We start from the raw sequence: 62,236 nt of genomic DNA on the forward strand, positions 1-62,236 counted from the left end.
TACAGTCATCAGTCATGTCCAAGCTAGAGCCAAGTCATGGTAATGGAATGCTTGGTCTGACTTCACTTTGATGCACGCCATAGTTTATTGGCTGACTAAGTTGACATTTCTCAGATCCATCGATGCAGTGCGAAAGAGTTATTCGCTGAGTGTGGATGGCTAGCCGTCGTGGCGGCATAGCTCCTGCACTTCTCCTTGGAGAGAAAATTCTACACGCACAGATCTTTACAGGGCTACAACGGACTCCTTTCATCTTACTGTCAATCCCCCCCTCCATTTTCATGGGGTGGGCCCGCTTCACCTCTTCTTCCCAATGACACCTTTCCACATCAGCACGCCCTATAAACATCCGTGAAATCGCTCTGTGCGTGTAGCAAAGCTTCGGAGGCACACTGGCGACATTTGATAGTACAGTCCTTTGCGTTATTCGTGTCCTTGATGTGTGTTGTCGTGTTTTTGTTACTATGACCAGTTTCTAAGGATGTCTACAACACCAAGTATCATTTGGCCGTGTGCTTTATTTTATATATCTAAGAGAATGATGGAAATGCCAAATGGAGCTCCAGCTCCATGAAGCTCGAAATTCAAAATGTTTAAATTCAAATACTCCCTTCATTTTTATATACAAGGCCACAAACTCAAATTATAGGTACCAATATAAAATTTAATGTCTGCTTTGAAAGTCAGTCTTTCTTTTCGTTTACTGGGATCATTAATACCCACATGCATGCAAGAAAATTGAGTGGAGGAAGTAACTGATTGTCATTATGACTGCATGCATGCAACTATTAAACAAGTTGCTAGTACGAGAAAATATCATTAATTTTGCCTCGATTACTGTTGGTGACCTTGTATAGATGCAAAACTTATATTCCATAGTAGCCTTGTATATAAAAATGGAGGGAGTATTTAAGTTTCAAAACATTCTAAAAAAATGCACTTAAACATATGGATAAATACTAATCATCTGCGAAGTTTCATGACGAAATACCATTGTATGCGAGCTACACAAAAACAACAAAATCACGTATTTCTAGCACCTGTACTAGTATCTATTATTTATCTATCTACCTATTACATACTATAAGGAAAATACGAATAAAAATAGGGGAATATCGTAGAAATTCCCATAATAATTAGAAACATCCAACCGTCTATTTGATACTCAACGAACCACCACCCAACCATCTGTGTAAGTAAATTTTAGACACTATGGTTAAATAAAGCTACCCACCTTTGTCATTAATTAAAATATACCTTTATTTCACGTAAAAAAAACTATCCTAAAAATCTTCAGATGCAACCACAGTCATTCCCAAATCGTTGCTGCCACTGCGCGCGTTCGAGTAGATTCTTTTCACGCCGCCGCCGCTGCATTCGTTCATACGAGCTAATTGATTTCGAAGCCCGCTGCCTGCCGCTTTCGGCTAGCTTCACCTCATATGACCGCTATCGCAATTCGTCCTAACCTACAGCGGATCGATCGGGCGTCTACACGTGCGCAAATTTTCATAAAATGGGGAGCTACACAGGTGATCTGCAACGCCAGCATGCAATAACTGGGCAGGCCAAGGTCCACTACGCCGAGGACGCACTCACCCACGCCGGCTTCCGATCAAGCAGCGGCAATCGGTCAGCTTGGTGCATGTTATTAATAAGTGCATCTGTGTGCATGTGTATACATACATTTACTTTTACCATAAAAAATACATACATTTACTTTTAAATAAGGAAATTCCACATAAATAAAAATACTTCGTGCGGAAATTGTTAATTTTCATGCATGCAGGTTGGAATTCGTTAGTAGTTGCATGTGAAAAATAATAGCAATAAGAAGGCAATAAGTGCATCTGTGATCATGGAAAATCTTTGTCCACTTTCACTGGTGGGGATGAAATCGAATTTAATATTCCAAGAGGCTTTGATGGATGGTAGCTTCTCAATCTACCGCACATTTATTTAAGTTTGGATAATGAAGCTTAACTTCATTGAGTTCATTTAGTAAACTTTCTTGTAATTGGCACATGCGTATAGTGATACATAGATATTTATAAATTACCCAAAAGTAATAAAATCATTGTATATAACAAAGTTGTGACGGGTTTTGGTAAGAGGAAATAAAATACCTTCATTACTCTAGCTAAAGGGGAAAATAGGAAATATATATAGCATAATATACTAACTAAAAAAACTTACCATGAATATATTGACCATGTTTATATTAAAGAATCATAACCGACAGGTCTTATGATTATACCTACATAGTGTCTAGCCATTGAGTTGATTTAATCACCATGATCACGAGCATTTACTATTTTTGATAGTACTCGTCCACAAAAGCATGAAAATCTATTAAAGGTCACGAAGCACTCATTTAATAAATGAAATATATATATATATATAACATAATATACTAAATAAAAATACAATCTTACCATGAATATATTGACCATGTTTATATTAAAAAATCATAAACGGGAGATCTTATTGAGTATACCTACACAGTGTCTAGCCATTGAGTTGATTTAATCACCATGATCACGAGCATCGAGTATTTTTAATAGTACTCGTCCACAAAAACATGAAAAACTATTAAAGGTCATGAAAGACTTATTTAATAAATAATATTAAACCATTATATTAGAAGAAATAAGTCACTAGAAGATTTTTAGTGTTTCTAATCATCTTCGTGGGTATGATTTGGAACTTAGTTTACAAATGTTCATTTCAGGAAGCAAACACACTGAAATTGTATCTCTATTGTTTGATGATTTCCATGTTTCGTATCTTAAATTCTTATGGAGTGGAAATAGGCACACATCAATGCTTTAATAGGATGGGCCACTATTTTGTGAAGTTGAACCACAAATGGTAAGATTTAATGGGGCTATTTATTATTACACCTTCAGCTATATGAAAGGATTCCATCATATCAGCTTCAATTTACTAACTAAGGATTGACAATGTATGTCTTTGATTGCTAATATATGTCTTTGTTTTTCTCGTTCGGTTCCACCAATTACAAACGTGTACCGGTATGATGCCTACATAGGCATAATTGTGCTTCCTTCACAAATAAGCCTTTCCACTTATCTGCCTTTGTTGCCAGTTATGTTGTGTCATACTATCTGAGGTGTCATTCCTTCCATCTCTGAATTTGGAACTATTCTTTTCTGACTATATACTAGTTTGGAATTTACTCCTTTGAACATGTTAGTGTACACATTCTCTTCCCAACAGGTTAAATAAATTACGATTTTATCTGCTATTTTTCCTTGTTGATGCCTATTATTGATTCATGAATATTTTCTGCTGGCGGCAATAAGTTATTCATGCAATACATATCTGTTCTAACTATTTTCTCTATTAATCTTAAATTCCATTTTTAAACCAATAGCAGATCAAGAAATTATAAGACGTGCCCATTAAACTGTATCATTGGTAGGAAACAAATCGTAGTTGTTATTAATTCCATTCCACATTTTTTGTCATGTGTAGCCGAAACATGTTTTTATGTAGTTTTGTTATATTATCTCCATAAGATATATATGACTTTTGTTATTAATTCCATTCCACATTTTTTGTCATGTGTAGGTGCAACTTAAGGATAGTCATTTTGTTCGTGTGCAATTTCAAATTAATTGTGGTGGTTATTTATATCGATTCTAGGTAGCTTCCTTTCATAGATAGTGAATATATTTTACGCTGATGATGATAGGTCTTCATATATGGAGTGGTAAAGATCAGGACAACCAAATTTGATCAAAATATATTGCAACGATTCCGCAGCAACGCGCAGGGTGTCATCTAGCTTATGTAAGTATGGTGCTGATAAGAAGTCACTTCCTTCCTTGTCTCAAGTTCCTGAAGTTTCAAAAAAAAAAGTAGCATATCAAGTCAGGCTGGATTTCCCTGCAGTATCTCCTCCGCACAAAAGCTTTTTTTTCGAGAGTATGCCAATGGCATACCTTACTTTTATAGAAGGCAGAAAAATATTTACAAGAACTTGTGTAGGATGCGAACATCCCCACAAGGGAACAACTTCACCAACACCTAAGAAAACGCCTAAGCCTACTCTCTTACAAATCTATGAAGAACTCCAACACCCACACCCGCTTCCTTCCAAATCTTGATCTCATCCAGGATGTGTCCATGAAGTTGTGCGACTGTCATTTGTTGGTCTGTGCGGCTAAACACTCTAGCATTGCGTTGCTTCCATAGTTTCCAGGAGACTGTCGTAACTAGGGTATCGAACCCTCTCTTGTTTGCACCTTGGAAACTACCCCTCGCCTGGAGCCACCACTCAAGGAGAGTGTCGTTCGTGTCCGGTCTTCTCACATTTATGTTTAGGCCCGTGAGGCAACGGTTCCATGTGTCTCTCTCATAACCACATTGGATGTGTATATGCTCTGCGTTGTCTTCTTCCTGGAGGCAAGTGTAGCAAGGTGATGGAACCTCCTGCAGGCCATGTCTCGCTCTACGATCTGAGGTCCAAATCCGGTGTTGCACGGTCAGCCACATGTGGATCTTGCACTTGAGCGGGGCCCAGTTCCGCCAGATGCATGTGTCGTAAGGAACACGCTGCATCCGCACAAAATCTTGAAAAGCCTCTGATAAATGCAAAGAGCTTGTCCTTGTCCACTATCTTTGTTTGCCACCCACTGAATAAACAACAAAGAAAAGTTGACAACAAAATCCAATCATCTACCATTAGAGGTAGCCATCTGTCGCGGCTTTGTGATCCTCGAGCCAATCCTTTGATTGCTGTAGCATTACCTTTGCAAAACCATCATGTAATTAGTGAGCACCGCTCCTCCTAATTCCATCCCATCACATTCGCTGTGGAAGAAAACAAGCCAAAAACGAAAAAATAGAAGAGACTGCTGGCTGCCTAGCTGAGGTGCTGTCATGAAGGCCGCGGCCGGGGTGGAGAAGCCAGCGCCGGCACCGGCGGGGACGCTTGAGGTGGACTCACTGCCGTATGAGGGGAAGTCGACGCCGCGGTGCAAGTGCCTGCCGTTGGACGCGTGGATGTTCCCGAACGCCTGCGCCGTGGAGATCGCTGCGCCCGACGGCTAGACAGTTGCTATGCTTGTGCATAACCTAATGACTGACGGATGGCTCACAAAACGTGACCCGGCCCAGCTCGTACGTCCCACTCACGTAAAGGAGATGAGGCTAAATCAGGAGCTCTTGACCCTGATGATTAGTACCACCTTGCTAGGCGACAAGCACACGTACCAGCTTATGTACCAGCACTCGTTACTCGCTACGGCCGAGCGTGGCAGCGCGCGCTTGTGACTCCGGCTACGGAGGGCTAAAGAGTTGGTAGTGTGGGGTTGTGGGCTAGGAGCCCGTGGCAAAGGTCGGTGCCTGCTGCGTGCTCGCTATCTGATCTTTAGGGGTCTGATCCTTCCCCCTTGCTCTAACAGCCTAGGCCTAGAGCAAGCCTAGGTCCTAGGCATTCAGGCGTGTGTGCTGGGAAATATTCCCCAGCCGTAGCCTAGTGTGCTGTGTGCTTCGGTTTTCTCACGTGCACCGGGTTCGCTCACTCAACTCCATATACCAACTCTTTATATTTGTCTGAAAGTGAACTTATATATCCATTTTCATGGGGCCTGCTTTCATGGTGCACGGGTTCTCTCACTCAAATTCCATATACCAACTCTTTTATTCTTTTAGTATTTTTTCAAAGTTCACTTAGGGCATCTTCAAAGCTGACCACCAAATGGACACGGCAAAAGTCCGTTTTTATATCCGGACATGGTCCGCGGACATGATGCGGGTGGGAGCCATCCAATTGTATTCACAAATTAATCTTGCTGGGAGGAGAGAGAGTAGAGGGGGGGAGGGGGCATGCATGTGGTGGGATATTGTGGTGTGATGTCCGGTTCGGAGGGGAGAGAGGAGAGGGGAACCATGCATGTGAGGAGAAAGAAAATAAAGGAGTACCATGCGGAGGCTTTGTGTTGGTCAAGTGGATGTCCGGAATTTCGCATAGCTCCCCCACTTTGTTCCCAACTTATGGAAAAACGGACGTCCGGACTGCTCCACGGGCTGATAGGGGTCCGCATTTAATGAATTTTTTTAACAAAGGTGGTCCGGATAACATATACCGGAGCTTTGCATGTCTACTTTGAAGATGCCCTTATATATCCACTTTTTTCTAAAAAAAACGAAAGGGCGAAAAAAAATATAACAACAGATTTTTAGACGTGAAAAATCAAATGGTTTTCATGTTGATTTATATTGGCACGAGGATGGCAATTTCAGTCTGCAAGCATGACAATTTTTCTGGCAAAAAATACTGAAGCGGATTTGCTATGTTCGCAACAAAATTTGTCATCCTCGACAAAACAATTTGCATGTCAATTTACATTGGCGCGATGACTGCAATTTTAGTCTGCAAGCATGATAATTTTCCATGCAAAAAATGAACTGAAGCTGATTTGCCATGTTCACGAACAAAATTGGCCATCCTCGATGAACACGACCTACCATGAAAAAACGTTTGATTTGTCATACATAAAAATCTAACGTTCCTTGGATATCTGGATTAAAAAAAATCCCAATCTGCAACCTAGTTGCATTATTCGATTTCCACAGAGATATGGGCCAAGTTACGTTATTGGAGCACAATCGCCGGTGCATGATCAGCCACCGCTTGGGCCGGGGAAATTGATAGGGTCGATTCCGGCAGATCTCGGGTACGGGGATCCTGAGTTAGTAGTCTAGATGTGATAATAACAAGGACACGAGGTTTTACCTAGGTTCGGCCTTTCCAAGGAGATAAAGCCTTACGTCCTGCTTGTGTTGTATTGATTTGGATAGAGTACAAAATACAGGTTGACCTACCATAAGATCGTTGTGTTGTCTACAAGCCCTACCCCTCGGTTTATATAGGTATGAGGTGGTCTAGGGTTATAATTTGGTCGGCTATGTAGAGGGTAAATGTGTTGTGGACAACTTCTATGTCTTGAAGTATGCGTCAAGTCTTCAGGAATGCTCCTTCTACATGTCATGGGCCCTCTTGAGATGACCTGCTGATGAACCGCCATGAGTGTCCTCGGCCCGGCCCACCTGTCCGGGAGATGACATGGTGAGTGGCCTCTAATCTAGGACACCATCAGAATGAGTATAGTCTGCGGTCCATGAAAGTGAAGGTGGAACCGAAGGAAAGGGTACTAGGAGAGCAACATAGGAGCCGTTTGCCATGACAACAAGGTGCGGCGTGTTGAGAAGCTGGCAGGGCAACACTGGATGTGTTTCTAGAAGTTGTGTACGTCTGATCCCCGATCCGCTTCCACGGGGTGGAAGTAGTCGACCAAGAGGCGACAACGACGGCCACTATGACCGCTGGCACGAGCGCGTGCGCTCGTACATGATGCCATCTTGCACTCTAGAGATGCCTCATGCCCTCCTGTTTCCTCCAAAGTGCTTCATTCTTTTATGTTAATAAAATATCATATTTATGGTCGGGTTTTACCATCATTTCCTGAAGTTTTCTCCTTAACGAGATGTGCGCGAACGAAGTACAATTCCAAAAACTTACCATATTGGCATAAAATAAAGGTAAAAATATCACATAATTTGGATTCATCAAGACACAGAGAAGCTCCAGAACACGACAACATTGGCATGAGAGCACACCATAACGGCCACACCGACCCAGCACTTGGGGAAACCAAGAGTGACAGGAAAGCCACCTGGCGCTACTGCGGAGGAAGGGGCGGCAAACCACCTGAACAAGACAGTGGGATGTTGAGGAACCACACACAACGACCACCAAAGAGAAGGAATCAAGCGCCCACGGCCAACGGCCAGCAGCTTCTATCAGGAGGCGAACCCTATCTCCTTCTGTCAGATCGAAGGCGCCGTGCAGCCCAAACAGAGACACACACTCCGCCAGGTGGCACTACCCATGAGAAAAAAGTACAACGCCAGCCACGCCAAACTTTGAAACTCCGCTGCCGCTCAAGAACCGGAGCTACCCAAAGTTCACAGCTTCTGCTCCACTCACACGAGATCAAATCTTTATCAAGGTGGCGCCTCCAAGAAGGACACAATGCGCAACGCGCCCATGCCACCCAGTCAGCTAATGATGGATTTTCTTCCTGGAGACGGGTCGAGGGTGAATAGAAGGGACCAGAGCCACGCCTCCAAGGAGGAAGGACGGCCACCGCCAAGCCGTACCTACCGACCTAGGGTTTCCCCTATTCCCAATCTACAAGAGAGAGAGAGAGAGAGAGAGAGTTAGAGTTGTGTCGAATATTGTGTACAAGGTAGGTTACAGTTGGATTAGGAGTTGTATTGTGTTTACATAGGATGTGGAGTCGTGTCCTAATAGGACACTTGTATTCTAGGCCTCTCATATATAGCGGGGGTAGACACACGATGTAACCTATGCCAACACAATAGCACAGGTATGCAAGGGGGAGCCGGCGCGTGTGCCGGCGCCCGGGTGGCCGGGTGCGGTATTGTGACGGTGTCACGGGGAGGAGCGCCCGTAGTCAAGCCCCGGGGATGTAGCCATATCGGTGAACCTCGTTAACAAATCTCGGTGTCGTACTCGTGTGATTGCTTGGTCCTCGGATGATCGACGAAGTGCTTCGGATTTATTCTAACAGAGGGGAGTCCAACCTCATATTTGATGTAGAGGAGGAGCTTCGCGTCGCTGATGACGATGCCTGTAATAGGTAGGCTCATGAAGGGTCAAAGTATCATAAGGCATGGGGTCCATACATCAAGTGGATGGGTGCAGGCAAATACATACCTTACAGGAAGTTACTCGGATGTTAGATATACCGTATACTCCGAAGACATCTATGACAACACTACTTGGACAACATCCGTATCATCTATTCAATTGAATATCAACTACTCTGCCATGTAACCTACTCAGGTATGAGAAGGCCGACAATCACACATGGCGGCTGAAGCATCACCTTCGGAATGGATGATAATAACATTCTTCTAATGGGTTGCATTAATTTTTCCACTTGTAACATACGAGGTAAGGGGATGGCACACTCTTTATAAGTCCCCCCGCATCACATAGCTCAGATACTGATTTGAACTCTCTCACACACTATGTAACTCCATGTTCATACGCAGATCAAGGAAAGACTCTACGGACCACGAGATGTAGGATTGTTATCTCCAACGCGAGAGATCCGACGTAAAAAATAATCGTGTCACATATTTGCATCTTGGTAGATCGTGCCCCTTTATCCTACCGCTCTTCTATTGTCGGAATCGATACCACGACAGCTGTCGCCCACCATGGTCCCACCTCTCAAGAAGTCGGGGACGCCGACCAGATCACATGCAACCAACGCCTTCCGCTGGACGCCGTGACGTCACCTGCTCAGGCCGCACCTAAGATCTCGAGGTCCTCCACCACCATATGGAGCAAAGAAGGCCTCGCCGCCACCTTTACCCACGTCAGCCCGAGCTTGCTCGACGACCACCTTGGATATGGCGGCGAGGTTGGGCGGGGTAAGGGAGTGGCGGCGTGCTGGGAACCCTAGACGCCGCCTGAGTCGCCCGAGCGGGCGACAAGGGGCCCTCTCCTCTGTTTTCTACATAGGATGTCCGACCACCGTGCAAAGATGGGGGTTCGAACCCAAGGCCTCACAAGTGGTACTTGCCGACCACTGTAGCACAACTCTTTAATTGATGAGATGCTACAACTATATACCAGAAGCTTACTTTTAGGACCCTGATAAGTGCCACACATGTGGCACAAATACATGGCAACTCCGGACATTTTTATGGAAAGTTTAATGATGCTAGGATGATAAGTTTAGTTGTCAAGCATGGCAACTTTATTTTTGGATGGCAATTTTTAGTTTTTTCTCTTTTGTGTTCTTTTTAGATGGCTACTTTAGTTGTAAAAAAATGTCAGGACCGGGTTGCTTGGTGCCACATATGTGATACTTATCATTTGGGTACTTTTATTCAAAATAATTCTCTACTTACTGGGTTGTTCTAGAACAATATCTTTGTACTAGAAACATTCTTTACTATAGGAGAAATTGTTTTTTCAAAAAAGCTTGACAGAATATGCCATATGGATCTAGCTAGTTTCAAAGTTCATACCCAGAAATGTATAATGGTGAAATAAAATTTGATTTGGACACTCAGTTTGAGAGTAATGCATCTTAAATTAATCACACATAGTACATTTGTATGCCATATTTTTTTGCCGGGACATATTTGCACGCAGTAACATAATCTTTTTCGTCCATATATGGTATTATGTTTTCTTTGCTACTTGGAGCATCTACAACTAGACTGCACAAATCGGGGCCTACATCCGCGCATGTGCTGGGCCCTCATATGTCCTCCCGGATAACTACACTCCCCATATGTCAATCCTCATGTCCATGTAAATCCATGCATGCCCATCATGTAGCACAAATTCGTCACCAATACAACAATTTGACGATAAAAAATGAATGATAGTTTAAAAATTCATTACATGCTAAAATAAAATTCAACAATTCATACATAGATAGGCAATACAAGAATGAATCAAACACCTCCATTGTTCCGGTCGTTGATCCTCTTATTCGTGCCAATCAACCACCTCTTGCCTTCATCATCTAAGAGGCTATTCTCCAGCAACATGATCCTTGACTCATCCATCTCTCTTGCAAGACTTAACATGATCCTCAACGTTGTCCGGTGCCTTTGGAGTTGCGCTGAGTCAGCCATCATATCCTTGGTTGTGGCGTCTTCTAGAAAGCTATCTGGGATGTCCGCCCACTGGGAGGCTGGAATAGAGTCGGGCCCTGCTGACGAGTTTTTTTTACCTGCGGCTAGGATGGGCGAATCGCTCGTGGTCGCCAGACTGCTTGCGCCCAAGCCCATCTCGTCATCACTGGCCGTATCCGCACTGGCCCTCTCTTCACCTACCTTCCCCACCGCTTGACACTCCTGTTACTTCCAGCGGCGCTTCCTCAAGGCGTCGTTCCTCATCTTGCAACTGACCACCACGGTCGGGCCCCACCAATTCCGTGGAGACATCATCCATGCCGATGGTGGCCAACAGGCTTGTCGGTGACAACATCTCCGACGATGTAAGAAGAAAGCTACGCGGAATCGGGAATTGGAGGGAAAACGCTGGAGGAGTGTGATCAATTTGGTGGACTAGTCAATTTGAGCAGATTTAGGATGGGTCAGGTATGTCAGATCCGGCGTGGCGGACGTGTCCGGGCGTGCCCATATCTGCCTCGGGTGTGGGCTAGATATGTGGAGTGTCGGTCTGCCTGAATGTTTGGGCCGAGTTTTCCAGGTCCGGTTGTGTGGCAATTTTCTCTCCGGGCAGTGACCGGGAAGGCCGCCCGGACCTTTGCGGCGGAAATGGGGCTCCGGTAGTAGATTCTCTTATCCATGCAGAGAGATGCATTTCATGCATGAACACGCTCGGGAAAGAAATAAAAAATGGACACAGGCTAGTCAACATTTTTTTGACATATTGCAGACGCGACATCTCATACATACGCATATACACTCACCTTTATGAAGGCATAGATAGCGCACCTCCGAGAGACTGAGCCGGCACATCATCTTGAGGTTGTCAAAGTCGCCACTGACACCTTCGTAGTTAACGGTAACATCTCCTCCAACTGAATGCATATCACCAGAAGACCTGAAATAAATCGAGGGAAATGTGAGCACCAGTGTAAAATTTAGGACTTGAACCTACTGGGCTGAGGAAATCACTATCTTACTAACCATCCAACCACACATTGGTTCGCCACGCCAGTTAGCATTTGAGTTTATCGATTGGAGATCATAGATGGTTAACTTGTACTTATTTTAATTTTGCTAATATATTTTGCTCAAGATCACTGTTTAGATGGCAATTTCTTTTATCAACTAAAGTAGTTAGAGCTAGCCGGCAAGTGTACGTTTTGTTGGCCGCACGGCACTTAGTCATTAGCACTTACTCTGTTGGCATAGTCCTGACTAGTGAGTAGACTAGTGACTGGCTGGGACATCGCTTTTGTGCACGGGTGTGTTGGACCCACGCATGTCTCATGCACGCAGAGGAGATAATAACGCTAATCGGACCAGAGTGTCCCACCGAAAATAGTACCACCTGCTAGACGGCTGCGAGTCCCACTAGCTTATATACCTAGCACTCGCCAACAACATCGCCGAGCGTGGTGGTGCACGCTTGTCTCTCCAGCTTACGGAGGGCAAAAGAGTTGGGGTGTGGGGTTGTTTGGGCTAGAAGCAAGCCCTTGACATTAGTCGCCCGCTGGAAAACGTACAGCGGTGTCTCGCGCTTGTGGGCTGCCTGCTCGTTGCTTCATCTTTCGCGGTGGTGCTGTATCATCCCCAGCCGTGGCCCCGTCTCTGGTTTGCTTGCTCTCTCAACTCTTTTTATTTTGGCCGGCAGTGCCGTTCCTAGCACCGGCCGGCGCGGTGGTTTGCTCGCTCTCAACCCCATATATCTACTATTTTTATTTTGGCCGGCAGTGCAGTTCCTAGCACACGGCCCCATGGTTGCATCATCGGGTTGCGCTGCCCTGCCGTCCTCGCCGACAATGCTCAGCGCGCGGGTGGCACCCATCCGCTGTCTCCCTCCCCATCATCTCCTGGAACTCCATTGCTTCGCCCATTGTGAACATCGCAACAACATGAAAAGGAGGATGTAGCTTTTGCTGGTGCCAGTTGCAAGTCACCAAGGCTTTGCTGTCATTGTCTCATTACGGTTTCCAGCTTTGGTGGAGAACGGTTTCAGCATCCACATAGCATGGTTGCAACTCTGCTAGTAACCGGTTCCAGCAAAGAAAAATCGTCTACCGGTCGTAGCACCATGCAGCTCCGCCATGATGGATGTAGCAAATTCCCTCGCCGGTAGTAGCAAAAGAGGACAACTATTGCAGCAAAAAAGGTCACCACCGTCGTACCATTGCTTGTTAATGGAGCTCCGTTGGTAGTCAGTTCCAGCCTTTTTACCTGCTGGTTCCAGCAGTTCCAGCCAATGGTTGTAGCTTTCGACGATACTGATCCGAGCTCCACCTCCCCTATCAACGGCTACACATTCTACACCGAGACCAAGGACATGAAGGGCGATGGTTATCAGAACTCCGGGGTAATGATGGAATCCTACACCGGTAACGACAAGGACAGATACTACGGAAGGATCGAGGAGATCTGGGAGCTGAGCTACGCTGGAGAGAAGGTCCCGATGTTCCGTGTCAGATGGGCCAAGAGCGTCCTAAAAGAAGACCGGTATTTCACCACCATGGTTATACCCGAAGCCAAATCCAAGACTGCGGGCGCAAACGTCACCGCGAAAAATGAGCCATGGGTACTGGCTTCCCAAGTGGACCAATGCTTCTTCATTACCGACCCGTCAAAGCCCAGTCGTGTTGTCGTGAGGAGAGGCAAAAGGAAGATGGGCAACATCTGCAGCTCCTACCGACATTGGTTCCAGCATCTCTCCCGCTGCTTCCAGCAAACCACATGGCCGCATGTTGCATCTGCATTTTCACAACCTGGTTTTGTAGCACATCAGAGGGTTTTTGTTTGGTTCATAAACAGAAACAATCATGCATTCTAGTTCTAGAAAAAAGTATGATTGTGTGCCTTAAAGCGTAAGAAGAAATACAAACTAGAAGAAGATGCTCAATCTCAAAGGGGTGCTCTTGATAAATTTGTCGTAAGAATTTGCATTGCTACTTGAGAATTTTCTAAAGATTGTACTACTAAATAACATAAATTTAAATTGTATAATTATGTTATTATGCTTGGCTTAAATTTTATGATTATTTTTTCAAATGTTAGGGCCCCATTTTGCTTCTCGCACCGGGGCCAAGAATTCGGCCCTGGCGCCATGTCATTGTTTCCTAAAGAAAAAAGAAATCGAATCTTCCATGTCATTGTTTAAATGTCAAGTCATTTTCTTCTCTCCTACATAGTACTCCATCCCTCCCAAAAATAGTGTCTCAACTTTGTACTAACTTTAAAAGTCAAGTCATTTTCTTCTCTCCTACATAGTAGTACTTCCTCTATCATGTATAATATACATAATGTTCACCGGGGTGGAAGGGGTATGTCTTCTTACTATTATTACCAATTGCTTCACCGTGTCCCATTACGTAATATACACCGAGATGGAGGGCATATGCGTGTCGTGAGCAAACGATGGCACCGGTTGAGATCGTCGGAGGGCTTGCGTTCTTTCCCACTAGCCGCCCGCGTGCAGTGCGCTTTGTGTTTTTACTTTGTAAAAGAAGACCAGGATGGGAGGATCGGCATGGTGGCAGGAAGATCGCAACACAGGGGGTGGGTGGTGATTTTGCAAGCTAGACTAGCCCACAAGCAGGAGGTTACCAGGGAAGAGCCACGGGGGTCCATTACTAGGAAAAGAGCTATAGATGGAAATGACATTAATAGCGCATCAGTCATGTGATGCATCATTACTATATACTAATGGCGCACCATCTGTTGCTGCGCCATTAGTATGGAAGACACTAATGGCGCACCAGCCACACGGTGCGCCACTAGTAACAAAATGTTTTTTTTCATTTTTTCAAACATACTAATGACGCATCCGGGCAGAGTGCGCCATTAGTAGTTAGAACTACTAATGGCGCACCAGCCGTAGAGTGCGCCACTACTGTATTTTTTTTATCTTTTTGCAAAACTATTAATGGCGTACCGTTGCATAGTGCGTCATTACTAGTTTAAACTAGTAATGGGCACTTTTTTTTTACTTTTTGATATCATGAATATTTTTAAATTTCAGGGCACTTTTTGAATTCATGAATATTTTTTCAAATTGATGATATTTTTTCATATTCCATATGAAAAAATATTAAATATTCATGAGGACACTCGATCTCGATCCCCCTCCCTCTTGATAGCTATCCCCCTCGCTAGATCCACCGCCGCCGACGACCCCCCGCACCCTCCCCCGCTCCACCGCCGCCGCCGATGATATTTTCAAATAACAAATTTGATAATATTTTTAAAAAAATTATTACTGTTTTTATAAAAAATTATTACTGTTTTATATTCATATTCATTTTCTAAAAAATAATTATAAAAAATTGTAGACTACAATTGTTGTTAAACAACAATTATTACTATTTTTATAAAAAAATATTACTGTTTCATATTCATATTCATTTATTAAAAAAATAAAAATAAATATACTATTGGCGCACCGGCCTGGTGGTGCGCCATTGCTATCTAAAAAAGATTTTTAATGGCGCACCGGCGGTGGGTGCGCCATTGCTATCTAAAAAAAGATTTCTAATGGCGCACCGACAGGTGGTGCGCCATTAGTAAGCTTCCCCCTATAGCTAAGTCCTCCCTCTCCCTCGCCAGAGATCCCCTTTCGTCCCTCTCTCCCTCGCCAGACCCACAACGCCACCGCCCCGACCCCCGCCGCCCACGCGCCCCCACCCCCGCCGCCCCCGCGCCCCACCCCCGCTGCCCCGACCCTCAACGTCTTCGCCTTCCTCCTCGCCGTCGGCGCCGAGCAGCGACGCAGCACCGTACGCCCCCCCGACCCTCCTCCTCCCCTTCCCCTCCTCCTCCTCCCCTTGCCCCTCGCCTGCGCCGGGACTGACGGCCCCTTCTCTGTCTCGCAGGGCAAGGTCTCCGGCACCTCTACGACACTGACGCCTCCACCGTCTAGGGCGTCTGCGCCTTCTTCCACCTCCGGCCACCGCGGCCTCACCGTCGATCCCCGCACGAGCTCGCCATCGTCTTCCTCTCGGTGAGCTGCACCAGTTCCCCTCCCCCCTTCTGTTAACTGAACATTGTCAGGTTTAGGTTCTGTTAACTGAAAATTTTTAGATTCAGAAACATTGTTGGACTGATAGGAGGTTTGTTGAACAGAGCAATCTACACCTATAATTTCTACTGTTATGCCTCTGTTGATTGTGATCTCTGCACATGTTTAATGTCTGTGCTATTGTGCGGCTGTTATGTGTGTCTATGTCGGTGAGCTTGTGTTATGCACTTCTGCGTTTTGATGTCCCCCCTTACCTTAGTTTTTTCATCTCACTGGTCCTTTTCATTGTATTGGTCCTTTTCATTTTTGTCAAAGAGGCCCCGAGTTCTCTCTTCACTTGTGTGGTGATTGTCTTGGTCCTTTTCATTTTTGTCATGGCATTCTTGAGGTGCTGATGTGTCTGAGGGCATGAACCATGATCAAGTTGAGTTCAGATTTCATTAGATTAGATGGATTATCATGCCTTGTGTCCTGATAGTTGGATATTTGAGTAGTATTGTCAACAATAATAACTTTTACATGTTTGCATTGCTTCCAAGAGTAACAGCAGGTGCTTATGACACCTTTAGGAGATCTACTCATCTCTAATCATGCTACTCAAGGATGGGAACCGTAGGCATCTCTATATATTTTTTCAGTGTCCTTTATTGGTGGTTCTATGATGTAGTCCAGATGAAACCAATTGCATGCATTGAGAAATAGAGTATTAAAACCGGACTTGACATGGTTTTCCACTTAGCTATCTGAATTGAGAAAAAACATAGCTTTTGCGGTCTCTGAGGTAAAACTTGCTACTCCACATACAACTAATACTACTACTAGACAAGATACTACTCCATATACTACTAATACTACTACTGTATTTCATTTCAAAGTTCAAAATGCTGGTACTGAGATTTTCATTTCCAATGAGTGATGTTTTTCCTAGCAGTAGAAAAAACATAGCAACTTCTCTGTTTTTATAAAGTTGTTCTTATATGGGTGAAACTTCACTTGTTTTTAGGATAGTGCAGGGTGTTGCTTCTTCTGTATGGGCCAACTATGTCACAAATAAATTGTTCCTTCTTCTGTATTGGACAAGTAATGACTTTTAAAGATGATGATCATCTTGCTAGTTTGCTGGGTTTTGTCTCCGACCATTGTGTCGTGATGAATTTGCAGGTACCCCGAGAGGCCCTTGAGTTTGCCAGAATGTCGATTAACTTCTGTTCCGGCAAATTCGGGTACTCCATATGTCCTATTTTTAGCAAAGGTCATGCCGAAATTTTTCGTGAATTTTAGCATGACTTTGCTAAAAATAGGACATATGGGGTACTTGCGACTAATGCATGCATCGGCGTCGACAAAACCTAAATGATGAAAGCTTAGGCTTTTAGGGTGCCTCGACGTCGACAAACCCTAAATGATAAAACCTTGGCTTTTAGGGTGCCTCGGTGTCGATAAGAACATAAATGATGAAAGCTTAGGCTTTTAGGGTGCCTCAGCGTCGACAAACCCTAAATGATAAAAGCTTAGCTTTTAGGATGCCTCGGTGTCAACAAACCCTAAATGATGTAGTTTTGAATTATGAACGTAGGATATGTCGTCATCATCATCGGACGAGGAAAGTCTCCCGACGGAGTGCAACTGGTGCCACGACAATCAAGGTCTGTGCGACATGCCTCACCTGGACGATGATCGGCGCTTCAGCATTAAGCTCGAGGAGACCTTCGAAGTTGAAACGGTACACAACGACGACAAGTGTTATTTTCATAATTAAGCATGACTTCAACTATTTCAACGTGTAATTTTCATCTTTTACAATTCGAGTATAGCTTATCCCATGCCATGCAAGACGCTATGTCTTGGAGAGGATGGATTTTGAAGACCATGAAATTTTTGAAACAAAGAAAATTCACCTAAGGACTCATCACGATGTGGACTTTGAAGTAAATCTATATAATTCTGAGAGCGTAACCCATTTTGGTTGCAAAAATTGGAAAGCATTTTGCAAGATGTATGGTTTTGATGAGGGTATGCTTATCACCATGGATCTTGGTAATCCTGACTTCAACCAAGACAATATGGACATTTGGGTCCTTGTTGATACGCCTCCAGTTCTACCGCTATGTGAGTTTCTCAAACATAGTTATTAGCTAATTTATATTGTTTATTTCAAAATAGTTGACAGCTTATTTCCATTGACAGCTTATTTTTATTGTTCAAAGAATGTGCGGGAGATGGTAGACAAAACCCACTACACCGATGGCTCCGAATTAACAACTTACAAGGAGAAAAATCATCTGGTCGGATTTTGTACTGACATTGAGAATTACACTATCCACAATCAAACTCCTCAACATTATGGTAAATACGTGCCACTAGTGCATGTGTTCAACTACGGTAACTACCATGGAGATACCCTGGTACGATTTTTACTATTACGACATCCGTGCATCTTTTGCATACTTCTAAAACTAGTACATCATTGCTAACTATGAAGTTATTACTATGTTTTTCAACAGATAATCCCAGAGAATTGTGTGCCTCATATGATGTATCAGAAAGGTAGTGTTAATGTTTTGAACATACAGCCAGGTCGTCCTACGAATCTCAACTGTCCATACGAGATTTCTAAAAGAAGTGGAGACATGAAAATCAAAGGATGGAAAAAATGTATGGACAGTCGTAAGGAGCTTCTTGGAAGCAAAAGGAAGTGAAGCGCAAGAATTGGAGACAGGATGTTCTCCATTCTCCATAATGGAGAGTCAGGGTCTATATTGTTTTATGCTATTTTAGCTTAAATAGGGTATTTAGGTCCTGCCTAATACTGATAATCATGTGCTAAGAACAATTAAGTAGGGTTGGTTCGATGACTATCAAGATGATGATCGTATGACTTGTTATGAATAACGAGTAGAAGTTGTATGATGATGATTAGTAGGACTTGTTAGGATTAGTATTATTTCCGACAAACTCGATACTCGCGGTCTCGAGACTTGTAATGTTTTATCTTTGTTCGGTCTTTTGAATTCAGAGGCTAATATGATGAATTGTATTTGGAGACTAATCTTCTATTGTATTCGATGAATCTGCTGTTGCTGTGTGCTACTGTCTATATTCTGTCAAATAATATATTTTGTAACCTGTGCAAAAATCAGAAAAGTGAAAAAAAAAACCAAATATTCATACTAATGGCGCATCACCACAAGGTGCGCCATTAGTATGCCAAAGGATACTAATGGCGCATCAAGACAGAGTGCGCCATTAGTATGACAAAGCAGATGGTTACATATGTGTTGGAAATATGCCCTAGAGGCAATAATAAATTAGTTATTATTATATTTCCTTGTTCATGATAATCGTTTATTATCCATGCTATAATTGTATTGATAGGAAACTCAGATACATGTGTGGATACATAGACAACACCATGTCCCTAGTAAGCCTCTAGTTGACTAGCTCGTTGATCAATAGATGTTTACGGTTTCCTGACCATGGACATTGGATGTCATTGATAACGGGATCACATCATTAGGAGAATGATGTGATGGACAAGACCCAATCCTAAGCATAGCACAAGATCGTGTAGTTCGTATGCTAAAGCTTTTCTAATGTCAAGTATCTTTTCCTTAGACCATGAGATTGTGCAACTCCCGGATACCGTAGGAGTGCTTTGGGTGTACCAAACGTCACAACGTAACTGGGTGACTATAAAGGTGCACTACAGGTATCTCCGAAAGTGTCTGTTGGGTTGGCACGAATCGAGACTGGGATTTGTCACTCCGTGTATGCGGAGAGGTATCTCTGGGCCCACTCGGTAGGACATCATCATAATGTGCACAATGTGATCAAGGAGTTGATCACGGGATGATGTGTTACGGAACGAGTAAAAGAGACTTGCCGGTAACGAGATTGAACAAGGTATCGGGATACCGACGATCGAATCTCGGGCAAGTACAATACCGCTAGACAAAGGGAATTGCATACGGGATTGATTAAGTCCTTGACATCGTGGTTCATCCGATGAGATCATCGTGGAACATGTGGGAGCCAACATGGGTATCCAGATCCCGCTGTTGGTTATTGACCGGAGAACGTCTCGGTCATGTTTGCATGTCTCCCGAACCCGTAGGGTCTACACACTTAAGGTTCGATGACGCTAGGGTTATAAAGGAAGTTTGTATGTGGTTACCGAATGTTGTTCGGAGTGCCGGATGAGATCCCGGGCGTCACGAGGAGTTCCGGAATGGTCCGGAGGTAAAGATTTATATATAGGAAATCCTGTTTCGGCCATCGGGACAAGTTTCGGGGTCATCGGTATTGTACCGGGACCACCGAAAGGGTCCCGGGGGTCCACCGGGTGGGGCCACCTGCCCCGGGGGCCACATGGGCTGTGGGAGGTGCGCCTTGGCCTACATGGGCCAAGGGCACCAGCCCCAAGAGGCCCATGCGCCTAGGGTTTTAAGGAGGGAAGAGTCCCACAAGGGGAAGGCACCTTCTAGGTGCCTTGGGGGGGAGGGAAACCTCCCCTTGGCCGCACCCTTCCTTGGAGGAAGGGCCAAGGCTGCGCCTCCCCCCTCTCCCTTGGCCCTATATATAGTGGGGGGAAGGGAGGGCAACCAAACCTAAGCCCTGCCCTCCCTCTCCCTCCCACGACACATCTTCCTCCTCCCGCAGCGCTTGGTGAAGCCCTGTTGGAATCCCGCTACTTCCACCACCACGCCGTCATGCTGTTGGATCTCCATCAACCTCTCCTTCCCCCTTGCTGGATCAAGAAGGAGGAGACGTCGCTGCTCCGTACGTGTGTTGAACGCGGAGGTGCCGTCCGTTCGGCGCTAGGATCATCGGTGATTTGGATCACGACGAGTACGACTCCATCAACCCCGTTCTCTTGAACGCTTCCGCTTAGCGATCTACAAGGGTATGTAGATGCACACTCCTTCCCCTCGTTGCTAGTCTCTCCATAGATAGATCTTGGTGACACATAGGAAAATTTTGAATTTCTGCTACGTTCCCCAACAATATGGCCCCCCGGGAGGCATACCAATGGCGCATGGTGTTACATACTAATGGCGCACTTCCTGGTGCGCCATTAGCATACCAGATACTAATGACGCATCAGTGATGCGCTATTAGTAAAAAATTCTAGTGGCGTGATACTAATGGCGCACCGGTAGTGCGCCATTAGTAGGCAAAACCAGTGCGCCATTAGTAGGTCTTTTCCTAGTAGTGGTCTGTGTGTTTTGCGTGTTAACCGGGTTGTCAGTCGTCGGGCTAGAAGGGACAGCCCGGCGCACAATTGTTACACAAATTCGACCGGAACAAAGAATGAAAACAGATGTTTTTTGTTGGGACGCATCTAGTGAGCAAACGTTTGCCCACTAGCGCTTCCTGGCAGCCTCTCTTATTTAGGCATGTTTTGGTCCCCCGATCCAGATTTGGAAAGTAGGAAGGCCCACGCTTTTCTCCTGCTCCCATGCTTTCCTTCAGCTTGCACGCTTTTCTTCAGCTCTCCCATCACGTGCTTGATCAACGCCGGTCATCAAATAGGAAGTGTAGCTTGCCTGACGTACCCCTGCGCCCAACGCCCCCCTTTCCCTCTCCTTACCTACCCCCACGCCCTTCTTCTTCTCCCCCAAAATCGGAGGGACCCTGCAATGGCTGCCCCATTGAAGCTTAAAAACTGAAAGAAGAATCTACCAATATACAGACAAAGTAAGAAGAGATGGGAGGTGTGATTTTCTCACCTTGTTTTTTCATATCTGATTGCACCTTCTTCCTCGCAGTGTTCTCCCTTGTTTTTCCCAGATCCATGAGCAACAAGTATGGTTGTTGTGCTGCTCCTGTTGCAAAATAGAAAACAAAAACAGAAAGTGAGCAACTATAGTGGATTTTATAAGAAAATCAGGTATTGACAGCAAGCAACTCTTGGCAGGACATGAACCACAACGTCTGTTTTTCGTTTTTTCATGTATCGACTGCTGTATTTTTAGGTTGCTTTGGGACTAGAAAAAGGTGTATTGAAAAACAGAACAAAAAAGAAACAACTTCTAAGCTTTGTTTTAAGCAAAATTCGTGTTAAGAGCGAGCAACTCATCTGTGATCATGCATGTTAGAACTAAAAAGATGTGGGGAAAAATGTGGGCAACTACTGGGGCACTTTTAAGCAAAATAAAAAAAGGTGGAAAAAGGGTAAGCAACTCATTTGTCTCTTATGAATTTAGTTTGCTTTGTACAACGTATGTGGTAAAATTTTAAAAGAAAAGCAGCAAACTAAAGGAAATATGCCCTAGAGGCAATAATAAAGTTATTATTTATTTCCTTATATCATGATAAATGTTTATTATTCATGCTAGAATTGTATTAACCAGAAACATAATACATGTGTGAATACATAGACAAACAGAGTGTCACTAGTATGCCTCTACTTGACTAGCTCGTTAATCAAAGATGGTTATGTTTCCTAACCATGAACAAAGAGTTGTTATTTGATTAACGGGATCACATCATTAGTTGAATGATCTGATTGACATGACCCATTCCATTAGCTTAGCACCCGATCGTTTAGTATGTTGCTATTGCTTTCTTCATGACTTATACATGTTCCTGTGACTATGAGATTATGGAACTCCCGTTTACCGGAGGAACACTTTGTGTGCTACCAAACGTCACAACGTAACTGGGTGATTATAAAGGTGCTGTACAGGTGTCTCCAAAGATACATGTTGGGTTGGCGTATTTCGAGATTAGGATTTGTCACTCCGATTGTCGGAGAGGTATCTCTCGGCCCTCTCGGTAATGCACATCACATAAGCCTTGCAAGCATTGCAACTAATGAGTTAGTTGTGAGATGATGTATTACGGAACGAGTAAAGAGACTTACCGGTAACGAGATTGAACTAGGTATTGGATACCGACGATCGAATCTCGGGCAAGTAACATACCGATGACAAAGGGAACAACGTATGTTGTTATGCGGTCTGACCGATAAAGATCTTCGTAGAATATGTAGGAGCCAATATGAGCATCCAGGTTCCGCTATTGGTTATTGACTGGAGACGTGTCTCGGTCATGTCTACATTGTTCTCGAACCGTAGGGTCCGCACGCTTAAGGTTTCGATGACAGTTATATTATGAGTTTATGAGTTTTGATGTACCGAAGGAGTTCGGAGTCCCGGATGAGATCGGGGACATGACGAGGAGTCTAGAAATGATCGAGACGTAAAGATCGATATATTGGACGACTATATTCGGACATCGGAAAGGTTCCGAGTGATTCGGGTATTTTTCGGAGTACCGAAGAGTTACGGGAATTCGCTGGGGAGTATATGGGCCTTATTGGGCCATACGGGAATAGAGGAAAGAGGCCAAAAGGAAGGAGGCCTGTGCCCCCCCTCTGGTCTGAATTGGACAAGGGGCGCAGCCCCCTTTTCCTTCTTCCTCTCCCCCTCTTTCCCCTTCTCCTACTCCAACAAGGAAGGAGGGAGTCGTACTCCCGGTGGGAGTAGGACTCCCCTTGGCGCGCCCCCTCCTAGGCCGGCCGCCCCCTCCCCCTTGCTCCTTTATATACGGGGGCAGGGGGGCACCCCATGACACACAAGTTGATCTTCGTAATTGTTCCTTAGCCGTGTGCGGTGCCCCCCTCCACGATATTACACCTCAGTCATATTGTAGCGGTGCTTAGGCGAAGCCCTGCGACGGTTGAACATCAAGATCGTCACCACGCCGTCGTGCTGACGGAACTCCTCCCCGAAGCTTTGCGGAATCGGAGCCCGGAGAGCGTCATCGAGCTGAACGTGTGCCAAAAACTCGGAGGTGCCGGAGTAACGGTGCTTGGATCGGTTGGACCGGGAAGACGTACGACTACTTCCTCTACGTTGCGTCAACGCTTCCGCTTCGGTCTATGAGGGTACATAGACAACACTCTCCCCTCTCGTTGCTATGCATCACCATGATCTTGCGTGTGCGTAGGAAATTTTTTGAAATTACTACGTTCCCCAATAGTGGCATCCGAGTCTAGGTTTTATGCGTAGATGTCATATGCACGAGTAGAACACAAGTGAGTTGTGGGCGATATAAGTCATACTGCTTACCAGCATGTCATACTTTGGTTCGGCAGTATTGTTGGATGAAGCGGCCCGGACCGACATTACGCGTACGCTTACGCGAGACTGGGTCTACCGATGTGCTTTGCACACAGGTGGCTGGCGGGTGTCAGTTTCTCCAACTTTAGTTGAACCGAGTGTGGCTACGCCCGGTCCTTGCGAAGGTTAAAACAACACCAACTTGACAAACTATCGTTGTGGTTTTTGATGCGTAGGTAAGAACGGTTCTTGCTAAGCCCGTAGCAGCCACGTAAAACTTGCAACAACAAAGTAGAGGACGTCTAACTTGTTTTTGCAGGGCATGTTGTGATGTGATATGGTCAAGACGTGATGAGATATAAGTTGTTGTATGAGATGATCATGTTTTGTTGAAGTTATCAGCAATTGGCAAAATCCTTATGGTTGTCTCTCTATTGCATAAGATGCAAGCGTCCAATAATTGCTTTACTTTATCGCTATGCGATAGCAATAGTTGCAAGAGCAATTGTTGGCGAGAAGACCACGTGACGACACATTGATATAGATCAAGATGATGGAGATCATGGTGTCATGCCGGTGATGATAGAGATCATGACAGTACTTTGGAGATGGAAATCAAAGGTGCAAGATGATGATGGCCATATCATGTCACATATTTTGATTGCATATGATGTTTATCTTTTATACATCTTATTTTGCTTAGGTTGACGGTAGCATTTTAAGATGATCTTTCACTAATTATCAAGAAGTGTTCTCCCTGAGTATGCACCGTTGTGAAAGTTCTTCGTGCTGAGACACCACGTGATGATCAGGTGTGATAGGCTCTACGTTCAAATACAACGGGTGCAAAACAGTTGCACACGCGGAATACTCAGGTTATACTTGACGAACCAAGCATATAAAGATATGGCCTCGGAACACGGAGACCGAAAGGTCGAGCGTGAATCATATAGTAGATATGATCAACATAGTGATGTTCACCAATGAAACTGCTCCATCTCACGTGATGATCGAACATGGTTTAGTTGATTTGGATCACGTGATCACTTAGAGTATTAGAGGGATGTCTATCTAAGTGGGAGTTCTTAAGTAATATGATTAATTGAACTTAAATTTATCATGAACTTAGTCCTGGTAGTATTTTGCAAATTATGTTGTAGATCAATAGCTCGCGTTGTTGCTTCCCTGTGTTTATTTTGATATGTTTCTAGAGAAAATCGTGTTGAAAGATGTTAGTAGCAATGATGCGGATTGGATCCGTGATCTGAGGTTTATCCTCATTGCTGCACAGAGGAATTATGTCCTTGATGCACCGCTAGGTGACAGACCTATTGCAGGAGCAGATGCTGACGTTATGAACGTTTGGCTAGCTAAATATGATGACTACTTGATAGTTTAGTGCACCATGCTTAACGGCTTAGAATCGAGACTTCAAAGACGTTTTGAACGTCATGGACCATATGAGATGTTCCAGGAGTTGAAGTTAATATTTCAAGCAAATACCCGAGTTGAGAGATATGAAGTCTCCAACAAGTTCTATAGCTAAAAGATGGAGGAGAATCGCTCAACTAGTGAGCATGTGCTCAGATTGTCTGGGTACTACAATCGCTTGAATCAAGTGGGAGTTAATCTTCCAGATAAGATAGTGATTGACAGAATTCTCTAGTCACCATCACCAAGTTAGTAGAACTTCGTGATGAACTATAGTATGCAAGGGATGACGAAAATGAATCCCGAGCTTTTCATGATGATGAAATCGATGGAGGTAGAAATCAAGAAAGAGCATCAAGTGTTGATGGTTGACAAGGTCACTAGTTTCAAGAAAAGGGCAAAGGAAAAAGGGGAACTTCAAGAAAAACAGCAAGCAAGTTGCTGCTCATGTGAAGAAGCCCAAGTCTGGTCCTAAGCCTGAGACTAAGTGCTTCTACTGCAAAGGGACTGGTCACTGGAAGCGGAACTACCCCAAGTGATTGGCGGATAAGAAGGATGGCAAAGTGAACATAAGTATATTTGATATACATGTTATTGATGTGTACTTTACTAGTGTTTATAGCAACCCCTCAGTATTTGATGCTAGTTCAGTTGCTAAGAGTAGTAACTCGAAACGGGAGTTGCAGAATGAACAGAGACTAGTTAAGGGTGAAGTGACGATATGTGTAGGAAGTGGTTCCAAGATTGATATGATCATCATCGCACACTCCCTATACTTTCGGGATTAGTATTGAACCTAAATAAGTGTTATTTGGTGTTTGCGTTGAGCATGAATATGATTTGATCATGTTTATTGTAATATGGTTATTCATTTAAGTAAAAGAATAAATTGTTGTTCTGTTTACATAAATAAAACCTTATATGGTTACACACCCAATGAAAATAGTTCATTGGATCTCGATCATAGTGATACACATATTCATAATATTGAAACCAAAAGATGCAAAGTTAATAATGATAGTGCAACTTATTTGTGGCACAGCCGTTTAGGTCATATTGGTGTAAAGCGCATGAAGAAACTCCATACTTATGGACTTTTGGAACCACTTGATTATGGATCACTTGGTACTTGCGAACCATGCCTCATGGGCAAGATGACTAAGACTATGTTCTCTGGAACAATGGAGCGAGCAACAAACTTGATTGGAAATAATACATACTGATGTATGCAGTCCAATGAGTGTTGAGGCTCGCGGCGGGTATCGTTATTTTCTAACCTTCACAGATGATTTGAGCAGATATGAGTATATCTACTTGATGAAACATAAGTCTGAAACATTTGAAAAGCTCAAAGAATTTCAGAGTGAAGTGGAAAATCATCGTGACAAGAAAATAAAGTTTCTACGATCTGATCATGGAGAAGAGTATTTGGATTACGAGTTTGGTCTTCAGTTAAAACAATGTGAAATAGTTTCACTACTCACTCCACCTGGAACACCACAGTGTAATGGTGTGTTCGAACGTCGTAATCGTACTTTATTTGATATGGTGCGATCTATGATGTCTCTTACAGATTTACCGCTATTGTTTTGGGGTTATGCATTAGAGACAGCTACATTCACGTTAAATAGGGCACCATCTAAATCCGTTTGAGATGACACCGTATGAACTATGGTTTAGCAAGAAACCTAAGCTGTCGTTTCTTAAAGTTTGAGGTTGCAATGCTTATGTGAAAAAGTTTCAACTTGATAAGCTCAAACCTAAATCGGAGAAGTGCGTCTTCATAGGATATCCAAAGGAAACTATTGGATACACCTTCTATCACAGATCCGAAGGAAAGACTTTTGTTGCTAAACTCGGAAACTATCTAGAGAAGGAGTTTATCTCGAAAGAAGTGAGTAGGAGGAAAGTAGAAAACTTGATAAGGTAATTGTACCTTCTCCCTTATTGGAAAGTAGTTCATCACAGAAATCTATTCTTGTGACTACTACACCAATTAGTGAGGAAGCTAATGATGATGATCATGTAACTTCAGATCAAGTTACTAACGAATCTCGTAGGTAAACCAGAGTGAGATCCGCACCAGAGTGGTACGGTAATCCTGTTCTGGAAGTCATGTTACTAGACCATGACGAACTTGCGAACTATGAGGAAGCGATGATGAGCCCAGATTCCACGAAATGGTTTGAGGCCATGAAATCTGAGATATGATCCATGTATGAGAACAAAGTATGGACTTTGATGGATTTTCCCCATGATCGGCAAGCCATTGAAAATAAATGGATCTTCAAGAGGAAGACGAACGCTGATAGTAGTGTTACTATCTACAAAGCTAGACTTGTTGAAAAAGGTTTTTGACAAAGTCTAAGGTGTTGACTACGTTGAAATTTTCTCACTCGTAGCGATGCTTAAGTCTGTCCAAATCATGTTAGCAATTGCCGCATTTTTATGAAATCTGGCAAATGGATAAACAAAATTACATTCCTTAATGGATTTAAAGAAGAGTTGTATATGATGCAACCAGAAGGTTTTGTCAATCCTAAAGGTGCTAACAAAATATGCAAGCTCCAGCGATCCATCTATGGACTGGTGCAAGCATCTCGGAGTTGGAATATACGCTTTGATAAGTTGATCAAAGCATATAGTTTTATACAGACTTGCGGTGAAGCCTGTATTTACAAGAAAGTGAGTGGGAGCACTACAACATTTTTGATAAGTATATGTGAATGACATATTGTTGATCGGAAATAATGTAGAATTATTCTGCAAAGCATAAAGGAGTGTTTGAAAGGAGTTTTTCAAAGAAAGGACCTCGGTGAAGCTGCTTACATATTGAGCATCAAAATCTATGGAGATAGATCAAGACGCTTGATATGTTTTTTCAATGAGTACATACCTTGACAAGATTTTGAAGTAGTTCAAAATGGAACAGTCAAAGAAAGAGTTCTTGCCTGTGTTACAAGGTGTGAAGTTGAGTAAAGACTCAAAGCCCGACCACGGCAGAAGATAGAAAGAGAATGAAAGTAATTCCCTATGCCTCAGTCATAGGTTCTATAAAGTATGTCATACTGTGTACCAGAACTATTGTATACCCTACACTGTGTTTAACAAGGGAGTACAATAGTGATCTAGGAGTAGATCACTGGACAGTGGTCAAAATTATCCTTAGTGGAATAAGGATATATTTCTCGATTATGGAGGTGACAAAAGGTTCGTCGTAAAGGGTTACGTCGATGCAAGTTTTGACACTGATCCAGATGACTCTAAGTCTCAATCTGGATACATATTGAAAGTGGGAGCAATTAGTTAGAGTAGCTCCATGCAGAGCATTGTTGACATAGAAATTTGCAAAATACATGCGGATCTGAATGTGGCAGACCCGTTGACTAAACTTCTCTCACAAGCAAAACATGATCACACCTTAGTACTCTTTGGGTGTTAATCACATAGCGATGTGAACTAGATTACTGACTCTAGTAAACCCTTTGGGTGTTGATCACATATCGATGTGAACTATGGGTGTTAATCACATGGTGATGTGAACTATTGCTGTTAAATCACATGGCGATATGAACTAGATTATTGACTCTAGTGCAAGTGGGAGACTGAAGGAAATATGCCCTAGAGGCAATAATAAAGTTATTATTTATTTCCTTATATCATGATAAATGTTTATTATTCATGCTAGAATTGTATTATCCGGAAACATAATACTTGTGTGAATACATAGACAAACCAAACGTCACTAGTATGCCTCTACTTGACTAGCTCGTTAATCGAAGATGGTTATGTTTCCTAACCATAGAATGTGTTGTGATTTGATTAATGGGATCACATCATTAGGAGAATGATGTGATCGACATGACCCATTCCATTAGCTTAGCACCCGATCGTTTAGTATGTTGCTATTGCTTTCTTCATGACTTATACATGTTCCTATGACTATGAGATCATGCAACTCCTGTTTACCGAAGGAACACTTTGTGTGCTACCAAACGTCACAACGTAACTGGGTGATTATAAAGGTGCTCTACAGGTGTCTCCGAAGGTACTTGTTGGGTTGGCGTATTTCGAGATTAGGATTTGTCACTCCGATTGTCGGAGAGGTATCTCTGGGCCCTCTCGGTAATGCACATCACTTAAGCCTTGCAAGCATTGCAACTAATGAGTTAGTTGCAGGATAATGTATTACGGAACAAGTAAAGAGACTTGCCGGTAATGAGATTGAACTAGGTATTGAGATACCGATGATCGAATCTCGGGCAAGTAACATACCGATGACAAAGGGAACAACGTATGTTGTTATGCGGTCTGACCGATAAAGATCTTCGTAGAATATGTGGGAGCCAATATGAGCATCCAGGTTCCGCTATTGGTTATTGACCGGAGACATGTCTCGGTCATATCTACATAGTTCTCGAACCCGTAGGGTCCGCACGCTTAACGTTTCGATGTTGGTTATATTATGAGTTTATGAGTTTTGATGTACCGAAGGTTGTTTGGAGTCCCGGATATGATCATGGACATGACGAGGAGTCTCAAAATGGTCGAGACGTAAAGATCGATATATTGGACAACTATATTCGGACATCGGAAAGGTTCCGAATGATTCAGGTATTTTTCGGAGTACCGGAGAGTTACGGGAATACATATTGGGCCTTATTGGGCCATACGGGAAAGAAGGAAAAGGGCCTCAAGGGTGGCCGCACCCCTCCCCTTGGTCTGGTCCGAATTGGACTAGGGAAGGAGGGCGCCCCCTTCCTTCCTTCTCCTTTTCCCTTCCTCTTTTCCTATTCCATATGGGAGGTGGAATCCTACTAGGACTAGGGAGTCCTAGTAGGACTCCACACTTGGCGCGCCCCCTCCTAGGGCCGGCCTCCTCCTCCCTTGCTCCTTTATATACGGGTGCAAGGGGGCACCCCAAAGACGCAAAAATTGATCATTAATCTCTTAGCCATGTGCGGTGCCCCCTTCCACCATAATCCTCGATAATATTGTAGCGGTGCTTAGGCGAAGCCCTGCGACGGTAGAACATCAAGACCGTCACCACGCCGTCGTGCTGACGGAACTCTTCCCCGACATTCTACTGGATCGGAGTCCGGGGATTGTCATCGAGCTGAACGTGTGCTAGAACTCGGAGGTGCCGTAGTTTCGATGCTTGATCGGTCGGGCCGTGAAGACGTACGACTACATCAACCGCGTTGTGCTAACGCTTCCGCTTTCGGTCTACGAGGGTACGTAGACAACACTCTCCTCTCTCGTAGCTATGCATAACCATGTGGGCAATTACTGGGGCACTTTTAAGCAAAATAAAAAAATGTGGAAAAAGGATAAGCAACTCATTTGTCTCTTATGAATTTAGTTTGCTTTGTACAACGTATGTGGTAAAATTTTAAAAGAAAAGAAGCAAACTGAAGGAAATATGCCCTAGAGGTAATAATAAATTTATTATTTATTTGCTTATATCATGATAAATGTTTATTATTCATGCTAGAATTGTATTAACCGGAAACATAATACATGTGTGAATACATAGACAAACAGAGTCACTAGTATGCCTCTACTTGACTAGCTCGTTAATCAAAGATGGTTATGTTTCCTAACGATGAACAAAGAGTTGTTATTTGATTAACGGGATCACATCATTAGTTGAATGATCTGATTGACATGACCCATTCCATTAGCTTAGCACCCGATCGTCTAGTATGTTGCTATTGCTTTCTTCATGACTTATACATGTTCCTATGACTATGAGATTATGCAACTCCCGTTTATCGGAGGAACACTTTGTGTGCTACCAAACGTCACAACGTAACTGGGGTGTCTCCAAAGATACATGTTGGGTTGGCGTATTTCGAGATTAGGATTTGTCACTCCGATTGTCGGAGAGGTATCTCTGGGCCCTCTCGGTAATGCACATCACATAAGCCTTGCAAGCATTGCAACTAATGAGTTAGTTGTGGGATGATGTATTACGGAACGAGTAAAGAGACTTGCCGGTAACGAGATTGAACTAGGTATTGGATACCGACGATCGAATCTCGGGCAAGTAACATACCGATGACAAAGGGAACAACGTATGTTGTTATGCGGTCTGACCGATAAAGATCTTTGTAGAATATGTAGGAGCCAATATGAGCATCCAGGTTCCGCTATTGGTTATTGACTGGAGACGTGTCTCGGTCATGTCTACATTGTTCTCGAACCGTAGGGTCCGCACGCTTAAGGTTTCGATGATAGTTATATTATGAGTTTATGAGTTTTGATGTACCGAAGGAGTTCGGAGTCCCGGATGAGATCGGGGACATGACGAGGAGTCTCGAAATGATTGAGACGTAAAGATCGATATATTGGACGACTATATTCGGACATCGGAAAGGTTCCGAGTGATTTGGGTATTTTTCGGAGTACCGGAGAGTTACGGGAATTCGTCGGGGAGTATATGGGCCTTATTGGGCCATATGGGAATAGAGGAAAGAGGCCAAAAGGAAGGAGGCCTGCGCCCCCCCTCTGGTCCGAATTGGACAAGGGGCGCAGCCCCCTTTTCCTTCTTCCTCTCCTCCTCTTTCCCCTTCTCCTACTCCAACAAGGAAGGAGGGAGTCCTACTCCCGGTGGGAGTAGGACTCCCCTTGGCGCGCCCCCTCCTAGGCCGGCCGCCCCCTCCCCCTTGCTCCTTTATATACGGGGGCAGGGGGGCACCCCATGACACACAAGTTGATCTTCGTGATCGTTCCTTAGCCGTGTGCGGTGCCTCCCTCCACGATATTACACCTCGGTCATATTGTAGCGGTGCTTAGGCGAAGCCCTGCGACGGTTGAACATCAAGATCGTCACCACGCCGTCGTGCTGACGGAACTCCTCCCCGAAGCTTTGCTGGATCGGAGCCCGGGGAGCGTCATCGAGCTGAACGTGTGCCAAGAACTCGGAGGTGCCGGAGTAACGGTGCTTGGATCGGTTGGACCGGGAAGACGTACGACTACTTCCTCTACGTTGCGTCAACGCTTCCGCTTCGGTCTACGAGGGTACGTAGACAACACTCTCCCCTCTCGTTGCTATGCATCACCATGATCTTGCGTGTGCGTAGGAAATTTTTTAAAATTACTACGTTCCCCAACACAAACATCTAGCTGGGTTGTTTTAAGCAACTCTAGTTCTGCCATTAAGCAACTTCGTGCTCGTGCACGCTGGTCGTGAGCAACTGATTTCCTACCAATCACTAGTATACTAGGCTCTTATTCAGTTTTACGGTCCTCACTGAAAAGAAACTGTAGGCAAGTGCCTAGGTTTTCTTAAGCAAGTTTAGTACAATAAGTAATCACACATGATTGATTTCTCTCTAGATAGTAAGCAACTAATTTCCAGGGCAAGGGTATGAAGATTACATGTGAGTAGCTGGTGGAGGTTTCTTACTTAGGCATTCCTTGGATAGCTTTGACATGTTTTAGGTGGGTCCTACAAAAAAAGGAAAACACAAAAGGGTTTGCCATGGTTTGCGTAACAAAGAAAGCTACCGTGGTCTTGTATGTGACTTGCTAGAAAACTATGGGGGACTTGCTAGATTTTTATGCGTGACTTGCCTGTTGTTTAGAAAAAAAATTATGAGTTTTGTGTTTCCACATACACAAATTGTCTGCCGCCCAATCCCCCTTCCTATCCCCCTAAAATGTGTGCCTAAGATGTCACTTACCCGACTTTTCTCTGCATTCTAAATATTTGATTGACTTCAGTTTCTTTAAGTTGCTTGATTTGTGAGTACCAATTGGCTAGTATAGCTATGTGGAGTTGCCTAACCTTGATGTGTATGTTTTCTGAGCTATCAGAACAGTGGGAAAAACTAGTATTTGATTTCAATTGTATTAAGTTGCTTGATATGTGTGTATCAAAATTGCCTCGTCTAGATGTGTGCAGTTGCCTATCATGTTCAGTAAAGATGGAGGCCCCCTTGTAGCAAACAATATATTATTGAGTATATAAATGAAAAAATGGCAAGTTTTGCATCATTTTGAGGCAACTACAAAGCAATGGTTAGCCAAAGTTGAAAAATGGACAAAACACAGAAAAGGCCATACTCCATGGTAGGACGGAGATCTGGCAAATAACTCATTTCACAAAACAGGAACTAGACCCTCTCTCACATCTAGCAACCATTAATGATTGTTCTTTTTTCTTCCTATGCTACTATATCCATATGTTTGTACATCACCGCTTTCCTTTCTACTCCCTCTGCCCCATAGTATAAGTGGTTTTTGATGCAAAAACCACTTATATTGTGGGACGGAGGGAGTATGTATTTTTTAGTGCATGATAGTTTTACCGTCATCACTGGAAAAAACTTTAGGCAAGTAATGAGGTTTTTAGGCATGTACGAACTTCTCAGATGTTGGGCAAGTCTACCATCTGAGTATATAATGAATAGCATATGTAACGCATATCGATATAACAACAATCTATCATCTAATAAGTATATAATGAAAAGAGATGGCAAGTTTGCATGATTTTGAGGCAACTACAAGGCGATTGTTAGGCAAGTTAAAAACATCCTTGGGCAACTCACACCATGCATCTATGCCAACTTCAGTCTTAGATGTTGGGCAAGTTTTGGCATTTTTCAGAGGCGCTCCAGTCGTGTCCTCTGCCTAGTAGTTCCTCAAATTACATATGCAGCAACTCGTGCCCCTTTGCGCGGGGCAACTTCCATCTCGAGCCCTACCAAAAATTACCTGATGTTCAAAAAAATTCTAGGGCAAACTACACCGAGGAAAAATGCTATTGCCATCAAAAACCATCCCCTCTTGCCCTGCATATCAACCTCGCCCCTACACGAAAATGGCATCTGTAGATCTGCTTCCTATCCCCTACCCGGCCTACCACCTTTCCCCCCATCCAACGTCCACCTCCTAGCACCCCGCCTACAAAAACTACCTCGGTGTCCCCCCTCCCAGTGTGTGTGTGGTGAATTAAACACTCAGAGCGCCGCACCCCCAATGGTACAACTACAGAGAAAAATCTACCTCCTTGATGGCCATAATGTGCAATGTCGAAGGTGGCACAAAATCCCCCCCCCCCCCCCCCCCCCCCCCCCCCCCCCCCCCCGCCGCCATCCCGAGTCCCCTCCCCTCGGAAATGAGAATTTACGCGCCGATCGTGGCTATTAGCACCAAGCCTCCCTCCTCCTCCATGCATAGCCACTCGGGCAAATGTTGGGTTTCGTAGTAATTTCAAAAAAATTCCTACGCACACGCAAGATCATGTGATGCATAGCAACGAGAGGGAAGAGTGTTGTCTACGTACCCAACGCAGACCGATTGCGGAAGCGCTGACACAACGTAGAGGAAGTAGTCGTACGTCTTCACGATCCAACCGATCAAGCACCGAAACTACGGCACCTCCGAGTTCGAGCACACGTTCAGCTCGATGACGATCCCCGGACTCCGATCCAGCAAAGTGTCGGGGAAGAGTTCCGTCAGCACGACGGTGTGGTGACGATCTTGATGTACTACAGCAGCAGGGCTTCGCCTAAACTCCGCTACAGTATTATCGAGGACTATGGTGGCTGGGGGCACCGCACACGGCTAAGGAATAGATCACGTGGATCAACTTGTGTGTTTCTGGGGTGCCTCTGCCTCAGTATATAAAGGAGCCAAGGGAGAGGGGGGCACCGGCCAGGAGGAGGGCGCAGGAGGAGTCCTACTCCTTCCGGGAAGTAGGACTCCCCCCCCAATCCTAGTTGGACTAGGATTCCCCGAGGGGGAAAGACAGAGAGGGGGGCCGGCCACCTCTTCCTAGTCCTAATAGGACTAGGGGAGGGGGAGGCGCAGGCCACCTTGGGCTGCCCTTTCTCCTTTCACTAAAGCCCATTAAGGCCCATATGGCTCCCGGGGGTTCGGTAACCTCCGGTACTCGGTAAAATCCCGATTTCACCCGGAACACTTCCGATATCAAAACATAGGCTTCCAATATATCATCTTTACGTCTCGACCATTTTCGAGACTCCGTCATGTCCTGATCATCCGGGACTCCGAACAACTTCGGTACATCAAAATGCATAACTCATAATATAACTGTCATCGTAACCTTAAGCGTTGCGGACCCTACGGGTTCGAGAACAATGTAGACATGACCGAGACACTTCTCCGGTCAATAACAATAGCGACCTGGATGCCCATATTGCTTCCTACATATTCTACGAAGATCTTTATCGGTCAGACGCAATAACCAACATACGTTGTTCCCTGTCATCGGTAATGTTACTTGCCGAGAATCCGATCGTCGGTATCCATACCTAGTTCAATCTCGTTACCGGCAAGTCCCTTTACTCATTCCGGAATACATCATATCACAACTAAAATATTAGTTGTAATGCTTGCAAGGCTTATGTGATGTGCATTACCGAGAGGGCCCAGAGATACCTCTCCGACAATCGGAGTGACAAATCCTAATCTCGAAATACGCCAACCCAACATGTACCTTTGGAGACACCTTTAGTACTCCTTTATAATCACCCAGTTACGTTGTGACGTTTGGTAGTACCCAAAGTGTTCCTCCGGTAAACGGGAGTTGCATAATCTCATAGTTATAGGAACATGTATAAGTCATGAAGAAAGCAATAGCAACATACTAAACGATCGGGTGCTAAGCTAATGGAATGGGCATGTCAATCAGATCATCAACTAATGATGGATAATCAATATAAATAGTTTGTAGGAAACATTAACATCTTTTGATTAACGAGCTAGTCAAGTAAGACATACTAGTGACACTCTGTTTGTCTATTGTATTCACACATGTATTATGTTTCGGTTAATACAATTCTAGCATGAATAATAAACAATTTATCATGAATAAGGAAATAAATAATAACTTTATTATTGCCTCTAGGGGCATATTTTTCCTTCAGTCTCCCACTTGCACTAGAAGTCAATAATCTAGATCACATCACCATGTGATTAACATCGATAGTTCACATCATCATGTGATTACACCCATAGTTCACATCGCCATGTGACCAACACCCAAAGGGTTTACTAGATTCAGTTAATCTAGTTCACATCGCTATGTGATTAACACCCAAGGAGTACTAAGGTGTGATCATGTTTTGCTTGTGAGAGAATCTTAGTCAACGGGTCTGCCACATTCAGATCCGCATGTATTTTGCAAATTTCTATGTCAACAATGCTCTGCATGGAGCTACTCTAGCTAATTGCTCCCACTTTCAATATGTATCTAGACCGAGACTTAGAGTCATCTAGATTAGTGTCAAAACTTGCATCGGCGTAACCCTTTACGACGAACCTTTTTTCACTTCCATAATCGAGAAACATATCCTTATTCCACTAAGGATAATTTTGACCGCTGTCCAGTGATCTACTCCTAGATCACTATCGTACTCCCTTGCCAAACTCAGTGGTAGGGCATACAATAGATCTGGTATACAGCATGGCATACTTTATAGAACCTATGACTGAGGCATAGGGAATGACTTTCATTCTCTTTCTATCTTCTGCCGTGGTCGGGCTTTGAGTCTTACTCAATTTCACACCTTGTAACACAGGCAAGAAACTTTTTCTTTGACTGTTCCATTTTGAACTACTTCAAAATCTTTTCAAGGTATGTACTCATTGAAAAAACTTATCAAGCGTCTTGATCTATCTCTATAGATTTTGATACTCAATATGTAAAGCAGCTTCACCGAGGTCTTTCATTGAAAAACTCTTACTCAAGTATCCCTTTATGCTATCCCAAAATTCTATATCATTTCCAATTAGTAATATGTCATCCACATATAATATCAGAAATGCAACAGAGCTCCCACTCACTTTCTTGTAAATACAGGCTTCTCCAAAAGTCTGTATAAAACCAAATGCTTTGATCACACTATCAAAGCGTTTATTCCAACTCCGAGAGGCTTGCACCAGTCCATAAATGGATCGCTGGAGCTGCACACTTTGTTAGCTCCCTTTGGATCGACAAAACCTCGGTTGCATCATATACAACTCTTCTTCCAGAAATCCATTCAGGAATGCAGTTTTGACATCCATCTGCCAAATTTCATAATCATAAAATGCGGCAATTGCTAACATGATTCGGACAGACTTAAGCATCGCTACGGGTGAGAAGGTCTCATCGTAGTCAACCCCTTGAACTTGTCGAAAACCTTTTGCGACAAGTCGAGCTTTGTAGACAGTAACATTACCATCAGCGTCAGTCTTCTTCTTGAAGATCCATTTATTCTCAATTGCTTGCCGATCATCGGGCAAGTCAACCAAAGTCCATACTTTGTTCTCATACATGGATCCCATCTCAGATTTCATGGCTTCAAGCCACTTTGCGGAATCTGGGCTCACCATCGCTTCTTCATAGTTCGTAGGTTCATCATGATCTAGTAGCATGACTTCCAGAACAGTACCGTACCACTCTGGTGCGGATCTCGCTCTGTCGATCTATGAGGTTCAGTAGTATCTTGCCTGAGTTTCATGATCAAACATCATTAGCTTTCCTCACTAATTGGTATAGATGTCGCAGAAACAGTTTTCTGTGATGTACTATTTTCCATAAGGAGCAGGTACAGTTACCTCGTCAAGTTCTACTTTCCTCCCACTCACTTCTTTCGAGAGAAACTCCTTCTCTAGAAAGGATCCATTCTTAGCAACGAATGTCTTGCCTTCGGATCTGTGATAGAAGGTGTACCCAACAGTCTCCTTTGGGTATCCTATGAAGACACATTTCTCCGATTTGGGTTCGAGCTTATCAGGTTGAAGCTTTTTCACATAAGCATCGCAGCCCCAAACTTTAAGAAACGACAACTTTGGTTTCTTGCCAAACCACAGTTCATAAGGCGTCGTCTCAACAGATTTTGATGGTGCCCTATTTAACGTGAATGCGGCCGTCTCTAAAGAATAACCCCAAAACGATAGCGGTAAATCTGTAGAGACATCATAGATCGCACCATATCTAGTAAAGTACGATTACGACGTTCGGACACACCATTACGCTGTGGTGTTCCGGGTGGCGTGAGTTGCGAAACTATTCCACATTTTTAATGTAGACCAAACTCGTAACTCAAATATTTTACTTCCTACGATCATATCGTAGAAATTTCATTTTTGTTACATGATTCTCCACTTCACTCTGAAATTCTTTGAACTTTTCAAATGTTTCAGACTTGTGTTTCATCAAGTAGATATACTCATATCTGCTCAAATCATCTGTGAAGTTCGGAAAATAACGATTCTTGCCGTGAGCCTTAACACTCATCGGACCGCATACATCAGTATGTATTATTTCCAATAAGTCAGTTGCTCGCTCCGGAAAACGGAGTCTTAGTCATCTTGCCCATGAGGCATGGTTCGCAATCATCAAGTGATTCCAAAATCCCATCAGCATGGAGTTTCTTCATGCGCTTTACACCAATATGACCTAAACGGCTGTGCCACAAATAAGTTGCACTATCATTATTAACTTTGCATCTTTTGGTTTCAATATTATGATTATGTGTATCACTACGATCGAGATCCAACGAACTATTTTCATTGGGTGTGTAACCATATAAGGTTTTATTCATGTAAACAGAACAACAATTTATTCTCTTACTTAAATGAATAACCGTATTACAATAAACATGATCAAATCATATTCATGCTCAACGCAAACACCAAATAACACTTATTCAGGTTCAACACTAATCCCGAAAGTATAGGGGAGTGTGCGATGATGATCATATCAATCTTGGAACTACTTCCAACACGCATCGTCACTTCACCCTTAACTAGTCTCTGATTATTCTGCAACTCCTGTTTCGAGTTACTACTCTTAGCAACTGATCCAGTATCAAATACTGAGGGGTTGCTATAAACACTAGTAAAGTACACATCAATAACATGTATATCAAATATACTTTTGTTCACTTTGCCATCCTTCTTATACGCCAAATACTTGGGGCAGTTCCGCTTCCAGTGACCAGTCCCTTTGCAGTAGAAGCACTTAGTCTCAGGCTTAGGACCAGACTTGGGCTTCTTCACTTGAGCAGCAACTTGCTTGCTGTTCTTTTTGAAGTTCCCCTTCTTCCCTCTGCCCTTTTTCTTAAAACTAGTGGTCTTGTCTACCATCAACACTTGATGTTTTTCTCGATTTCCGCATTACGAAGAGCTTGGGAATCGTTTCCGTTATCCCTTGCATATCATAGTTCATCACGAAGTTCTACTAACTTGGTGATGGTGACTAGAGAATTCTGTCAATCACTATCTTATCTGGAAGATTAACTCCCACTTGATTCAAGCGATTGTAGTACTCAGACAATCTGGGCACATGCTCACTAGTTAAGCGATTCTCCTCCATCTTTTAGCTATAGAACTTGTTGGAGACTTCATATCTCTCAACTCAGGTATTTGCTTGAAATATTAACTTCAACTCCTGGAATATCTCATATGCTCCATGACGTTCAAAACGTCTTTGAAGGCCCGATTCTAAGCCATTAAGCATGGTGCACTAAACTATCAAGTAGTCATCATATTGAGCTAGCCAAACGCTCATAACGTCTGCATCTGCTCCTGCAATAGGTCCGTCACCTAGCGATGCATCAAGGACATAATTCTTCTGTGAGCAATGAGGATAAACCTCAAATCACGGATCCAATCCGCATCTTTGCTACTAACATCTTTCAACACAATTTTCTCTAGGAACATATCAAAATAAACACAGGGAAGCAACAACGCGAGCTATTGATCTACAACATGATTTGCAAAATATTACCAGGACTAAGTTCATGATAGATTTAAGTTCAATTAATCAAAATATTTAAGAACTCCCACTTAGATAGACATCCCTCTAATCTTCTAAGTGATTACGTGATCCAAATCAACTAAACCATAACCGATCATCACGTGAGATGGAGTAGTTTTCAATGATGAACATCGTTATGTTGATCATATCTACTATATGATTCACGCTCGACCTTTCGGTCTCCGTGTTCCGAGGCCATATCTGCATATGCTAGGCTCGTCAAGTTTAACCTGAGTATTCTGCGTGTGCAAAACTGGCTTGCACCCGTTGTAGATGGACGTAGAGCTTATCACACCCGATCATCACGTGGTGTCTGGGCACGACGAACTTTGGCAACGGTGCATACTCAGGGAGAACACATCTTGATAATTTAGTGAGAGATCATCTTATAATGCTACCGTCAATCAAAGCAAGATAAGATGCATAAAAGGATAAACATCACATGCAATCAATATAAGTGATATGATATGGCCATCATCATCTTGTGCTTGTGATCTCCATCTCCGAAGCACCGTTATGATCACCATTGTCACCGGCGCGACACCTTGATCTCCATCGTAGCATCGTTGTCGTCTCGCCAATCTTATGCTTCCACGACTATCACTACCGCTTAGTAATAAAGTAAAGCATTACATCACGATTTCATTGCATACAATAAAGCGACAACCATATGGCTCCTGCCAGTTGCCGATAACTCGGTTACAAAACATGATCATCTCATACAATAAAATTCAGCATCATGCCTTAACCATATCACATCACAACATGCCCTGCAAAAACAAGTTAGACGTCCTCTACTTTGTTGTTGCAAGTTTTACGTGGCTGCTACGGGCTTAAGTAAGAACCAATCTCACCTACGCATCAAAACCACAACGATAGTTTGTCAAATAGACTCCGTTTTAACCTTCGCAAGGACCGGGCGTAGCCATACTTGGTTCAACTAAAGTTGGAGAGACAGTCGCCCGCAAGCCACCTGTGTGCAAAGCACGTCGGGGAAACCGGTCTCGCGTAAGCGTACGCGTAAGGTTGGTCCGGGTCGTCTCGTCCAATAATAACGCCGAACCAAAGTATGACATGCTGATAGGCAGTATGACTTATATCGCCCACAACTCACTTGTGTTCTACTCGTGCATATAACATCAACATAAATAACCTAGGCTCGGATGCCACTGTTGGGTTTCGTAGTAATTTCAAAAAAATTCCTACGCACACGCAAGATCATGTGATGCATAGCAACGACAGGGGAGAGTGTTGTCTACGTACCCAACGCAGACCGACTGCGGAAGCGATGACGCAACGTAGAGGAAGTAGTCGTACGTCTTCACGATCCAACCGATCAAGCACCGAAACTACGGCACCTCCGAGTTCGAGCACACGTTCAGCTCGATGACGATCCCCGGACTCCGATCCAGCAAAGTGTCGGGGAAGAGTTCCGTCAGCACGACGGCGTGGTGACGATCTTGATGTACTACAGCAGCAAGGCTTCGCCTAAACTCCGCTACAGTGGACTATGGTGGCAGGGGGCACCGCACACGGCTAAGGAATAGATCACGTGGATCAACTTGTGTGTTTCTGGGGTGCCTCTGCCTCAGTATATAAAGGAGCCAAGGGGGAGGGGGGCGCCGGCCACGAGGAGGAGTCCTACTCCTTCCGGGAGTAGGACTCCCCCCCCCAATCCTAGTTGGACTAGGATTCCCCGAGGGGGAAAGAGGGAGAGGGGGGCCGGCCACCTTCTCCTAGTCCTAATAGGACTAGGGGAGGGGGGAGGTGCGCAGCCACCTTGGGCTGCCCCTTTCTCCTTTCCACTAAAGCCCATTAAGGCCCATATGGCTCCCGGGGGGTTCCGGTAACCTCCCGGTACTCCGGTAAAATCCCGATTTCACCCGGAACACTTCCGATATCCAAACATAGGCTTCCAATATATCAATCTTTACGTCTCAACCATTTCGAGACTCCTCGTCATGTCCATGATCACATCCGGGACTCCGAACAACCTTCGGTACATCAAAATGCATAAACTCATAATATAACTGTCATCGTAACCTTAAGCGTGCGGACCCTACGGGTTCGAGAACAATGTAGACATGACCGAGACACGTCTCCGGTCAATAACCAATAGCGGGACCTGGATGCCCATATTGGCTCCTACATATTCTACGAAGATCTTTATCGGTCAGACCGCATAACAACATACGTTGTTCCCTTTGTCATCGGTATGTTACTTACCCGAGATTCGATCGTCGGTATCCAATACCTAGTTCAATCTCGTTACCGGTAAGTCTCTTTACTCGTTCCGTAATACATCATCTCACAACTAACATCTTAGTTACAATGCTTGCAAGGCTTATGTGATGTGTATTATCGAGAGGGCCCCAGAGATACCTCTCCGACAATCAGAGTGACAAAACCTAATCTCGAAATACGCCAACCCAACATGTACCTTTGGAGACACCTGTAGTACTCCTTTATAATCACCCAGTTACGTTGTGACGTTTGGTAGTACCCAAAGTGTTCCTCCGGTAAACGGGAGTTGCATAATCTCATAGTTATAGGAACATGTATAAGTCATGAAGAAAGAAATAGCAACATACTAAACGATCGGGTGCTAAGCTAATGGAATGGGTCATGTCAATCAGATCATTCAACTAATGATGTGATCCCGTTAATCAAATAACAACTCCTTTGTCTATGGTTAGGAAACATAACCATCTTTGATTAACGAGCTACTCAAGTAGAGGCATACTAGTGACACTCTGTTTGTCTATGTATTCACACATGTATTATGTTTCCGGTTAATACAATTCTAGCATGAATAATAAACATTTATCATGAAATAAGGAAATAAATAATAACTTTATTATTGCCTTTAGGGCATATTTCCTTCAGCAAATCCATCATAATAGCGAATTTGGGCAGCGGTCGATTTGGGCGAACAAACCAACTTCAGGCAGCACCGCCCCTACTCCTCTCTCCTGGAATTTTGAATTGTATGCGGCAATAGAGGAAATGGAGAGCGCCGCTTGTGTTAGTGGTGGCCCCCTAACACTGTCTCCACTTCGGCCGTTTTTAATAAATTCGCGATGTGCACGGACGAAACAGTCGGTTCTGACCAGAGGCCACCATTGTTTTTAAGGCGTCCTACCTTGGACGCTTAGGCGATAAGGCGCTCTGGCAGCGCTTTACAAATATGCCCGCCTTAGCCGTCTGCCTTAGGCGCTTAGGCGTCACCTAGACGCTAGAGCGGGGTGTGCTCGCCTTAGATCGCCTTACCGCCTTAAAAACAATGGAGGCCACTTGACCACGTGCACGACGAGCGATTTAAATCGGACGGCGATCGCGTGTGTGCACCCAAAGCTATTGAAAAGTGAAGCTGCACTTACTGTTGGTACAGGCAAGAAATTAACTACATGTAGGCAACTTCTACCAATTGCTTCAGCAAAAACTATTGCTATGTAGGTTAGTTAACCTGGTGATATAGCAAGTTTCGTGAATACCAAAACATTTTGTTGCTATGAAAATGTCCTCTTGTATGATACGTACCTCCAGTAAAAAAAAATCGATTAATTGATGGTGTAAGCAATTTGCAGTTAAATTTGGGTAAATTAGAAGGGATGACGTGAACACATTAAACATTATAGCTATAGGGTTCCAAAGCACCTTTTTCACCAATAATCAGCACTCCTATATCTCAACAGATCATATCACCATCTGATCCAATATATTACTAGAAAATAGGGTACATAGAGTCAATCAAAAAAATGGTGACCCTTTTAGGTACCGACGCAACTTATGTGCTAGTACTAATACTTTCACACGAAAACAACACTCCGAAATCACAGCAAAAAAGATGGTTACATGTACTTACGATTCTAAGTTGCACGACTATTTCTACAAATTGCCTACAAAGGTATGATGATGCAGATTGTGTTGTAACTTCAATCAATATGCTTACTTTAGTACTTTTAGACAACTTGACAACCAGCTAGTGCGCAATTTAGCATGAAATTTAGGCAAAATTCATACTAATTCCAGGCAAGTCTAGTAGGTTACCTGGGAGCACATGATGAAGTTTCTTAATTGTAAATGTGCAGATTACTGGGCTCCCTTTTTTCGAGAATTATCCTGCAAAAAACTGTAAAAGCACAGAGAGGGACACATGGTGAAACTGGTACTGCATCCCCGATACACAGGCTCGAGGGCAAGTCGCATTACACAGAACAAGCAATTCATATGCATGGAGATAATAAAAAGGTTCACATATAGAGCTATTCACAGGGCTAGGTACACCAAAAAAAATCATCGATATACCAGACCCCCGCACAGATAACAAATATGCTCTACTGTTTTTTGGAGATACACGGAAAAACACAAAAGGTGTAACTAGCTATAGTGTTGCTTGCTAAATTTTTTGGGAACATATTGCCATAGAAGTGTGAGCCTGCACCCTCCCTGTGCTGTTTTCAATTACTGCTTTACCTCTGTCCATGTTTCCTCTGATTTCACCTATTGAACACAGATGAAAAAGAAAGAGAAAACTTGTTTATTGTTTGCTGCAAATATACAACACGAAAAGAGGGGAACACTTTGGTTCTAGTGTTTATCACCCTAGTTGCCTTGTGTTACCGATTTATTTGCTTCACATTTATACATTACTTGCTAGTTCCTGCAGGAAGATATGCTAATATTGTGAGCTTGTGCAGCAGAACTTGGAATCATGCGCACCATTTTTTTTTTGGAAAATTTGCTAAGTTCAGTCATTAATCAGATTGCTCTATACAACACCCCAGTCCCCTTGGACCCCCTCTCCCAATGAACCTGACCAAAAGCCAAATCCATGTTAGGGAGAATTCAGCGCTGAAATTGAATGAATCTTGCAGCTACTGCACCAAATCCGACACTTGAATTGCTTGTTTCAGATTATGTAGGTGCCCATGGTACGCATGTCTTTTGCACGAGCCATAACCATGAAGATACGATGTTGCTAGCAGTATGCAGGGGAAAACTTACCCGGTTCCATTGGTGTACGAGAAGCGGAGCTGTTCTGGCGATGTCGGCGGCCATGGTTGCCCTCCATCCACGGGCTCCTACCACCCCAACAAACCGACCCTGCTGGGCGTGTAGGCGATCCATGGCCTGGGGGGCGGGAGGCCACCATGTACGAGAAGACAACCCGCGGGATCTGATGCTGGGGGTGCGGATCCGGCACGGGGTGGCCCAAATCCGGCGCAGGGTGATGCTGTCGTTCGTCCAGAGCGCGGCGGGATTGCTGGGGTAGCGCCAGGGGAGGAGCACAGGTAGCGGTTGATAATGGAGGGGGTCGGGACAGGTCGGCGGAGGTAGGATGGAGGGGCTAGTAGGGTGCGGTGGCTCGGGTCCCCGGCGATGCGTCGGCAGGGATTGAGGCAGGACCAAAGGAGGAAGAAGGGGACAGAGAGTGAGGGGACGGGGAGTGGGTGGTCGATCAGGGCCTCGTGGGTTTCCTCCTGACCGGTCCGATTTAATCGGACGACACAGCGGTTTTCACCTGGGAAGCGCGCGGCCGCGAGATGAGAATCGGACGGCGCTCGAGCGCGTTTGCTCTGTAAGACAAACAAGCCAGCGCCTCTTTATAGGTTTTGGGTTTTTCTTGTTCTGAGTACTCAGCACACACACGTGTCTTCATGGGACCGGTAGAAAAAACGGCCCAAAGAAAACAAAAAATCAGAAGGCTGTTAGTTAGACACTCCCTTCTTCTTGTTGGAAATATGAGCAAATTACTACGAGATTTAATCCGAATAAGTAGAAGATAAATCATGACCACAGCAGCAGAGATTAAACTAATCATGCGAACTAGCATACCAGATGAACATATCACATCTAGGGCACATACTAGAAGCATGAATTCTACCACGATCTCGAACAGGAAGGATAGAATCACATACGGTGCAGCGGGTGCAGCACCGCCGGCGTTGACGTTGTCGCCCATGTCGTCGTGGACGAGGTTGCCAAGGTCGGGGAAGAAGTCGTCATTCGCGAAGTCATCGCTGCCAGCAGTCGCGCGAGTGCGCTCCCCAAAAATCTGATCGCCCCTCTCCCGTACAGGATCACGAGAGGCGGGGTTCCGGAGGCCTATTGTCCCTTCTCGCGGTGCACGCCGGAAGGAGGGATGGAGAAGACTTACTTGGCGGCGCAATGATCTGGAACGGTGGTGAGAAACCATACGAAGCGGCGGCGGCTAGGGTAGATGTCTGCCTGACTATATAGTGCGGGCCGGGTAGGTCGTGGGAGTAAACCCCACGTCCGAGTCGTCACGATCCAAAAGAATCGGAAACGGTTCAGTAATTAACGCGTCCGTTAATTATTAATTAATGACTCATTAATTTTCCCATGCAGCAAAAATATAGACAACGTGCATAGCTCTGTCCTCGGCTCGGCTCAATCCCGCAACCCGCGGCGCGTCGTGACGTGGCGAGGCGAGCGAGGAGGAGGAGCGCGCGTGTAGGTCTCCTCTTCTCATGCTCATACAAGTGGTAGAAGAGCTCACCTTATAAAAAGGTGCAACTCTCTCTCAACTTCCAGGGTGGGACTAAACTTTAGCCTCACTCACTCCACTCACATGTGTGCATGACGGGCCAAGAGAATTTCAGAATTTTAGTTGGGCTTTGGGCCAAAGGCCTACTAGCAAAATTCCAACAATCCCCCACAAAGTCTCATTGGCACATCTCATCATTTAGTTCCAAAACATTGTTTTATATATCGGTGCTTAGTGGAGACTATGAAGTTGAACTTCCACTTAGAAATTTATGCTACAGTAGATCACAACTTGAATAGTGGACTATGCCTTGAACTACAAGTTTTCTGTGAAACTAGTTTCACACAAATTCTTGACCGATACTGTGCTGCCGCAAGGCTTCCCCGTGGGTGGAGCGTATACGTCATACTCCAGGGCCTTTCATGAATTTATTAGAGAACACCCAATTCTCACAGACTGCGACGTTAACACTCAAATTCATATAGGTGTGTTCCTCAGACGATGTTCTGCAGGACAACATCTCTGCTTACCCGAATAAGCCACTTGGAACACATTAAGATAAGTATCAACCTGCCATGCAGATCAGGAGAGTATTGCATCTTCACGGAGTGGGATAATTAATATAGGGATACTCTCCTCCCAGCTGACCAACAGCTTGTCTCCCACTTCTACTTCACGGGATCTCCGATCACATAGAGTGGGTTACCACTATGGACAACTCGTGCGGTGGGTCTCAAGCCCATCTCCATCGATGCATTATCTATCACATTACGTGATAGACCCTTTGTGAAGGGATCTGCCAAGTTTTTCGACGTTTGGATATAATCCAACGTAATAACTTCGGAGTTCCTCAATTTTCTGACAGATTTTAGTCTCCTCTTCACATGCCTTGAGGACTTCATATTGTCCTTAGAACTGTTTATCTTTACGATCACAATTTGATTATCACAGTTCATCAGGATAGGGGGTATTGGTTTTTCAACCATAGGTAAGTCCATCAAGAGTTCACGAAGCCACTCTGCTTCAACAGTGGCAGTGTCTAATGCTGTGAGTTCTGCTTCCATAGTTGACCTCGTTAAGATGGTCTGCTTGCAAGACTTCTAGGAAACAGCACCACCACCATGTGTAAAAACATAACCACTTGTGGCCTTAATCTCATCAGCATCAGATATCCAGTTTGAGTCGCTATAACCTTCCAGTACCCTTGGATACCCGGTGTACTGAATCCCATAGCTCGCGGTGCCTTTCAAATACCGCATAACTCTCTCAAGCGCATGCCAATGATCATCTCCCGGTTTTGACACAAACCGACTCAGCTTGCTCACAGCAAAAGAGATGTCAGGCCTCTTGGCACTCGCCAAATACATAAGCGAGCCAATAATCTGAGAATACCTCAGTTGATCTCTAGCAATCCGTCGATTCTTTCGAAGCAACACAGTAGCATCATATGGAGTTGGAGAAGGCGTGCAGTCGCTATACCCAAAACGACTCAAGACCTTTTCCACATAATGAGACTGAAGCAGTGTGATCCCACCATTCTCATCTCTCAACAGCTTGATGTTTAAGATAACATTAGCTACTCCTAGATCCATCTCAAAACATCGAGATAAGAAATCCTTAACCTCCTTGATTAAATCAAGTTTGGTTCCAAAGATCAATATGTCGTCGACATACAGACAAAGAATAACTCCTTCGCCCCCACCATAGCGATAGTACACGCATTTGTCACCATCGTTTACTACAAAGCCGGCAGCAGTTAATGTTCTTTCGAACTTCTCATGCCACTTCTTAGGAGCTTGTTTAAGGCCATATAAAGACTTTAATAACTTGCACACCTTTCCTTCTTGACCAGGTACTACAAAACCATCTGGCTGATCCATGTAAATTTCCTCCTTCAACTCTGCATTGAGGAAAGCCGTCTTAACGTCCATTTGATGAACGAGAAGACCATGTGAGGCAGCCAGTGATAGTAGCACCCGAATTGTGGTCGTTCTAGCCACGGGTGAGTAAGTATCAAAGAAGTCTTCACCTTCTTTCTGGGTATAACCCTTCGCCACAAGCCGTGCCTTGTACTTTTCAATCGTACCATCAGGTCTAAGCTTCTTCTTGAACACCCACTTACATCCTACAGGTTTGCACCCGTAAGGACGGTCAGTGATCTCCCACGTACCGTTAGCTAAGATGGAATCCATCTCGCTACGTACAGCTTCCTTCCAGTAGTCAGCATCAGGAGATGCATAGGCTTCTGAAATAGTCCTGGGTGTGTCATCCACGAGGTACAAATGAAATCATCACCAAAAGACTTTGCAGTCCTCTGTCTCTTACTCCTCACAGGAGTTCCATTGTTACCCTCAACAGGATTCTCAACGTGTTCCATCGCAATGGTGGGTTCAGAAATTACAGTGAATTCCTCACTAGATGGAGTAGTTATCTCCTGATTTGATGAACTCGACATATCCTTCATAGGAAATATGTCCTCAAAGAAAGTTGCATCATTTGATTCCATAATCGTACCAACATGCATGTCGGATACCTCAGATTTTAGTATCAAAAATCTATAGCCGATGCTATGAAAAGCATAGCCTAGAAGAACACAATCCACGGTTTTTGGTCCAAGCTTGCGCTTCTTGGGAATTGGTATATTGACTTTCGTCAAACAACCCCAAGTACGTAGGTAAGAGAGTTTCAACCTTTTCCTTTCCCATTCCTCAAATGGAGTCATGGTCTTATGCTTTGTGGGAACTCGGTTTAGAACATGACATGCAGTCATTAGCGCCTCCCCCCACCATTCCTTGGATAGACCCGAAGTGTCTAACATGGTGTTAACCATATCAGTTAGAGTTCGGTTCTTTCTTTCGGCTACCCCATTTGACTGGGGTGAGTAGGGAGGCGTCCTCTCATGGATTATACCATGTTCCGCACAAAACAGATCAAATTCATTGGAAAAATACTCTCCACCATGATCGGACCTAAGCCGTTTAATTTTTCGATCAAGTTGGTTCTCTGCCTCAGCTTTATAGTTTTTAAAGAAAGTCAAAGCCTCATCTTTTGATTTCAGAAGATACACATAACAATATCTAGTGGAGTCATCAATCAACGTCATGAAGTATCTCTTTCCACCTTTTGTCAACACGCCATTCATCTCACAAAGATCAGAATGTATAAGCTCTAGTGGCGCCAAGTCTCTTGCCTCTGCAGTCTTATGGGACTTGCGAGGTTGCTTAGCTTGCACACATACTTGTCACTTGGAGCCTTTGACAGTAGAGATTTTCGGAATTAAATTCATATTGGCTAACCACGTCATGCAACCAAAGTTAATATGACAGAGTCGTGAATGCCAAATATCAGACTCATTATTGTGGCAAACATTATTAATAACTTTAGTGCAAATATCTCAAAAGATAGGCGGAACAAGCCTCCGCACTCATAGCCTTTTCCAACAAATTGTCCACACTTAGAAATTACAACTTTATTGGATTCGAAAACCAACTTAAAACCATCTCGACATAAACGGGAACCGCTAACGAGATTTTTATTGATGGACGGCACATGATGAACGTTCTTCAGACGCACAGTCTTCCCCGAAGTAAACTTCAGATCGACCGTACCAACACCTCGAACGATGGCATGTGACCCGTTTCCCATCAGCACGGGTGAAGTCCCTGTTGCCTGGTAAGAAGAAAACATGGAGGCATCAGCACAAACATGTACATTGGCACCGGTGTCAATTAACCAATCAGGGGATTGAAATACTGAAAGGATGGTAGGAAAAATACCGTACCCTGATTCCTTCATATCAGTATCACCGATGACAACATTAGTGGACTTGCCGCTCTTCTCATGTTCGCGCTCCTCAAAGCGGTTAGGACACTTCGGAGCCCAGTGATTAGGATCACCGCAGACATGGCAAAGTCCCTTCCCCTTCTTATGAGAATTCTTCTTGAAGTTGGTAGAATGTGATGGCTTGTTCTTTGTATCAAACTTGCCTTTGCCCTGAGTTTGGTTCTTGTTGTTTTTGAACTTGTTGGGCTGGGAGTTCTTCTTCTGTACCATGTGGGCACTAGAACCTCCCTCAGCAACTCGAGCATGTGTGTCCTTTGCTCTCGCCTTCTCTTCAACATCAAGAGTACCAATGAGATCCGCAACGGAAAACTCCTGTCTCTTGTGTTTCAGGGAAGTAGCAAAATTGTTCCACAAAGGTGGAAGCTTGGCAATGATGCCTCCGGCAACAAATTTGTCCGGCAACACACACTTGAAGTACTCAAGTTTTTTTGCGAGCGACTGCATGAGCCTGCTGTACAACAGGGCGCTCATCAGTCATCTTGTAGTCATAGAATTGCTCCATGACGTACAACTCGCTGCCGGCATCCGAGGCACCAAATTGGCCTCGAGGGCAGCCCACATGTCCTTGTCGTTGTCAAACGACATATACGAATCCACAATGGAGTCATCAAGAACACTCAGAAGAGCGCCTTTAAAGAGGGTATCGATCTTCTCAAAAGCTTCCAGCTGTGCTGGATTAAGATCGCCCTCAGGCTTGCCCTTGGTGGCATCATAGCAGTCCATGGTCTGAAACTAGTAGACTGCTCTCGTGCGCCACCTCTTATATTGCGCCCCCTTAAAGGCAGGCCGCTTCAGATGCACAGAAAAACCACTCGGAGTAAATTGCCTATAATCAGGTTTTTGGATTGTTGGAAATATGAGCAAATTACTACGAGATTTAATCCGAATAAACAGAAGATAAATCATGACCACAGCAGCAGAGATTAAACTAATCATGCGAACTAGCATAGCAGATGAACATATCACATCTAGGGCACATACTAGAAGCATGAATTCTACCACGATCTCGAACAGGAAGGATAGAATCACATACGGTACAGCGGGTGCAGCACCGCCGGCGTTGATGTTGTCGCCTATGTCGTCGAGGACGAGGTTGCCGAGGTCGGGGAAGAAGTCGTCGTTCGCAAAGTCCTCGCTGCCAGCAGTCGCGCGAGTGCGCTCCCCAAAAACTTGATCGCCCCTCTCCCATACAGGATCACGAGAGGCGGGGTTCCGGAGGCCTGCTGTCCCTTCTCGCGGTGCACGCCGGAAGGAGGGATGGAGAAGACATGCTTGCGGCGCAATGATCTGGAACGGTGGTGAGAAACCATACGAAGCGGCGGCGGTTAGGGTAGATATCTGCCTGACTATATAGTGCGGGCCGGGTAGGTCGTGGGAGTAAACCCCACGTCTGAGTCGTCACTATCCAAAAGAATCGGAAACGGTTCAGTAATTAACGCGTACGTTAATTATTAATTAATGAATCATTAATTTTCCCATGCAGCAAAAATATAGACAACGTGCATAGCTCTGTCCTCGGCTCGGCTCAATCCCGCAACCCGCGGCGCGTCGTGACGTGGCGAGGCGAGCGAGGAGGAGGAGCACGCGTGTAGGTCTCCTCTTCTCATGCTCATACAAGTGGTAGAAGAGCTCACCTTATAAAGAGGTGCAACTCTCTCTCAACTTCCAGGGTGGGACTAAACTTTAGCCTCACTCACTCCACTCACATGTGTGCATGAATGGGCCAAGAGAATTTCAAAATTTTAGTTGGGCTTTGGGCCAAAGGCCTACTAGCAAAATTCCAACAATCCCCCACAAAGTCTCATTGGCACATCTCATCATTTAGTTCCAAAACATTGTTTTATATATCGGTGCTTAGTGGAGACTGTGAAGTTGAACTTCCACTTAGAAATTTATGCTACACTAGATCACAACTTGAATAGTGGACTATGCCTTGAACTACAAGTTTTCTGTGAAACTAGTTTCACACAAATTCTTGACCGATACTGGGCTGCTGCAAGGCTTCCCCGCGGGTGGAGCGTATACGTCATACTCCAGGGCCTTTCATGAATTTATTAGAGAACACCCAATTCTCACAGACTGCGACGTTAACAGTCAAATTCATATAGGTGTGTTCCTTAGAAGATGTTCTGCAGGACAACATCTCTGCTTACCCGAATAAGCCACTTGGAACACATTAAGATAAGTATCAACCTGCCATGCAGATCAGGAGAGTATTGCATCTTCACGGAGTGGGATAATTAATATAGGGATACTCTCCTCCCAGCTGACCAACAGCTTGTCTCCCACTTCTACTTCACGGGATCTCCGATCACATAGAGTGGGTTACCACTATGGACAACTCGTGCGGTGGGTCTCAAACCCATCTCCATCGATGCATTATCTATCACATTACGTGATAGACCCTTTGTGAAGGGATCTGCCAAGTTTTTCGACGTTTGGATATAATCCAACGTAATAACTCCGGAGTTCCTCAATTTTCTGACAGATTTTAGTCTCCTCTTCACATGCCTTGAGAACTTCATATTGTCCTTAGAACTGTTTATCTTGACGATCACAGTTTGATTATCACAGTTCATCAGGATAGGGGGTATTGGTTTTTCAACCATAGGTAAGTCCATCAAGAGTTCACGAAGCCACTCTGCTTCAACAGTGGCAGTGTCTAATGCTGTGAGTTCTGCTTCCATATTTGACCTCGTTAAGATGGTCTGCTTGCAAGACTTCCAGGAAACAACGCCACCACCAAGTGTAAAAACATAACCACTTGTGGCCTTAATCTCATCAGCATCAGATATCCAGTTTGAGTCACTATAACCCTCCAGTACCCTTGGATACCCGGTGTAGTGAATCCCATAGCTCGCGGTGCCTTTCAAATAGCGCATAACTCTCTCAAGCGCATGCCAATGATCATCTCCCGGTTTTGACACAAACCGACTCAGCTTGCTCACAGCAAAAGAGATGTCAGGCCTCGTGGCACTCGCCAAATACATAAGCGAGCCAATAATCTGAGAATACCTCAGTTGATCTCTAGCAATCCGTCGATTCTTTCGAAGCAACACACTAGCATCATATGGAGTTGGAGAAGGCGTGCAGTCTCTATACCCAAAACGACTCAAGACCTTTTCCACATAATGAGACTGAAGCAGTGTGATCCCACCATTCGCATCTCTCAACAGCTTGATGTTTAAGATAACATCAGCTACTCCTAGATCCTTCATCTCAAAACAGCGAGATAAGAAATCCTTAACCTCCTTGATTAAATCAAGTTTGGTTCCAAAGATCAATATGTCGTCGACATACAGACAAAGAATAACTCCTTCGCCCCCACCATAGCGATAGTACACGCACTTGTCACCATCGTTTACTACAAAGCTGGCAGCAGTTAATGTTCTTTCGAACTTCTCATGCCACTCCTTAGGAGCTTGTTTAAGGCCATATAAAGACTTTAATAACTTGCACACCTTTCCTTCCTGACCAGGTACTACAAAACCACCTGGCTGATCCATGTAAATTTCCTCCTTCAACTCTCCATTGAGGAAAGCCGTCTTAACGTCCATTTGATGAACGAGAAGACCATGTGAGGCAGCCAGTGATAGTAGCACCCGAATTATGGTTAGTCTAGCCACGGGTGAGTAAGTATCAAAAAAGTCTTCACCTTATTTCTGGGTATAACCCTTCGCCACAAGCCGTGCCTTGTACTTTTCAATCGTACCATCAGGTCTAAGCTTCGTCTTGAACACCCACTTACATCCTACAGGTTTGCACCCGTAAGTACGGTCAGTGATCTCCCAGGTACCGTTAGCTAAGATGGAATCCATCTCGCTACGTACAGCTTCCTTCCAGTAGTCAGCATCAGGAGATGCATATGCTTCTGAAATAGTCCTGGGTGTGTCATCCACGAGGTACACAATGAAATCATCACCAAAAGACTTTGCAGTCCTCTGTCTCTTACTCCTCACCCACTTTTTAGGTTTTGGGTTTTTGTTGTTCTGAGTACTCAGCACACACACGTGTCTTCATGGGACCGGTAGAAAAAACGGCCCAAACAAAACAAAAAATCAGAAGGCTGTTAGTTAGACACTCCCTTCTTCTTGTTGGAAATATGAGCAAATTACTATGAGATTTAATCCAAATAAACAGAAGATAAATCATGACCACAGCAGCAGAGAATAAACTAATCATGCGAATTAGCATAGCAGATGAACATATCACATCTAGGGCACATACTAGAAGCATGAATTCTACCACGATCTCGAACAGGAAGGATAGAATCACATACGGTGCAGCGGGTGCAGCACCGCCGGCGTTGACGTTGTCGCCCATGTCGTCGAGGACGAGGTTGCCGAGGTCGGGGAAGAAGTCGTCGTTGCCAGCAGTCGCGCGAGTGCGCTCCCCAAAAACTTGATCGCCCCTCTCCCGTACAGGATCACGAGAGGCGGGTTCCGGAGGCCTGTTGTCCCTTCTCGCGATGCAGGCCGGAAGGAGGGATGGAGAAGACTTGCTTGGCGGCGGGGTAGATGTCTGCCTGACTATATAGTGCGGGCCGGGTAGATCGTGGGAGTAAACCCCACGTCCGAGTCGTCACGATCCAAAAGAATCGGAAACGGTTCAGTAATTAACGCGTCTGTTAATTATTAATTAATGACTCATTAATTTTCCCATGCAGCAAAAATATAGACAACGTGCATAGCTCTGTCCTCGGCTCGGCTCAATCCCGCAACCCGCGGCACGGCGCGTCGGGACATGGCGAGGCGAGCGAGGAGGTGGAGCGCGCGTGTAGGTCTCCTCTTCTCATGCTCATACAAGTGGTAGGAGAGCTCACCTTATAAAGAGGTGCAACTCTCTCTCAACTTCCAGGGTGGGACTAAACTTTAGCCTCACTCACTCCACTCACACATGTACATGAATGGGCCAAGAGAATTTCAAAATTTTAGTTGGGCTTTGGGCCAAAGGCCTACTAGCAAAATTCCAACACTTCTATCCAAAGTTGACGAATCCATTTGCAAGCAAAAGCTCAACCAAAGTTTTGGCAACCAATTTTTTTGATAGGGTAATCCTAGGCACAAACCAAATGGACCCTGCCTCTATATCTCGATTCTCAAGTGGTGGGCTCCAATAGTAGCTAAAAAGGAGAAGAAACTGATCAAGTGATCCCAACCTAAAAACAAGTGATCGACTTCCATGAACAGATGTCTCGCTCTTCCAAAACGAAAAAAAAATGAAGCACCGCCGGCAGTAGCAGTAGCAGCTCAATCGTTGTGCTCGATGATCTTGCATTGTTTAGGAGGGAAGTTGTCCTTCGACAGGAGCGACTCGACGAGCCGCTGCAGCCGCGCAGCTCCTGGGCCAGAATGCAGGAGTGTCGTGTCCCCGATGGCCGAGCAATGATCATCGCTGCCGCCTCCACCAACATTTCTTGTGCACCAGCCGCCTGGGATGACCATGCCGGGCTGCCGTGACAGGAGTTCCACGTCAATCTTAGCGAGCACAGGGTCGTTAGGGTCTCGGTTGAACTTGCGCGCGAAGGGGGCGTCACTGCGGAGCATCCTACCCCAGTGAGTGGCGTTGATGAGCTCCGGATGCTGCCCCAGGGGCTCGCCCCAGGAGATGTAGTGCATGTCGTGGTTCACGGTGGTGTTCCGGAACTCGTCGGCGTTGCAGGCCACAGTCTGGAAGTAACCCTCCGGGGAGGAGACAAAGTTGCCGTAGTAGAGGAGGAGGGTGCGCGGGAGGTTGTCCCACCCCCCGATCAGGTACTCCACGAAGGGCCGCGACAACACCGTCCAAGCAGAACCTGGTTATTATCAAACAAAACTATCAACAACTACAATAATACTACATAGATATATAATATAAAAATATATTTTATAGACTTCGTTATATTTCAGTCGATGCTAATATTCCTTTGATCTTGGAGGGAGATTCGCATAATTTTTTCTTTTTTTCTTCTCATATACTATATCACTTGACTGAGACTTGACTAAGTCTCAGTCTATAAAGACCTAACCACACTCTTTATTTAATAATACTAATTTGATATTTGTGGTTGTTGATAAATTTTTCCAAACTTTGTATGGTTTGATTTGGGACAAAATTTATATGCATTCAATTCAAATAGAAAGGGAGTAGTATACTAGCTCGAGTCTTGGCTCCGCCAGGGCACCATGCTAGTTGGTCTATACCTACTATTAAAAGAAATTGGTATTCTTGGTTTGGTTTAGTCCTATTTTTGTTTGAGTGCACGCTAATGTTTCGTAATGTTGGCTCGTACACAGACTAAGCGATCTGGGCCAGGTACTTGTACATTGATGGGCCTTTTATGGGCTTTCATAGAGACCGCGAAAAATAATTGGGTCAAAAAAAAGAACATTGTGGGAATTGATCACATGACCTCCTGTCTGGATCTTCGACGTAACAACCAACGACCAATGTGCCATTCACATTTACTAATCCCAATTCGCTCTGGCCAGGTACTTGTACGTTGATGGGCCTTCTATGGGCTTTCATAAAGACTGCGAAAAATAATTGGGTCAAAATAAATGAACATTGTGGTAATTGATCACATGACCTCCTATGTGGATCTTCGTTGAAACAACCAACGACCTATGCGCCATTCACATTTACTAATCCCAACTCGCTGGCCAGGTATTTGTACGTTGATGGGCCTTTTATGGGCTTCCATAGAGACCGTGAAAAATAATGGGGTCGAAATAAATGAACATTGTGGGAGTTGATCACATGACCTCCTGTCTGGATCTTCAATTTAACAACAAACAACCTATGCGCCATTCACATTTACTAATCCCAACTCGCTCTAAATATACGAGTGGCAGTCCTCGTGTTTAGGTCGAGCTAATTAAGTGAATGAGCTAATTAAAGGATGGACGGTGGGCTTAAATATAATATTTAAACGGATGTGGCTAATTAAGAAAAGTATTATGCGTGAACCGGTGGAATAATTAAAAGAAAGATTGTGGTCTTAAAAATAGAATATTCAAATAGATGAGCCTAATTAAAGGAAGGACTTGAGGTAAAAATGTAGAATAATTAAAAAGAAAGATCTGTAGACTTCAATGTGTTGGGGCTACTAAATTAGAAAAGGAAGGATTTGATTCCTGACTAAAACGGGTGAGGATGGCATGGTAATTAAAGAAAAAGATTATATTTAAATGGAATTAGTGAGAGATTATACCCGGTAAAGAAAATATAACACGGCCAAATTGCATGTATTGTTTTATGTTCATTTTATAGAAAAATGCTGCGTTGCAACGCATGGGCATATGTGCTAGTAGTACACTAATTAATTTTGGATTCGCAGAGGGAGAAGTGCCGTCCATCTTCCCACTACGAGGCACGAGCAGATTAGTTGGAGGCCGGCTCCTGAAAAATGATACTAACAGCCGGCTACTCTAACGACCTTTGTCCGTAGGTACTCGATCGTGCATATAATAATGAGATGGTGCTTTGCTTAGGCGTCGCACAGACGACGTGGCCTGCGACGCATCTGCACGTATGCGAACGTGTGTGCTTTCAATTGAGATCTTTATTGCATTGACCTAATGAGATGGTGCTGGCTGACCACGAACTTTTATTCCCTTTTTTAAAAAGAAGAAGGACATGCCGTCCTCTTGGATAGATTAATTGATCATGCATGAGCAAGCATTGAAGTTCATGAGCAATTAGGAGCTTGGATCAGCCAAGGACATGAAGGATGGATGATCATGCAACCGCAGCAGCGTACATGAATGATACTCTACATACCGGTGAAGAGCGTGAAGGCGGTGGGCAGCTCCCGCTTCTCGGTCTCGGTGTTCATCCACATGAGATCGCGCTTCGTCTTCAGGTACAGCCCCGGGTCGACCACCAACGGCTTCGCCCTCGCATGCCTGCCATGGCAACAACGTCCGTCAATGCTACAGCACTCAGCCGTTCACGTCAATGCTACCTTAACGATCGAGAACACGTACGCTTTCCAGCCCATGTCGCTCGTGTGCTCGATGAAGTTCAGGTCGCGCGGCAGCCGCGAGAACACGTCCATCAGATCTGAAGCGGTTGACAATGCCATGGTGAACGAGATCATCAGCAGTAGAATTCAGCAGGAATGGAAACAGTCGTGTATTGCGCCATGGGCCCATTGCCATGCAATGTAAGGCAGGCCAATGGAGATGGATATGTATGCACTGACCGTCCTGCGTAACGAGCGGGTAGTCGGAGGCGGAGAGGTTGATGAACCAGTCCCAGTCGGCGGGGCCGGGGCCATGCAGGAAGGCGGCGGCGGCGTGCAGCGTGGTGGTGACCATGGTGATGCCTCGGTAGGTAACCAGGTTGGCCTTCTCGACCACGCGCACGTTGCCGGCCGCGGCGAGGACCGGGTGCGCGGCCACGAAGGCCGCCAGCTCCGCGCGGTCCGAGTCGGGCGCCTCCGCGTCCAGGTGGAGGATGTAGCGGTTCCGCGGGTGGTAGAGCGCGAGCAGGCAGCGGCGCAGCCTTGCCGCGTCGCCCTTCGAGCCGGAGACGAGGTAGGCGAAGCGCGGTGGCGACGGCCGCTGGGTGGCCGCGGAGTACCGCTGGAGGAAGAGTGAGGCGGAGGGGAGCGCGGCCTGGGACGCCGCGAGGAGGAACACCGTGAAGATGCCCCCGAAGACGACGGAGAGCAGGACCCGCAGGTCGATGCCGGCCCAGGAGGAGGAGCGGCCGCGCGGCGAGGAGGTTGGGGTGCCGATGTCGATGTCCATGGTGGCAAAGCATGGCTGCGACTCGGCAGGCTGGTGTTTGATGGGCGACAGACCGGCGGCAACCATGGCGGCAAAGCACGCAGGATACGTTGTGACCGGTGAGCTGCCAGAAATTTAGTTTTGTAGCTGCTGGATGTGCAACGAACAAAGCAAACCACCGGCGGACTTGTGCCTCGCTCGGTCGTCGGATAAAATATCATATCCAGCTGAGGACTTGACCCCACGGAATGAATGAGAGCTTAATTAGAAATCTGAGATGAGCGTTGATCGGACATGCAATCATGGGCAGTGGCACGTCGAGATAGACACGTCGGTGTCGGTGGCTCGGTCGTTGTACGTGGTCAGGAAGATCCGGATCACTACGGAACAATGTACCTTAGCAACAATTTACCCAGGTTCAGGTCCTCACCCCCTTGCGGCGGGTGATAGGCATGCTTCTTCTTTTCTTGGATTATATTTTGTGTTATAGAGTATAATTGCAAAAATATGGAAGATAAGATTGATAAAACTCGTAGTAGTTGGCAGGGGAGAGGCTCCTGATCATTAGTGGAAGACTTATACTTATTAATCTTGTTTATCTCATATCCCAAAATTTACGATGTACTTTTATGGCCTCTGCGTTGGAGTGAAACAAAATGGATTTCTTTACAGCTGAAGATGTTATGGCAAAAAGATGTAGACGAACGAAAGATATCACGTAGTTAAGTGGCCAGTTCTATGTGTGTGTTGCGACTTCTCTTCATTCCAACCCTCTCTCTCTCTCTCTCTCTCTCTCTCTCTCTCTCTCTCTCTCTCTGTGTGTGTGTGTGGTTGCAACGAAGAACCAAACTGATAATTAAAAAACTATTATCCCCAGTATTCCCATGCTATGCAGAAGTTGAAAAGCTTGTGAAAACAAATGAATTATGAGGCAAATTTGACCTACACTACCAGAATTTCAACATGAGTCATATGAACCACATTGTAAAAAAAACTAAATAACTAGTATTGAATTAGGCCAGGGCTAGCTATGCAGCTACACTGGAGAAAAAACCATCCTAAAAAAGAGTTTCGCCCATGAAGCATGATGAATGTGCTCTCTGTTTGCAGAAGTTGGACTAAACATATAGATATAGGTAGGTGATAGGACAAAAAAAAGGTGAGGCAATTGGCTCTTTTAAGATGAAGACTGGCTCTATTCCTGCGTAACAATTTTGGTGATTTTTGCTTACTGTTCCTTTCCATGATAGCCATCCATCATTATAATGGATAGTTCCCCTGTCCTTAATGCAAAGACAGTAAAAAGGATTATTTCCACATGCACACCAAGGTGCATATTTTATACCTTTTTTCCTTTGCGATCAATCTTATATGTTTGCATCATTCATATCAAAATTATATCTTCCTTGCACCACGAAGTCATTATTAGTTTAAATTGCAAAAGTGATGGATAGAACTGGACGATAGAGGGCCTTGGATGGAGCACGTACGTACCATGTTTCGGAAACTCCGCGGAACAGCGAGATTGGAAGGTTTGGGCACAGATGCAACCGATGCCTCACTGGAGGAGTTTGTCAGAGTTGATTGTGGTCATCCATTGTCCCATGCCTCGATCTTGTTGAGTCACCACAGCTACCTATTCTCCTATTCGTATCTATTCCATCCTGTAGCCATGCAAATCACAGCAGAACAATGTAACGTCAATGATTTAATTATCATGGCACGGAGAGAGTCAGATCGACCCAATCTATCGACGCATGCATGTGTCACGAAGATGAATCCAGCAAGGGTACTTACCTCTAACTCCGCCGCAGCGGAATCTATCTGCCCAAGCACAGTAGTTGTCGCTGCTGGTCGCTCCATGCTCATCCTGTCCACTCCGCCGGTCGCCCCTCCTAGCCTCCAGGATCACAACTCTCTAGAAGTAATCTGCCAAGATCAAATTTCAACGCGTGCATGAAGCCGCACGTCGGCCCTGGCGCTGCCATGGATGGGGTGGTCTGGCTCCTTGTTGATCCCGCCCAGCATGTACAGCGCGTCATGACCTAGAGCTCGCAGCGACCAGTGTGTCAATTCCAACACACGCGAAGCCAGCGAGAGCGCCCCACACTACCAGCGAGAGCAAACGCGGTCCTAGTTAGGAACGTTGGATGAGGCTTGCAAAGAAACAGAGAGGAGAAACATTTTCCGTGGCTGAGCTGATGTGATTGTCTCCATGAGAATCTCAGCTTGTCCAGCGCTCTTGTATAAGCAGCCGGTAGATAGCAGCGTAGACCCACGACATGCTCCAGGAGAGAACATGGAAGATCACAAAGCCATGGATGTCAACGGGAGGCAGCAAATCGGATGCACAACTCGAACGATGATCTGCAGAAGCGCAGCACCCTAGCCTACGCCATCAAACCCGACAGGTGATAGCGCATCGAATGCAGCATGTCCTGTGAGGAGGACTATAGACCGGCAATCTATCGTAGCAGTGCCGCAATCTGATCTTATTTGGGGTTTCCATGGGGGACCTTGAGTCCTTTCTATAGGCGCCTTTGGCTTGTGGAACCAGTAAAGAGTCCATGTTGGGAACCACAGTCGCTTGCTTGACCAGAGTCATGTCAAAGTAAGAGTTCCTTGCGATCTTAGTGAGGAAGGACAGGATCAAAGGCTGCATGGGCATTTCTTTTCCGGTGATCCGGGCTGATTATTTTCGTTTTTCCAAAAACCTACCGTGCAGAAAAACACTATCGTGCAAGCCTACGAACGGCGGCTAGACACAGACAAAAGGCCCAAGTAGAGGAACACACGCCCAACTGAGGTAGGAACACAATGGACGACCAGGCATATAGAGAAACCTTCCTCCTTTAAAATCTCAACTGTGAATCTTTCTGGCTAACATAAAATTAACAGATATAAACAGGTAATGGGTGGAGAACTAAGAATTCTTCCTTCCTTTAATATTAGGTATAGATATAGAATAAATATATATATAGATATAGATGTGATGGGTACATCCTTGGAGTAGCATGAGACATTGGATATCGGTAGTTGGATGGCTCAGGTCAGTTGGATTCGTGAAATTCGTGTTTTTTATAAATTAGTAATAATAGACTAATTAACAGAAGATTACTTTAACAC

The 62,236-nt window shown here is 44.7% G+C and overlaps 1 protein-coding gene and 1 long non-coding RNA gene across 2 annotated transcripts; both read right to left on the bottom strand.

Moving 5' to 3' along the window:
• Positions 1-20,983: 20,983 nt before the first annotated feature.
• On the bottom strand, positions 20,984-45,511 carry LOC125525496. Its single transcript, XR_007291315.1, has 4 exons — positions 45,050-45,511; positions 44,093-44,174; positions 21,496-21,591; positions 20,984-21,409 (listed from the first exon to the last, which is right to left on the bottom strand). It is a non-coding gene; the product is annotated as an uncharacterized LOC125525496 (long non-coding RNA).
• A 9,909-nt stretch (positions 45,512-55,420) lies between these two features.
• LOC125521961 (beta-glucuronosyltransferase GlcAT14A-like) lies at positions 55,421-59,236 on the bottom strand. Its single transcript, XM_048687026.1, has 4 exons — positions 58,582-59,236; positions 58,364-58,439; positions 58,158-58,282; positions 55,421-56,190 (listed from the first exon to the last, which is right to left on the bottom strand). Exons 1-4 carry the CDS (start codon positions 59,195-59,197, stop codon positions 55,646-55,648), a joined length of 1,362 nt encoding a protein of 453 aa, XP_048542983.1. The 5' UTR covers positions 59,198-59,236; the 3' UTR covers positions 55,421-55,645.
• Between the last annotated feature and the right edge of the window lie 3,000 nt (positions 59,237-62,236).

This window comes from Triticum urartu, chromosome 7 (assembly GCF_003073215.2).
Source record: "Triticum urartu cultivar G1812 chromosome 7, Tu2.1, whole genome shotgun sequence".
Lineage (NCBI taxonomy): Eukaryota > Viridiplantae > Streptophyta > Magnoliopsida > Poales > Poaceae > Triticum > Triticum urartu.

What these genes read in the sequence shown, in the direction of transcription:
- LOC125521961 (XM_048687026.1), bottom strand. Translation starts at nt 59,197, where the DNA reads ATGGTTGCCGCCGGTCTGTCGCCCATCAAACACCAGCCTGCCGAGTCG. An exon ending in AGCGACATGGGCTGGAAAGC is followed by an intron (nt 58,283 to 58,363) that starts GTACGTGTTCTC and finishes TTGCCATGGCAG; the next exon opens with GCATGCGAGGGCGAAGCCGT. An exon ending in CGCCTTCACGCTCTTCACCG is followed by an intron (nt 56,191 to 58,157) that starts GTATGTAGAGTA and finishes GATAATAACCAG; the next exon opens with GTTCTGCTTGGACGGTGTTG.